Raw genomic sequence first — 58,537 nt, 5'->3', positions numbered from 1 at the left:
TCCAAGTCTTGAAAACTTTCCAACCAATTAGGTCACCAACACAACGGAAACCAAGAGGAAAACTATTCACTGATATCAAAGGCAGAAGGATTTGGCTGATTTATTTTTAACCTGCTTAAAATATGAAGTCCTCCAAGACTATGTGTGAGGGCACTGTAATGTAATTGAATCCATTTTGGGGAAAAGATATTGGTAACAAAAGTGCTGGGAAAAGATTTTCATATTTAAAAAAGACTAATTTTTAAGTGGTATTAGACCTTCCAGTGAAGAATACTTGTATACTCTGGCTAAATATACTGTAGCAATTGTAGCAGATCTGGATGTAATTGTGTAAACTGAATACCAAAAGTAGCCTATGGTCATGCTTTAAACAGACTATCAAGATTGCTACTTTATTTAGGCTCTGTTAGAGCCTTTTATGTCTGTCAGACATAACAACTGAAATAAAATGCAAATGCATATTTTCGACTGAGTAAACCTTTAAAACTTTAAATGTCTCAAAGATTCTCCATTATTGTTAAAGTTCCATTAACATAATAAAAAATCTTGTACATATCATTATAGATTATAAGCCCTGTTCTGTTTGTTAACTTAAAATGTAATGATGAATTTTTACATAAACATCTCTTACAGCACAGAAGCATTACAAGATTAAGTGGAAAAATACCCTTTAAGAGAGTGAAACGCTCATATTTATGAATATATTCTGTTTGTAGATGTTGTGGTTTGACCCTGGCCCAACCCCAGGCACCCACCAAAGCTGCTTGCTCACCCTTCCCTGCCACAGCTGGGCAGAGGAGAGGAAAAAAGTTACCAAAATGTTCATGAGTTGAGAAAAGGACCGAGACAAACACCTCAAGGGCAAAAGAGGCCCAGCTTAGAAGAGCAAACTGAATTTATCACTGAGAGAGGTCCTTAAATTTTAACAAGGGAAGAAAGCTGATATTATTCCCTGCTTATTGAAATCTCCTCCATATTATCTTCATAATGTAAGTTTTCATTGAGAAGATAAAAAATAACATCATGAACTAGCCTGACAATCCATACTAGTTTTGTCTTGACACACAAAACACTGGTATTCACTGTTAATACTCTCATGTTGTATGTGGATAGTCTTTTTCCTTGAACTTAGGAGAAATAGAGCAGTCACATGAAAAAATATGGCAAAAAAAAAAAAAAAGTTTGGCTGGTATAAATATGTGATTATGCAAAGGAAAGAAACAGAAACAAAGTTTCACATTTTCCATCAGTTCCTGTGCTTTGTTCTGCCTGCTGACTTTATTGACTGGACATGAATGTCAGCAGGTGTCCTAGTACTGATAGGAAGAATAAAAAGAAGAGATTCTTTTATTTTTTTTTTCTTGCTTTAAAAAGAATGAATGTAGACTACAAAGAATTTGTTTTATACACTCATGTATTTCCTTTTTGATTTATTATATTAGGTGTTTGGTCAAAAGTTGCATTTGTAAAGTGTAAATGCAGAATAATAATTTTGCTTGGAAAAGTAAGGATTAACTTAATGCTGGACCTTTTGTTGTTTAAAATTTAGGATATTTTGAGTACATGTGTTTTCTTGATAGTCTTACCAAAAAAAAAAAAACCAAAAAAAAAAAAACCAAAAAAAAAAAACCACACCAAACCTGCAAAGCTGCTCCTAAAAGACACACACACTTTCCTGGGAAGGTTAGTTATCTGTCTGCTCATGCCTGGTGCTAATCTTCTGAAGAGTTTTGAAAGGGGCTTTGAAGTGGCAGCAAGACAAGTGCCAATATCCCCAGCAAGTCAATATATTAATTCCTCTGAATACCAACTCAAGGCTTTGGAAGTGCACATAAAAGGCCGAGGCAGGAATGACACTTATAACTGCATTCATTAAGAGCAAGTTCATACCCATTTTCTGCCTAATGAGCATCCAAGATAAATCAAACTTACTGAGCTCCCCAAGCTTTGATTTAGAGAGATCCTTAATAACCTAGGGCATAAGATATAAGTGCAACTATAGTTACACCATCAAAACCAGGCCAGGAATAAGGTCTTGATCCTTTGTAATGGCTAAACATCAATTATCATATACTGACACTGAATTTCAGAAACCTTGATTTACTTCCTGATTTGTGAGTAGTTTCTATTCTAAGCAAACAACTGCAAATTCTGAGTTGATGAAAAATGTTACAATATAAATAAATGTTTAGAATATTAAATTGCTTCCATAATTCATCCATGGCATACACTCACTACATCTCTAGCCCTGTATAAGAATTTGACTAAACGTATTAGTAGCTGAAGAATGGTGCTGGGAGATTAAGACTAGGAATTGAGCATATAATGCATGTATTAAAATTACATAATGTTAATGCTCTTTTAAAGAGCAATTTCTGTAGAGGAATTTAACAAACATTCTGGCTTAAAAAAATGATGGATGCAAAGTTCAATACCAGACCCATTAATAGTGCTGCAATATATTTTCAAATACAAATTTGACAGTTTCATAGCTTTGACTTTCAATTCTCCACATTTTGTTACAGCAAGATCCATAAGGTGTTTTCCTGGCTAGATTTATTCTCAGCTTAATTTGGAAGCACATGTGTAATCCCATATTTTCAAGGGAGCAGTAGCTGCATCAGGATTGTGTTTCATTCACATCTTTCTTCTCCTACTGTGGTGCTACATCTCTGCTGATTCTTTTTTATGCAACTTTTGTCTTTATTTTTCTTGCTATGCTTTTTACCACCAAATTTCCTTCACTTTACAAGTTAATGTCTCATAATTGCACACTTGAAACACAGATGTCACTGCATGGACATTCTCAGGTGTCACAGATTGTTTTTGCAATTGTCATGACCAGCTCAGGGGTACAAAGTCCTGCTCCCATGCTGACATACAAATGCTTCTGCACAGGCCATGCTGGAACCAAGGCTGCCCGGTGGTGAGGCAAGAAAAACTAAAATAAAAGTTTCTATCAGTGCTGGTAGGGCATAAACCAGCCCTTTTGAATGGGACTATTCTATACTACAATAGTCTGACAGAATTATCAAGGAGTAGAGAATACATATATTTGAAGGTCAGAGAAAGGATGACAATTCACCCTCAGGATCTTTTAAAGATTATAGTTTTCATTGCTTTGATATTTCTTCCTCCACAGCAGTAAACCTGTGTTAAGACAAGTTGAAGGGAGCTTGCCTGTTGTGCAGTTTTGTGAAGTGCCTGTCCCATCACTTCACTGGAAAAACCCTTATGTGATTAAAATAATAGAAGAATCCAGCATATTTTCCAGCAAATTTAAAGAGCTTCAATATAAATTTTGTTCTGTGGTGGTTTGTTTCCTTTTTTTATCTTGCTAAATTTGAATAGAAATTGAGTAGAATTACCTGAAATGCCTGTTCAGTTCTGAATCCTTGCTATTGCCTTATAGTTTCACTCCTACTGTAAAGCACAGCTTCCAAACTACAGCAGAAAAGAGCCTTCCAAATTATTCCTGCTGTATGAGTGACATAACAGCACCTGATACTGATACTTAATTCTTACCATGATGTCATCATTGCCATTAAACAAGAACACCTTATAGTCAAAAAGTATTTCCTTCTTACTCATTATCAGGACGGCTCTGTCTACATCTTTGCATTTTTACATTGAATTCTTCAAGAGATAATTTTGTGAGGATTGTACATCTCGCAAACATATTTCACATTTCTCTACAGTACCTTCAGACACCTCTCACTTGAATTTCAGCTGCAGTGGTTGCTATATAGGAGGTGAACAGACAATCTGATAAGGATTTCCTTGTTACATTGGCTGACTCTTGCCCTCTGAGAGCTTTAGCTTTCCAATTTCTTCCTCCTGTAAAAAACTAATGAGGTCCCTTCTGTGCTGCTCATAATGTCAGCCATTCTTCATTGCAGTGGTCTTTAAAAAGCTTTTCTGTCAAAGTTGCTCTGAAGGTATTAACTAGGCATACTGAAATAAATGCATCCATTCACCTTAATTATAAAAACTGCCTCTCTTTATAACTCAGTGAAAATCTATTTGGGTAGATAATACTTTAAGTTATAATCAAATTTTAGCTCATATTTTCACAAACAGATTTTTTTTTCCTTTCATTGTTGAAAGCAGTACTGTTCACTATATAACAGCAATTATATTTAGTTTACATACTTTTTCTAAATTTGTATATTTTGAATAAACCAAAACTTAAAGAAATGCAAGAGGTTTAGAGTTGTGAAACCACATAACCTACGTTTCTTCACTAAAGACATCTCAAAACTAGGCTTCTAATCTTGTGGTTTTGGCACTTGCTATTTTACACTGACTTGGTACTAGTAAATATTTTTCTCTAAGTGCACCCAAATACAGTAAATAGCCTAAAAGATACAGTTAAAGAAATTTTATACATAAAATCCCTCCTGCCATATTACACATGGAAATGCCTACTTGAGCTTTGTGTCAATTCAAGACTGTTCTTCACTAAATGTTTGCTTTGATTAGGTTTCAAATGTATGATAAGGAGTTGGTGAGGCATCCCCTGTTTGCAGCATTGTTCTATTAAATCTTGTGGAGGTCAAGAAACATTTCAATGAAATATTCTAACAAACAATGTCACTAGCAGAGTTTTTTGAGAATATGTCCTATACTGACAGTACTTTGTACATCAATTTGCTGAGGAGTAAACTATCTTGTACTTTTTCTCAGTTTCAATTGTTTACTTAAGCTCAGTCACAGAGTATTGAAAAGGCTAGTCCTTTCTTTATAAACACTAAAATAGAAATTCATGGTTTTCATTTTTTTTTTTCTTGCAGTAGTCGACATTTTAGTGATTGCACAGGCAGTAAGAGAAACCATCTCATTATTGATATAAAGTTCTGTCAATGGATTGGAGGGGAGATGGCTTTCAAAGCAAAATCTGAACATCTGAGAAACCTTTTTAAAATGCTGAACTTCTATTTTAAAAGGCACAGGAATATGCAGTAGGCAGTCTTGGTGAATTCAGTGTCACTGCTAACAGGCTTAAGAATGGATACTTGCATAGCATTTGTTGACCAATTCTAAAGAGATATTTATTTTCAGGTGCTGAAGCTGTTGGGAGGGGATTGTTTAAAAAAACAAAAGTATTTTCTTTATATTTCTAATAAGATCAATGAAAGATAAGGAAATCCAAACTTCTCCACCCTCACTAGAACATGGTGGAACAGCTCACAGGAGAATGGCATTCTAAATCACACAAATCATTTTTAATTAGGTGCAGAAATATTGATAGAGAAAAAGCTAGTTAATTCCTTGGCTTTCAAAGATTGCTTTGCATCTTGTTCCTGATAATACTGTTGATGCTGTATTTAAAGTTCTTTATTCTGCTGTTGCATATCTACCCAGATCCTCGTTACCTACTGACACAATGATAATGACTGCAGATATGGATCCTGTCTCCTTCCAGTCACTCCAAACCAGGCTCCACAATCCTGCTGGGACAGAGGGAACTGCCAGCTCTCTCTCAAGGGAAATGGGGGGAAGGTGCAGGATGGGCTACATGACTGTAAATTCCTTGACTTGCTGGAAAGGATGAGCCTAGCATTCTGAGTATTTCACTTTGCTGGTTTAAATAATTTTCCAGGCAGTCTGAGTTTGTAAAAGGTACTTTTTGATATTTTTAAAAAATCAAAACCAAGAATTAAAGGAGTCTTGCCCAAAGTGCTCATCTGTACTTACTCAATTATTCTGCATGATTGACCTCATTTCTCCTAATAATACATATAAAAATGCCAGCATACAGCAGGGAAGAAAAAATGGGACTGGTACTAGGACACCACTGAAAATCCTTTACAGGACAATAAGCAAATCTGATGGTGCAGGAAACACTGGCTATTCTACACAGCCAAGGCCTATTGCAGAGATGAGAAGGGAAAAAAACCCATCAAAACAGTAAAAGATAAAGGCAGAACTCCATAGGATGTTGAAATCAAGGAGGGAACATTATAAATCAGAAAAACTCATGGCTGCCATAACCATAAGCAGATACATGCGGATCTGCCCCCTGAAATAATCCTGAGGGTTGGGGACATGGATATTGGCATGTCTAAGATTTATAACATCAGCCTCAAACACGTGGCAAAAGGTAAAATTAATTAATGTAAGATAAAATTTATTATGAATAACTAAATATCATAGGCTGACTTTGCATTAATGTGTACCATAGATCAGTAAATAGAAATATCCAAAGAAAACAGCTGATGCTGTGCATCATCACCCAACCTTTATGAATTTTGAGAGGGTTATTTCTAGTCTGGCCCTGTATGCTGACATGCATTACTACTGAACCATATCAGATACACACCTGGAGACCATCATCTGATTATGTTCAATTTGCAATGATTTGAATTTTCATGTTCCAAGACTCCTCCCTAATGTGAGCCAAACTGCAGAGAACAGGAACAGCCACATTTGCTTTAACATACCACAAGATGCAAACAAAACACTAACATGAAACCTCATTTACATACGGGATTGATAAAAAAGGCTATCTTTGAAGAATATTCAGATCTTAATTATTTTCCATCATTTAGATTGTGAGAGCTTCTAAAAATGTGTATTCTTGCTCTGCTACCTAGAAAATAAAAACCTTTGAGCTCTAATGGAAAAATGTGACTTACAATCTGTTACCTGCTCCCTGTATATTTCTACAGCAATATATTAATGGAAAAAGAGTTTTAACTTTAGACAGTAGAAATAATTATGCTTGATGAGCACATGTTTCAAAACTAGGGGAAAATCCCTAAATTGCTTGGGCAACTGATACTTTTTTTCTATGTTACTTAATTTCAACGTCAATGAAAAGGTGAAACAACTAAAAGTTCACAGAAAAACCATGGGGGTAAAAGTGTGAAGAGTAAATGTTCTCTTCTTTGAAGAAAAAAATGGTAGAAAAATATAAATTATAGGAAGAAATATTTCCTTAAGCACCTTTTGGCTGATTCTCCTAAATTACAACAAAATTTGCCACTTTGATAGAACTTATATTTTACAGCAGATATTTTGCGATAGTGAAGTTTTTGCCTTCAGGAGGCTTCCTTAGCTTCTCTGTTCTGTTTTGTTTCTTTCTGGGGAGAGGAGGAGTCCAAGGCTGAGCCCTTTCTGGTTGCCAAGGATCAAGATTAGGAGATTGGAGTAACTCCATTTCTGTTCACTGGTCACTTTTATTTACAGGCACATGCTGCTTTGCTGTCCCATTTGTTAAGTTTGTATCACTGTCTCCAGAAAATGACCTCTAATCTCTTCCTTCAGCATCCAAGGCAAAGCACACCTTGGTATATTTTAGTTACTAAAGCAAACCACTCTGCATACTAAAGGAAGTTCCAGCAGCTTTGCAGTCACAGGGCCATTGGCATCCCCAGCTGATCAGAGAAATTCATGACACCACCACAGAATTGCTGAAGGTTTTGTCACAGAATTTTGGTAAGGCAAGTGTCACATGCAAACTGTTGTATGATTCAGTCTTAAGTAATTTCAACACTCAGGTGTCTCAAATTACTGTTTGAATTATATATGTTAGTGAATGACACTGCTTCTAGTTTGCAAGGAGGAATGTATTTCCACTCTTAACAAGAGATCACATACCAAAATATGGTTTGGTTCCCATACCAAACCAATATGGTTTGGAGTTTTTTCCTGAAAAAACAGAGGGTATTGTCATGGCATCACACATTGCTCAGTATCAAAATATTGTTAAATTGCATATTTGTCTTCAAATGCTCAATTTATGAGATACAAATTTAAAAAGTGTGAAAAGCACAACCCACCAAAGCTGTTACAAAACAGAAGCAATATTTTATAGGTCTGACTTTACAGACTTTCATTACATTTATGCAACTATGTTTTAGCTAAATGTTTATTGGTATTGTGAGAGTACATCTCATTTTTTGTCGATTACAAATGGTGTCTACATGAGGCTTTTAGGGATATAATTAGTCAAAGCTGAAGATGGGCGTGATGAACCCTGCCTTTAATGACCTGCAAAAGAGGTTTACTTTGACAAAAAAATTATCATGACTTCCTCATTTTGTGGAAAGGTAGCCCCTGATTTAAATTTAAATTTAATTTTCAGTCTCTGAAGTATTGCTAATAGCAACATTGTTTTGTCCAAAGCCTGTGCAGTCTCATTCTCTTTGCTCAGAGCAGACCATGGCAATCAAGAGGATGGCTCCATAGCCATGCCAGCAAGTTACTCTCAAAAATACAGACCTCTTTTCCCCACAGCAGAACTCGAGTGAAAAAGTGGCTTCCCTCCCAGTAACTGTTCACCCGAGTATTCTTCAAATTTCAATTGCTTTGCTCTTGTTTGACAGCAGTAAAAACCACAAAAGGCTCAATAGTACTTTTTAGGGATTCAATACTGACCTAGGAGGCTCAATTTCTATGCAGACACATTTCCTAATTTTTCAAAAGTTTAAGTTCTAAAACCAAAACCAAATTAATACTGCGACATGGAATCACAAAGGAGGTAAAAATGCACGCCAATACCTCTGCAGCAAAGACTTGGTAAATATTAAGAGTTTTTATGAAAGCAGCAAGTAAAGACTATGGATGCTGAATATGGCTTCATATGAACCTGGTTCATTTCCCATATTACCTGAGCAGCCCTGCCTGCTTACATCAGTTCCCAGTTTGTTTGAGTAGGGTGATGGGCAGGGACCAGACCAAGCTGTAATAACCCAGCTGAACTCAGCTGGTTACAGCTAATCCTTACCCCTACAACACTCTTAATACTATTCAACAGTAAAAAACTATTTGGTTGCATTCAAAAATATCACTTGGATTATCAGAGACCTTCAGAAATTGTATTGGTAGAGCTCTCCCTTAGAATAAAGGGCAGAATTAGATTATAAAACAGTATCAATTCCAACTAATATTTACATTCATTAATACTGTCCAAAAAATATTGATTTTCAATTGTTTGTAGGTTTGATTCTATAGCCCAGTGATTATTTTGTCTCTTTCAGGATGAAAACAATCATTTCCTAGTATAATATAAGCATCCATGCAAACTATTGCAAATGCAGATTTGATGTTGGAAAACTTGCCATATAAATATAACAATTGTGATGTATTTTTCTATTAGTTAAAGTGAGGGAATAGAAATTGTAGTTCAATCAGCATGGTTCAATGAACAAGAAAAAAAATTAGAAGTTCATCAAGCAGCTCTCTACCTAACATCAAAATTTCAGTTCTGCCTAACACCAGGGGCTCTGCAAGGAAATTAAAAACATATAAATCATGATTTAATCTGTAACAGCAAAAAAAAAAAAAAAAAAAAAAAAAAAAAAAAAAAAAAAAGCAACACAAACCAGAAAATAAATCAGGACAAACCTATCTCAGAAGGCAAATGAGAAGAGACAAGGCGCTCTGGGCAGAAAAAAGGCTTCCATCTCCCATACTCTGTTCTATTGCCTGTAAATGCCTGCCACTAACACCTGGAGCTTCAATTTCCCAGCACAGCTGTTCTGGGAAAATTACACAGGTTTTGCCCATGTAATTTCAGTAGATATAAAGATAAACATAAATAATTTTAAAATAGGAGGAAAATTAAGAAGATTTGTCTTTTGGACAAGGACTATAAAAGAGATGAATGCAAAAGCTAAACTAAAAATCATATAATTACACCCCTTTTTTAATGATTGCCCCAGTGTACTCCCCATCTCCATTTGCTATTGCTCACTACACTTGGATTTTTAGCACTAAGGAGGTCATGCAAAAATTAAATTTGAAGATGTGAATATCACTGCAATATTCATGTGGCTGTTTCTACAGCAGCCTTGGACCTCTAGAGCAGCACGGTGCATGCAGGGGAGCTCTGACAGGGCACTGCAGTTGTGCAGGAGTTGCACAGCTCCATGCAGTGACACCAGCAGTCAGGAAGCATATGGTGCTCCCAACTGGAAGGCAAATGCACCTTAGGAGTGTCCTTGTCACCATCTCTAGGAAGTGAGGAAGGTGCAGGAGCAGGGGAATGGGCGACTTGAACACTGTGCCCCTAACTGGGGAAGGATCCAGTGCCTGACAAGGAAATGTGTGCCTGTCTTGCTTTGAAAAGCAAAACTAGTGAGAGGCTCTAAGTAAGAAATGCAATTATTAGGAAAAGGGAAAAAAGACTTAAATACATACTATAGTACAAAAGAAGAACCACTGACAGAGTTAGAGATACAACCTGACACTTGCTGGCTGGGGCGGTGGTAGCAGATGTGGTTCTGTCCCAGCAGTGCTCCTGTGGACTGATGGAGTTTCCCTCTGGAGGTCCAGTGTAGAGAAGGTCTCAGCTGTTCCTCTTGGAAGAGGGGATTTATTTGCTGTCTGCACAACCCTGCTTATATTCTTGATGGCATTGTTTGGCCCCGCCCTCTGGGCGGAGCATCTCACAATAGAATGCTGTGATCCTATCAGCCATGTGGCTAAAAGAACAGGTCCTCCTGGAGAGACTTATTTCTGAGTCATGAATAAGAAATAAAAAAAAAAAAGGAATTGCAGCTCAAGGTGGTAATGGAATACACCCCAATATTATGGAATATTGGTGGTAATGGAATACACCCCAATATTGTAACCTAGGACAGTGCCTTACCTCAGTTTCACAAACTTTGTGACTTCACATGTGCAGGAAAGTTCCAGCTTAGCACTGCTCCCACTGAAATCCACAGGCATTTGGGCAAACTGAACTTCACAGGCCACACTCTTCTCAGTCCAGATAAGGCACAGAGACAGGGAGAGAACGCAAATGTGTCTAAGGTCACCTGAGAAGTCTGTGGGGTATTTGCTTGCAAAGCAGCAAAATTCACCTTAAACATGTTTAAGTTTAAGAATATTTTTGACCCATGGCCTTAAGAGGATTCTGAAATGTTTGGCTGAAAAGAGATGGATTTAAATATGTTTTAAGCATCAATCTGAATATAGATTGAGATATTCTGACTCTACATCTCTTAGTTCAATACAAGGCAAGGACAGGTGAACTGAAGTTTTAATGAATTCTTAATGAATTTTTGTTAATTTTTAAATATATATATTATTGTTTTTTATTTCTGTAAATATTTATTTCAGTTTATTTCCATTCCTTACATAGTCATTAATTTTCCTTATCCTCAAATAATCAGTATCAAGGGCTTAATGCACTAAACATTGTATGGTTTGATAATTTTTTTCAAGAAAAGAAGTATAGGCATTCAAGAATTTTAAGTAATCTAAAACTTCTCCTTTCATAGATTTTTGTCATATCCAACTTTAGGAAAAAAATCATCACGATTGTTACTTAAGAAACTATGAAAACACAGGTGAATTCATTGGTCCACAGGAACATGAACTGTCATTAGGTATATCAAACTGCAAAGTCATCATTCTGAGTCCTAAAGAAATCTTTTCTTCCATCTGCAGAGCATGAAGGACAGTAAGCCACTAAATTATTTACTTATTTTTGAAGTGTAAATGATTGACACACCACGATGCCAGGAGTCCACCCCTTGCTTTCTGTGGGGGGGCTGCCCTGCTGCTTGAGGACAGGCGACCTTGTGCTATGGAAGCTCCAGGGCACTGCAGATCCCTTGTCCAGACTTCACCTCAGCAGCAGCAGAGAAGGGTAGGAGATAACCCCACATGGTGCTGGTGTTCCACTGCAGACAAATCCACTCTTGGAGGAAAAGCCTCCTGACAAAGTTCTCATCCATGATCACCACTGGATTTACAAGTCTCCTGGTAATCCCCAAAAGTTGTGACCTTTGTTCTTTTTCATGTTTTTTTGTAAATTTCACAATGGGTTTTTTAGAAAATAGATTAATTTTCTGTTCTTCCTTACTGACATCAAACAAGAAATCCTATTATTATTTAGGAAAGAATCCTCCACTTTTGGCTTTACCGACTAAACCTTTTGGTGATGTTTGGCAACAGCATGGCAAGGCATAATTAATTGTTGCCTCTGAGGATTAGAAAATCTGAGAAACTTGTCAGTAAATGGGTTTTGTGTTTGAAATACTGTACTCAAAGACTTTAAGACTCAAGAGACAATCATCTCTAAGTTTCTGGCCATCAGCTATTTTATCTCTTTATTCAATTTTTAATAAATAATGCGTTCAAAGAAGTGCTACTTCCAATTTTCAACACAGTTCTATAAAGAACAGTCATATGTCTTTAACAGACATTGTAACAGTTGCAAAGAGTGCAACTTGTTTTCATAAAATTCTCAGTTGCATTGTCCTGAAAGTTTCTACTCTTTTTCTCTCTATCTACTAATTTTTGAAGAGGAAAGAGATGAAGAATAAAACCTTATTTTAAAATGAAAGAGGCATAAAAAGAGTGAACTTTTTTATATATCATCACTTGCCTTTTACAAAAACAAAAACCAAAAATCCACCACTAAGTGACAAGTATATGTCCTATTTTCTTTACTGCAGTTATAAATTGAAGGGGAAAAAAAGGTTAAACCACTGAATTTTGTAATGTCTACTAAATGGGTTAAAAACTGTTCTTTTGATATATTACTGAAACACATTAAAATAGAAATAAAATTGGAGTAATATATTTTACAAAATATTTCCATTTAATCACACGATCAGGACTTGTAAATAACAGAGCTCAAAGCTTTGGAGCAGATGGTCTTTCTGTTTTAATTCTTCATTTGATCTGCTGTTTGCCAGTAAATCTCTGAGTTTCATTTGCTTTATTCAAATCCCTTGGCTATTCAGGACACATTGTGTCAAAGCATTCTGCTGTGGAATTTAAGTTGTTTTATGTATTCCTAAACTAAAATAAAACATATGTATATTTTGCCTACACAAAGAAAATATAAAAACCACAAGACTGAGAAAATATACTCTTTCCAGGTGACCTATTTAAATATCATATATATGTATATGAATATATACCAAAGGAATAGGCCAGACTTCAAAAAGTGCTTACTAGAAATTTAAAAGCAAAAAATAGTTCAAACTATGCTGAAAAGCTTTCTCTATGTCAATTTTAATCCATCATTTAATAAATATATTTTACCAAATTAGGATTCAATTGTTTTAACTTCACTGCTACTAATGACTTGCAGTAACATCAGGGTTCAAAGCATTGCACAGAGCTGTGCCTGGCTCACTTTGGCTGACTGTTTATATTTAATAATATTGTTTATAGAGGATATAGTTCTACATTCCCATGTAACATGAAAGGCATAAACTCTTTTTGAAAACTTTATGGAGTTACAAAGCTGGCTTGAAAAGAACACATCTGCCTGACATCTTCCTTTTCCAAATGTGACTGCAACACTGCAGAGATGCATATCACCTAATACTGAGTTACCTGGAGATGTGTGTTCAAAGGCATCTTTCCTTTCTCATTTGAACAATTTGTTCAAGAATGAAATCATATGACCCTAAGACTCACTGGTACTGTGCACATTCCTATATATAGCTTGAGATTTTCAGAGATATTCTCTTAAGATAGGTGCCTGAAATCCACAGATGGACTTGTTTAATAAATGCATTACCCCTAGTTGTGTTTGGATTACATCAGTGGAATTCAGATGAGAAAGGGAAAAAGAATTGCAAAGCATTTAGCTTTTTTTCTTCAAAACAGAACTTTTGCTGGTAAAAACAGTTTGTATTTTCTTTTTTTTTTTTTTTTTTTGAGCAGTTGTTTTGATAACACAACTCATAAAACAGCCTATTTGTTTGATTACATCCAAATATTTTTAGTGTTTACTATGAAATGACATGATAACTAACAGCTTTTGAAAGGAAAAGATAAAATCTGGGTTACATGTGAGCACTGATGGACAGGAATCTCAGCCATGGAGGAAAAATAGTTTTGTCCTACTTTCTGAGCAGATGCGAATTAGAGAGAGAATGAGCAACTTCCAATTTTAGGTCAATATTTTCACTCAGGAAAACATATAATCATTTGGCACACAGCAATTGTATCCATGGAGGCAAAAAGGCAAAGAACATCATGTGTAACCCTTGACACTTTAGTAAACTAAAACCAGTTGACATTGTTTAGATACTAATTAAAAAAAGTCAAGAAAACTATAGGATGCAAGGCTATGTCTCATGGGCTCTGAAACTGCTTCAGCTGTCCAGTTGCTCAGAGTTTAGTGCACAGAGGTACATGAATCTCTGTCCATTCAGTCACCCACATTTCATCCCATCTTTCTGTCCAGCTACCTATGACAAACAAAGAGAAAATATACTAACAACCTCTTTGTTCATGAGTAATGAAGGACAAAAGGAAATTATCAAAGTTATGTTAAAAATTTAATTATTTTTGTAAATATATATTATTCATCTAGAAAAAATAGTATAAAGTCATTCTAAGAATGTGATTAATGCCTTATTGACAGGGGAAGGAATCTCAGTGGTTTTACAGCCACAAAATGTCCACATACTTCAATAAAAATCTCTTCTGTTGTTTATGTAAACTCAGCTGAGTTTACCTCAGTTTACTTGTTGCTTAAGCAAAACTCTCTCCTGCTTCAGTGGAAGAACAAAAGCAGTAAATTGTGTTAGCTAAGAGCAAATGGAGGTGAAAACGTTGCATATCTGAAAAAAAATCCCTCTAGCCAATAAGACTATGTCTATGTAATAGTGATTTGAAAAGTTGCTACTTATAATTTCCTTGGGAAGTGGGTAGGTTTTTCTGTTCCCTACTTTTCTGTGCATTGCTAAGAGCCTTGAATCAAAATGAGATGAACTACATTGGAAATGCCAAGAAACTAAGCACAAAGTCCATTGCAAGCTTTTAAAATAACCTGTGGCTATTCAGTGCTGATCATAATGACTGAGTAACTTGGTGCACCAGAGGACTTTGATAAACAAAATTTCAGTTTTCCTTGTGCTTAGGGAAATCATTGCAGTGTTTGGACTGTTCTATCAGGCAGTTATTAAAAATGACTGCCACCTTGGAGGTTATTGCCAGCCTTAGCTATGAATGTCATTGGTTTCTTGGGTCAAATCACAACCTTCTTGTGCTGTTACAAACAGATCATGCATTTCATGAGGATGTACACAATGTGCAATACTTCATTTAAAAATCTGGATAAAGCTTGCAACAGATAGCTTAAGTGCAATATAAGATATCAGTTCATGTTACTCTGACAAGATATATGGATTTTGATCTTCCTTGGAGCAGCACCATAGGAAAGGAAACTGATTCAGTGATGGCGTTGAGAGAAGAGGGAAAGCAGATGGTATTTCAAATCCACTAGGTGCATATGATCTTAGGAAAATTTCTTCACCCCACAGATGCTGGTAGTGCTTCATAAGGAAGAGCTAGTGTTGACGAAGGACTTCATTTTATCCTTAGATTAACCAGAGCAAGGACAGCTGACCACGCTGTGCCCGTGGCAGCAGTGCCCGATACCCCTGCAGAAGGCTTGGAGCTGTGAAAGGCGCCTCGAGCTGAAGGCTCCATAACCTGTGCTGGGCAGGTGAGCGCTGCCTGCGCTCCCGCACCCGACACCGACCCGGACCTGATGCATCCAACTTTCTCCTTGTTTCTCCGCACAAGTGCCGGCGCTCGCCGGGCTCGCCCGGCTCGCTCGCATCTGGGGGGAGGAGGTCTGGGTAGGGGCTCGAGTGACGCTAATGTGGGGCAGGACTGGCAGGGCAGGCAGGGCAGGGCAGGGCAGGGCAGGGCAGGGCAGGGCAGGGCAGGCAGGGCAGGGCAGGGCAGGCAGGGCAGGCAGGGCAGGGCACCGCGCGTTCCGCGGGACCGAGCCGGGCGCTCCGCGGGCTCTCGGCGCCGGGAATGTCCCGGCTCCGGTGCCCGGCGGGGCCCCGAGGGACAGCGGGACAGCGGGACAGCGGGCAGGGGCTGGCAGCCCCCGAGCACAGCCCTCGGCCGAGCCCCGGGACCGCGCCGGGCAGACGTGGCACCTGCCGGCTAAAGGCGTGTGGAAGTGGAGGAGAGGAGCCTGCTCCTGCAGCTGATCTACGGGGCTCGCCCAAAATGCGCGTTACCTGTGTTTAATTAGTATTGCACAGCATCTCTGTCCCCGTCTGCTTACAGCCGTACTCTGCCGCCCGGTCCCTATAGGTACATACAGTCTATAGGCACACGCGCGTAGTGCTGCATCCTCTACACCTCTGGGCAGCTTTCATTCATATATATGCCGCGACTAAATATTCGATCAAAGGTTGAACGCTAACGCAGATCGGTTATATTTTTAATGTGCGACCCTTAAAATAGACTGTTTTGTAAACTGCGAGTGTCTAAAGATGCTCAGCGCAGCCTCCCCCGGCCGCGCAGCCTCCCCCCCAGTAATAATAATGCTGCAGATTGTAGAAGGATTTGAGTCTGCAGCCAGAGAGAAAGGGATTAGGGCGAGAGCACTGGAAGTTAAATTGTGCTGCATATAAAAAATGGGCGGATTGGTCTCTAGATGAGAGCTTGGTACCACCTTCCTTTCTAAAATAAAATCTCTCTGGCATGAAGTCACAGCCTATTTCACATCCGGTTTACCCTGGGACGTATTACTACTGTCTTGGTAAAGAGAAAGCTTTTGTTGTATAGCGGCGGTCGGAATATTGGGAAGAGAAATTTGGGTGCTGAGCCCAGGAGGAGCGGAGCAGCGGCGGCGATGGCCGAGGCGGAGTGAGCGGCGGAGCCGGAGCCGCGCATCCTCCGCGCCGGCGGGCGGGCACCCGGCAGGGCAGCGCCGGGCAGCGGCGCCGCGGACCCGCGCCCGAGGCTCCGGTAAGGGCGGCTGTGGCTCGCACCCCGGCCGCGCACGGGGGCACACGCGGACACACGGACACACACAGACACACGGACACACGGACACACGCGGACACACGGACACACACGGACACACACGGACACACGCCCGCACCCCTCCGGGCGCTCCCGGCTGCGGGCACCGCGTCCAGGAGCGCGGGCGGCTCCTCTCCTCTCTGTCCGCAGGTACCGCCGGATCGGGGGGATTTTTTTTTTTTCCCCCTCTATCCCTCCAGCTTGAAAATCCGCAGCGATCGATGGGCATTGTCAATTATCTTATTTATTTATTTTTTAGCGCGGACTGATTTCCGCCGGTCCCTCGCAGAAGGGGTTTTGGGTTTGGGTTTTTCCCTCCCGCGGGCGCGGTGGGGAGGGGTGGATGCTCCGGGCCGGGGGATGCAAAGTTGAAATGCCGGGAGGAAAACAAGTCTGGATTTCAGCCTCCGAGAGGAGCAAATCTCTCACAGTGAGTCAAAATGCATCAAAATGCCCCCCTTTTACCCTCAATTTTGTTTTCCGTGGTCCCCCCCCCACCTTTTTTTTTTTTTTTTTTTTTTTTTCAGTGGGCGCTGCTGAAGCGCTCCCAGAAGCGTGGCTCTTGCTCCCATTTTGAATGGGAGAACCGGCGCTGGTTTCTCAGGCGGTGCGGGTAGGGGAGGCCGGGGGCTGCTGGGCTTGAACGCTCATTCAAAGCCTTAATTAACATTTGCTGTTTCCAGCTGCAAGAAACTTTCCTTCTTCGGGATTTATTGTGCCTGGATGGGTTTATTGAAGCAGGGGATGGTGTTGGGAGAAGGGGAGCGAGCGTGGAGCTCAACAGATCAAAATAGTTCAGAATAATTCACTTTCCGTTCTTCATCTCGAGGAGCCTTTTGCAAAGGCAGAAGTTGGCAGGACCGGGAGAAGGTGATTTTTGAAGCCACAGATGTTCTCTTTCCCTTTGTAAAGGGGCTGATTGCAGGGCAAATTAGGATGCAGTGTCGTCCCTGAAGATCTTTATCCACACTTTCCTGCCACAGCCAGCTCCTTCCTATCCAGTTAGATTAGCTCAGCCCCATTCAATGCATATCTGCCGATCATTTGGCTATAAACGCATTAATTATATCTCATTGCTCACATACCGCTTTGTAACAGTATTTTATTGATTTAAATTGTCCCTGAGAGTGTGCAGTGAATTGGGGAAGCTTTATTTAAAGCTACTACAACATTTCTATGTACAGTGTTTCATTTTCTCAGGCATGTAAAAACCCATCCTATTCACTGCTGGGGAAAAACACAGGCTTCGTATTTGTTAACCTTATTTATGTAATGAATCCTGAAAATCGACTGTATTCCAGCACACTTTGAATTGTGTAAAGGGACCTGCAACCTCTCCTGGGCAATTAGCTGAATCTGCAGCACTGATGCCACAAATATCAGCTAACTTTTTTTTTTTTTTTAAATAGTTTATTCGAAAGCAGAATAAACTTTCTGAGTTGTGTTACTTTTTACTCAAAGATAAACTGAGAGTAACTCAGTGAGGTCTGGAGAGAGTACAGGAGATGTCTGGAGAGGAGGAAAAGGATGCTAATGCAAAAACATTTCCTAGCAGCATTCATAGACTGGTAGAGATTTAGGAGATAGTGTGTAGGTTGTCAGCACATGGTTTCATAATGAATTGTGCCCTTTAGCCCTAAAATGTGCCTATGTAGCAGCAGAATTCTATGTAGTTAGAATCTGCTCATTTTAGTCCTTTTCTGAAGCGGTATTTCAGGGAAAAGGAGGATTGTATCTCTAGAAGAAAGTTGCTTCCATCACATCAAAGCAGAGCAGTGGCTGTGAGGAAAGCACCACTCTCCTCAGTCACACCAGCACACACTGATACTGACACCTTCCCAGGGGTTTGGAAGGGCTCAGGCTGGTTCAAGTCAAAAAGAAAAAGGCAATCACACTTGGTTATCTGGAAATGCACTGGAGGTGCCTTGACACATTTTCAACCCAGGGGGAAACTGAGTAAGAATTGCACTGCCACAGAGTTTGGGGACAGCAGCTTTTACTTGTAATTGTTTTTGCTAAAGTTCAAGAGTAATGCATAAAGAATACACCCTTACCACAAAATAAACCCCATCCTTGGCCTGTGGGTCTAAAAGTAAAAGGTAACCAGGAGAACAGCCAAGGCCATGCACCCTAATTCAGAATGGCATCAGCTCTGTTGTTGTGAGGTCATTGCCTGACATCAAATTATTCTGCAGAAGTTTCCAGTGTCAGACTTTTTCCCCTATGAACTGTTTTAGTGTGGGGAGTGTTAATGGTTATTTTCCTCCTAGTTCCAGAGTCCACCATGAAGAGATTCCTGGTGCTTTGTGACTGCCTCTGGGCCTGGAGCCTCCTCCTCAATGCACTGACTGAAAGAAGGTGGGGAGATATTTTTTATTTTAGGAACCTTTATTTTAATGTAGCAGCATAAGACAAATACTGCATGGGCTGCACTACTACTAAGTGTATTGGGGGAAGTTAATCCCTGTTCAAGTCCCACCTAAATCTAAGTGAAGTTTAGAAGAGGACTACAATTTGTTTGCATAAAAGTTTTTTGTTCAATATGGTGAAGAGAATAAGCAAAAGCTTTCTCAGAAAAATTCCTCTTAAACACCTGTGCAATTTTTTCTATTCTTATATAATGACTACTTGGAAATACAAGTTTCTTCAGAGGGGAAAAAATGTATAATAAAGGGCTATTTTTAATCTAAGTGCTTTTAGTAACTTTATTGTGCCTGCAAGCAGAAGCATAATTTAACTTCTTTGTCGGTCAGGACTGTGTGCTAACTCAGTAGTTGTATTGAAAATCTGAAGTAGACCTTCCTGCTGAAGGAGACTGCTTGCATGAAGAAGCATTTGTAAGCTCAAAGCCCATGACAGCTATGTCTGAAAGACCATTCTGCACTGAGTATTTGTGGAATATTTGTTGAAATCATAACCTAAAAATAATGTTAGTATTAATAAAAATTTGTAATCATACAACACCTCATCAAACAACTAGTAGCTTAACTAAAGACTATAAAGCAGTTTGGAGTATGCTTGAAGTGCTGCTTGCAATTCAAAAATCAGTGAAGACATTTAAGAAGACTCTCAGATGTATTTGTGTATTATAAAAAACATGAATGTGCTTGTCAATGATGTTACCTAATGACCAGAAAGCAGTAAAATATTTTTATTGTCAAAAGTGATCTCTAAAGGATCTATTTGTGCCTTCATCTTCACAATGTCTTCTTATGCATTCATAGTTCTAGAGGAACTTATTTTCTGACTGCCTTGAAGATTTAAAATTTGTGTGGAGTGGTAATGGGAAAGGTTCATCTGCACAAGCATTTCCTTAAAAAAATAAATAAAATAAGAGTGTGTGATTCATATAACAGCTACTTTATAAAAAAAATATTTTAGGAAAAAAACCTTTTATTTTTATATTATATTAAGATTTGAAGTATTCCTGAAGTGCTTCATCTGACCTAGCTAGAAAGTTTTGTGAAAACATATTTTTTCTATAGATATTTGCACAAAGATCTATGAATATATATTTATTGCAGCTGTAATGGGTGCATGTGCGTTCTTAATGTGAGAATTAAAACACATTGGACCAGAGTTTAAAAATCCAATGGTGTGTCAGGAATATAATGACCTGTAGATGGAGTCCGTGCACAGTTTTTTATGAGACTGGGATTTAATGTGAAAACACAATTGCATGCAGTAATTTTTTCTTCAAACTGTACACACCTTAGATGAAGTAGATCTGGGTTTAAAGCCATTTTGTCATTGTCAGTTGCCTTGCTTTCCCTCTGGAGTGCTCTTAGTGCTTTATGATAAAAAGCCAACTGATAAATTAGATAAAATGTCTGTGGTACAGACAGTCTTCCCATGTCACTCTTGTTATCATAAGAAGGCCAGCAATAGGACTATTTTAATATGTGTGTTTTGAAAGAGAATTCACAATCCCTCTGGAGTTAGTCTACTCCATATGTGCACAAATGCTCAGAATCTTCCTGTTGTGCCCATCTGCCAGTGAAACCTCACGGTGCTTTCTCCTTTGCTAAGATGGTGGAAGAGCAGGTGAGGGCACTGACAAATGGGAATTCCACATGGGAGCAGGGCACAGCTCCCCTGCCTCCAGCCCATCTTCCTGATGCCTCCTCACAAACATGCTCATTTATGTACCATAAACAAGTCTGAAGTGGTTTTCTATCCTTTTCCCACCTTAATACTGATGACCTTCTGCTATCCTTGAGATATTTATGAAGAGCAGCTTTTTCTTTCTGACAATGAGTGTTAATATAAAATTTAATCCACTAAAGGTCCTGTGTTGAAATTCTGGGGAAGGTGTATGAGGAAAGATCCTTTAAATGATAAAATGCTTGCTAGAGACAGCAGGAGAACTTGTTATTTGGTAACATAGAGGAAGCATAAAAAATATTGTCTGTGACTTAAAATTCAATTGTAGGCATGATCAGTAAATACAAATCAACCTATTTTTTATTAAATGAGGTTGCATAATATGGTTAGAAGAAATTAATACTATGTTTAAAAAAACTGTTAGGCATTTTGCCTTTTCATTAGAAATTATGATTTTTATGCATTAAAACCTCCCACCCTATGGAAATAAACCAATAATTATTGAAACTTCTATGGATGTCAGTCCTGAAACTGATTTAAATTTGTAGTGTTAAATACTCAAACCTGTGCTGCAAAATAAACTGGGAAGGATTTCCAGGGTACCTATGTACAGGGTATCCTTCCTCCTTCTGTCTGTATTTGATCCAAGTGGAATGCAAGCCTGGGATACGCAAAGGACTGATGCAGCTCACAGAAAAAAAAACCATTTTATAGGTATTTTAACAGAACCTGATCATTTTGTGTATCATATTCCTCCTGAGAGGGTCTTTAGTGGTTAGAGCAGGAAGGGCTGGCAGGGCACCTAGAGCCACGTACCCCAAGCAGAAAACAGGCTGGCCAGTGGAAGAATCACTACACCTGATCCTAAGGAAAGTTTTTGGTGCTGCACTGTTTCTCCAGTTCAGTAGTAATGTGTGCAACAAAATGATGTTTTGAAAAGCAGCACTTTTGCTTTTATCACTGATGACTCCACGTGTTTATAATGGAAGTCTTCCCAGCAATGAATGAAAAAGCACTGCTGGGTTAGGATTTAAGACAAGTGTAATCTATGATTAAGGGAATCATCTGTGACAGGGTATTAGGTAAAGGTCTCAGATTTAAGAAAAAGGTTGATTCTGGTGTCATCTACAGCAGACAGAAACCATTAAGCCTAAGGATTTCATTCTGATTTGTACTGATGGAAGTAAGATTTTGGTAGCTGAGTTCAAATAGCTTTAATTTTATCCTTCTTCAAGTAAAATTTCAGGACCTTTGACTGAGTTAGAGATATACATAGGGATCTATAAGGGAATCTTCACAGACACAAGAGATTTTCATACCAACAGATGGTTTTGTTATGTATTTGAAAGGCAAAGACGGAGATATTCCTCCAAATCTAACTGCTACAGGAAAATGAGAAATAAAAGCAAAATTACATTTCCATCTACAAAAATGTACACTCAGTCATCTACTTCTGTACTTAAAAAGAAGATATCTCTATTTTTGTCTACTTTTCAGTGTTCTAAATTACTTTGTAATTTGTATCTTTCTTTGCAAACCGTTTATAGCTATTATGAATTAAACACATTACTCTTTGCTGACAAATGAGTGTTTTCCTGGGGAAAACACATATTAGCACATTATAAATATTAAGGAGTAATGAGAGAAACATTAAGGAACTGGCATTCTATTTGCTCACCATTTGTAGAGGGGCACTGATTTTTTATGATTTTAAAATCTTAGAATTGAAGGAGAAAATATAAACTTACAATAACTGTGCAAAGATCTACAACTTGTTATACGGAGGAGGTTATGTGACCACAAACCAGTATGAACGAGATTAAATGGATTTTGGAATTACTGTTTTCTAAGGTTATTGGTGGATTACTGTTTTTCAGTGTTAACTGTTGTGTATTTCAGCTATGGACAAACATCATCACAAGATGAACTCAAAGACAACACCACAGTGTTCACCAGAATATTGGATCGTCTCCTGGATGGCTATGACAACCGCTTGAGACCAGGACTGGGAGGTCTGTTGTATTATGATTTTCAGTGTTACATAGATAAAAAGTCAGATAAAAAGCTAGATAAGCTAGATAAAAAGTCAGTTAAAACATTATATATTTTCCACAATATACTTGTTTTAATTCTGTTCATATAGACAAAAAGTTATGCTGATATATAGCTTTTTTTTTCCAAAAGCCATGCCTTTCCTGTCTTTTGCATACTTGGTTTTCTCAACTAACACCCAAAAGAAGAAGAAAATGGTTGACAATTCAAGAAGACCTCTGAATGAGTAATAAAACTTTGAATGTATAAAGAATAGAAGATAAAAAATACAACCTGTGACCTGACGAATGACAAGTTGATGAATGAGGCCTAAATAGGCCTCATATATCTATGACTATTTTCATGAGGATTTGTGTTTTTAAAAGTGAAAGCATCAATCTATCCTAGTAGACTGTCTCAGAGAAGTTTTTAAGATTTTTTTTCCTAGTTAGATATGTAAGGATTTGTTTCTTTAACATTTTTTCTTCACAGTTTGAGCAAAATGTCTTTATTCTTCTGCTCTTGGTGCTGAATCCAGAGAAAGGCATAAAACCACATCACAATTATGTCTTTACAAAAACATTGTTACAAAACCTGGTCTTCATCAACATCTTTGTGTTCACTCTTTGATTTGTTCTACTGTGACATGCTCCCAAAATTGAGTCTTAAAAGCTTACTGTTCACAACCATGGAAATTCTAAATGGACAAGCAGAAATCTATTCTTTTCAGTGCATGGAAAGCTTGGCTTTACTTCTTTCAGACATCATTTTTCTTTTTTCCTTTTGGACTCTTCGGATGAAACAGAGCAACTCACCCCACAAAATATAATTCTGACTGTTTTCCTAAACTCTTTCTCAGAGGAACTGCAATATAAGGGGGTATTACATTAAGAATTCTTGTATCATCTCCTGTGGATTAAATGGAAGGTAATTATGCATAAGGTTATTCTGTGGTTTGAGGCTACCATCCTGCAACTGTTTTTGAATTGTGAGCCAGGCTCTTCAATAAATTGACTTCACTGATTTTGAGGAATGGCTAAAGATAAAATTCTGATTAAAATGTATTAATTGACACATTTAAAAGTGTCTTTGTCTATAAATCTGTCTGCAATTTCAAGTAATAGACACAAAATAAGAGTAATTGTTTACTTTTATCTACCAGTATTTTTGCCTGCTTTCTTGTGAACCCTTGACCTAGGGTAGAGAAATGTGCCTTTATTCTTTGTTTAATGGAACTGTAAAGTTCAGTCAGCTACTCCATCACAGTAAATAAAGCACAGAAGGCAATAAATAAATGAGACTCTGCAAACTGAGTCTGGTACATGTCTACAAGACATATCTGAGCATATGATGATTTCTTAAATTAGTTTTATAGCTATTATGTTGTTTTTTTTTTTAAACAGATGCTAGAAGGGAAAACAAAGGGAGATGCAGAAAAGATTTTTCTCTCACTCTCTGGATTGCAGTTTAGGGAACTAAAGCATATAATTATCAACTCTTATGTCTGTGTCTTTACATATGTGTTCCTGAATGCAGTCTTCAAAGGTGTACTCATGAAAGAATCATCTGGTCCAGTTAAAACTTACTGCTGACAGAAAGGAAATTAACCTCTTCACAAAGTTAAATGGCAATGTATATGGCTTTGGAAGCAACAATGAGTGATGGGGAGTATGGGGTGGAGGGAAGGAAGGACTGGAGTAGTTTCTCTAACTAAGGGTTGGAGAAATTTAAATACTCTCTGCATCCTTTTTTTTTTAAATTGTGTTACCTGTTCCTGCCTGTAACCAAGAACCCTGAATTAACAATTTTCTTTCTGCACAGTATACTGTATTTTCATGGTGTCAGTTCAGCAAATTTGTCTCTTATGTTTGTCAGCTTTGAACACTAGAAATAAGAGTATTATGGCTTTAAAAAAAAATTCCACATCTGATTAAATTGTGAGCAGTAAATTAATGTTTGAAATCAACTATAGTAAGAAGGAGATATAGTCTTTTGACCATTGAAAAAGGCATTATTGAAAATATATAAATTATAGATTTCAAAAACTAGGGACAAATACCTAGTTTGATGTTTTCAGTCCTGGTAGCAACTTATAATAAAGGGTGTGCTCACGAATTTGGAAATTCACATCTTCAAAACCTTCTTCCTAAGGTATCTAAATCTGAGTGAAGAACCTCAGGATGACTCAATTTTGACAGCTAAGTTAGATTCTCAGTATAATGGGGAAATGTATTCTGAAATGTTCCATGCATAAAAATATCCAGTGAGAAATCTAAATCAATATATAAAATATAGCATGAGTTTTGGAGTTGGAAGTTCAGTAGCCTTCCATCATAGCATGACTTGATACTGCAAATTTTAAAGTGTATGGAAAAGCAGTGGTTTCATTTTTCTTCCCAACATCAGTGATGGCTTCTTGTTAAATATTTTGATCAGAGCACAATTTTTATCCACTCTGAAGCAAAAGTTAAGAAATCTACCAATATAACAATATTTTTAGATATATAGACTTGTCTCTAAAACTCCTTCCATTTCGCTGTGATGTAGCTATTGGAAAAATTAAGAGGCCAGAGACCCTCCTTATATGTTATGTTGATAAATTTCATGGTGTCAGGGATAGTGTACATTTGTGCATCACTGAGTGCACTGTAGCACTCTTCCAATCATCCAGAACTGTGTATTCTCTTTCTGTGCCTTCTGAGAAGCAGCAGCTGAGGTAAAACAATGCCTGGTGCAGTTTGTCCTACAGGAAAGGGCACATTGCAGAAAACTCTGGTTATCCCAGTACAACCTCTCCTCCTGTAGTGCAGGTTTTCAAATCTGTACACCCACAGAAACAGAGGTGTGTGCATGAACAGAAGCAGAAAAAAGACCAATTTCTCTCTTTCTCACCTATGGAATAAAAGGTAGATGATAGTTTCTTCAGTAGGGTTATTTGTTTTACCTTCCTCGCCATTATGTGTATGAATGAAGAATTCAGTGATGAAAAGCCATCTTTAGTTACTAAAAAATTGATCTTGGCTCTACTTATTTAGAGAAGTAAATTCAACCTTTTTGAAATAAACACCATGATATTTTTCAATCCCAAGTTTGCCAACACCCTGTTAGTGAGGTGAACAGTTTTACTGTTTGGTAGAAGTGTCCTGGTGCAGCCAATGAGGCACCATGAGGACAAGAACAACCTTCTGGAGAAATCTCATTACAAAGATTCATTGTAGCAGCTATTCTATGTATTAATGGGAAAGACAGGGTAAAGGGTGAAGCATTAAGATAATGAAAAATGTAGAGGTGTTGAATTTTGAATCACCCTTTGAGCATGCATAGAATAAATACTAGATTACAATTAACTCTGCCCTTGCCTTTTTTTGCATCTTCTTTTGAGGTATTCCTTCAAAAGGAAATCTAAAAGTCATATATGCTCCATAAAGAGTATAGGAATGGAAATTATCATCAGATAACCCAAGAAGGCCATATCTGAAGTTAAATGAGAACCCCTGAGCAGTTTGCCATTAAACAAGGGGGAAAGAAATAATCATTTCTTATTAACCAGAATATTATAAAGTAGAACTGGTGACCCACAGGGAAAAATTATAGTGATTGAATGTGCTTCTTATTAAAAAAGAAATATAATTGATAAAATTAATCTGATTATATATTGAGCATGCCACACCATGTTATGCATTAGCACATTTGCACTTCTTATCAATAATTATTGATATAAATTATGTGATTTACTTGTTTTGCCTCCTTCATATGTGGGCTGAGTCACTTAGGCAGACACTGCTAGGAAATAGCATCTGTTGTACCCATCCATAAACATGAACAAATAGTTACATTTAGTAATTTATGCATGGAAAATAGAACTTCCAAAATGAATGTAAAAATGTTGTGAATGATACTAGAGGACACCTATTGACTCTGTGAGAGCATAATCATTTACAAAAAGCAAGGAGGAGGATTTGCAGAGAGTAACATACTGAAGCTGAAAAGGGGAAATCATGTCAGACATTAGGGAAAAAACCCAAGGGAAGTCATTGAGGTAATGGCATAATTTTCTGTGAAAACTACCTGGACTGTAGAACTAGAGGTGATCAAAAATGGCCTAAATAATAAAGATGCTGATCTCTATTCAACTACACAGTTCTGAAAAAAATCAAAGGATCAAACAGAAATATGAAGCAAAATTCACTTCAGTGTCTCTCCTAGTAATGCACTGTGTTTAGAGTGTGATTTAATAAAAATTAAAAGCAATGAAAAAGGGTGGAAAAAATAAGTTCCTCAGGTAAATGGATATGCCATTCCCTTTTGTCTTTGCGTGGGGCATAGAGATGATCCCTGGGTTGCCACCACAGCAGGTTTGAAGTGCCACAGTGGAGACAGGGAAGAGAAGATTTGCTTAGGCCAGGTTGTATTTGGTGATGAGATTCATTTACATGAAATCAGGGGCAGCCACAGATTTTCTAAGACTTTCACCATTTTCATCTCATCTCCCTAAAACTAAAGGAAACCACATGCTCTGAGACCTTTCAAATCAGAATAAAGGTAAAAGTGGCTTATCCCCTTAAGAGGGATTTTGTAATAGAAAGCTTAATACAGAACAAACAATGCGTTTGATTTGACAGACCAGAATCTTCCTGAATTAAATTTGGTTTTACTGTTGGGTTGAGTGCCCAGTAGATCACCCCAAGTAGATTATCAACTTGAGTATTGAACAGAATTATACTTATTTTATGCTGTCAGTAAAAGATATTTGTTGATGTCTCCTGTGTGATGTTTATCAAAATTGAGTGAGATGGTCCTTAAGTGGAACATCAGTCAATCTCAGGCAATTCATTACTTCCACGGAGTGGAAGGGATGGGGAAATGAACCTCACAATATTATGTGAATTAGATTTCAAGTTTCAGTTGTATGAGAACATTTAAATATGTTTTTATATAAACATATAATATAATGTTTACATATAAACATATAAATTTCCTCTTGGTTATTGAGGTCCCAATGGAAATTGTTGGATTTTAACAATGAGTTAATATAAAGTTTAGGGAAAATAAGGGTTTTGTTTGTAAGCATAATAAAAAGTTAAACTTAAATGATTCTACTCTAAATGAAAAGACCTCACTCCTACACATTATTCTGTAAGTAAAGGACCAGATTTTGCACTTAAATTTGTAAAACTGAAGGGGCTGATTTTGGTCTTTTTTTTCCACTCTGTAGGCACCAGATTAATGTAATGACAATTGTAAAAAGCCTTAGAAAATCCCAGGAAAATAGATTGAATACAAGAGTAGGGAGGCAGGTAGGATGTGAGCAGCTTTGAGCAGTTCATTGCATGTGCAGGTCCCAGTAACCTCAGCACAGACTGCAGTGGCTGATCACTCTTCTCCCTTTTGGTCTCTACTCTTACTAATAATGCAGCAGCACAAAATTCCTATGAGTGCATTTGTTGTGGTTCTTCAATCAAAATACCTCACAGGACACACAGGGCTGATAAGTCTGACTGCACACAGTACAGGTATCACAATTCCTTTCATTCAAAGCTAGAGGAAATATCTGCTCCATATTAATAATTACAGCACAGACAGACATGAGACATACAGGAAGAACAAGTGCATTATCAAAAAACAGAATTAACTCAAACCACCAAAATGGGCAATTCAAAAAAACCTTGTGCTCAAATACTGGCAGATCATAACGGGAAATATTTTTGTGTATAGTCTCTCCTGGTAAATAGGCTTACTTCCTGCTGTTAAAATAAATCTGTATTTCTTATTTTGTTCTCAATTTATAATACAGTCACAATTCTAGCAATAATTAGATCCCTGGGAGTTTATATCAAAATATTTATTGTTACTAATTTTGAGTTTACCCTAGTCTAGCATCATTAGCAAAACACAGTATTTGTAAACAGTAAAATTACAGTAGCTGAGGTTGACTTATGCTTTCATAGCTGTACCTGGATCAGTTCCCAAACCTGTGTTCCACAGTGTCTGGGTGTGGTGCTCAGCTGCTTTTTTGCTGCTCAGTAATTGCTTGGAACTTGTGGTTGCCTTATAGTCAAGTCATTATTAATTTCCTTAGGGTTTTTTACTGAAATTGTCACATTTTCTACAGCTATCCCTACATTACTTACTCCTGGTTCATGAGATAGATGTCATAGTCAAGAGACACAGTTCTGCATCTTTAGAGCTGCTGGATTTCTCTTCAGCAATCCAATTAGCTCCTGACCTGAGCCTGTTTTGGTCAATGACTAAGACTTTTCTCCAATTCTCTGGGATATTGTGAAGGTTTTGAATACAGCTCAGGATTTGTGGTTCCTGAAAAAAGCATTCTGAGCACTTGAAGCACAATTTAAGCCTTCCCATGGTAATCAAGATGCAAATTGAACATGGTAACCTTGATTCTAAATATATATAGCTCAGCTGTATTAGTAAACACATGTACTGTGCAGGAGTGACTCAGAACTTCTGAAGCACTTAACTAAGCACAGCTGAATCATCTAATTAGTGAAACAGTAAACAAAAAATTCAAAACTTCCATATGGCTTTGGAGTAAGTAATCTTTCTGTTTTGATACACCCTTTTTCAATGGTCTTGAAAGTGCTGTACACACCAAAGAAAAAAAATTGTTGGTCTGTACATTGGTTTATCTGCATGTGAGGGGATTAAGTGCACTGAAGAAGTGTAATCAGTGTGAAGATAACATAATCTCTTCTGAGTTCACAATCTGAATTTTCTAGTTTTCATGTGATTTAGGTGCCACTTAAATTATTTTCAATATTATGCAGAAATAAAAAACATTGCTTATTTTTTCAGTCCCTTGGAAATCTTTCTTCTTATAGAAAAAGACTTAAATTTCCATTTTGTGTCCTCAAGTGGTTTCCTTAAGCCTCAGCCTCTCTTCCATGACTACATGCCTCCCAAAGCCAGAACTGAGGATAGCACATGATATTCTGCTGATTCAAAGAGCACATTCTGTGTTTGTGCAGGCAAGCCAGCTGAATTATACTAAATAGAACCTTGCTCAGAGCTGGGACTCTTAAGGCACTCACCATCCTTTTGTGTTTGAAGGACTTCTAGAATCTTCTCTCTCCCAAAGTGCCTCAGAGGAAAGAGGACAAGAGGGGTGAGGAACAAGGATGAAAGATCTTTAAAAGCCATTTGAGATTCACTTTTCAGGATGTAAAAGGCTAACAGATTTTGGGACGGTATCAGTTTCTCAGCCTTAAGGAAAGGTGATTGGGTAGCTGGACTCCATTCTGCAATGTTTTACTGTCCTTTTTCTGCCCACTGTTCCCTACGTGACCCCAGCCTCTTGAACTTTTGTGACAGAGATGGGCTGAAGGACAGAATCCTTTCCTCCCAAGCCAAGTAATTTTTGAACAATAATATGCCTCTTTAAGTTCCAACAAGTCAAATTGTCACCATGAGCTTCTTTAAGTCCAGAGATTATTAGATGTCAAGAAAATACTGAATTTCCTTTAAGTCAATTGAAAAATTTGTAAATAATTATGAGGTCACATATTAATTCAACTGGACATCTAAGGAAAAAAATTCACCTATCCAGTGCTTTTCTCAATAATCACTGTATTTTGTACATCTCTCAGTTACAGATATAAAGAATAACAATAATATTAAGCAGTTCAGCCACAACACAATATTTTACTTTCCTTGATTTTGAAGAATACATTGGAAATGTCATAATTTTAAAGAGTTCTGAACTCTAGGTGGTACTGAACTCTAGGGAATACCACCTAATTTTTTCATTAATTTATTAACAGAATATAGTTCATCAACTGTGTTCCTAGACCAACAGTAGAATCAAGTCTAATGCAATGTTTTGATTCTTGCTGTCTGACAAAAGGACATGTTTTATCATACCTATACTAAATATTTATAGGGAACTGTTTCCATTTTTATATATTTAGAACTTGCACTCTTTTTTTGAATCAAAGTGAAAGACCTATATGAGCATTGTGGAACACAGATTCTCATTACAACTTTTGCACAGATACAGAAATGTATATTGTAACTGGCTGCTTAATCCTGAGTCCTTTTTTTACTTCCCTTCAGTCTGGATTTTCTTGCCAGATGGAACAAATTGTATATAAACAGACCAAAGTCTTTTGAAGTCAGATGGTTGTATTAAATTAGAGGGGGGGGGTTCATTATATTTTGCAATATTTAAAAACAATAAAATACATATACATTTCTTAGTGTTAGGAAAATTTTTGTCCGCTACATGTCTGCTTACTATACATATACTATAGTGTTTTCTTTATCATTACTTTTAATATTCCAGATTGCCTAATTTATTTATTTTTGGAAGTTATTTCAGAAATGTTATCAATTGTTCCATGTTTGAAACTTCTACAAAACCCCTGTGCTGGCTTGTGGAGCACAGCAGTAAATGTGTTCAGACTTACATCACCTTAGCTTTGGGAAGCTGATGGGCTTAGCTGCACTCAGCACTGCCTGGATTCCTGCCTCCAGGTGCTGTTACTCCCTGCAGCTATATTTAATTCAACTGGGTGATTGTGATATATGGCATCCTGGGTGAATATTTGGCTATGTGTGCTCTAGCAAATACCAGTATGCTCAGAAGTTGTGGGATCCCTGTGTGCCTCTGCAGAGGGAGAGGAGAGGAAGGGAGTTTCTCCAAATTTCTTCTGCCAGTCCATCTAGAGAAGTCAGATATTTGACCTCTTTCTTAAGATCAACACCAGTTAAGGCATCTCAGCATTTGTGACCACTAATATCACTAGTTTCTTCTGAAATACCCAATGTCACTGTGCCATAGAGCAAATGGACATCCTGGAAATCACGGAGGGGTCCAGCTTTATCATGCAGCATGTGCATATAATTAGTGTTATGTACATGTTACAGATTTCAGAAGTATTATTTGTACTGATCTATCATTTAGGCTTATAGGACTGAAGAGCTCACTTTCTGAAAACATTTACACAGATGATTCTGGAAGGGAAGCTTAGCTGATGTTTATTTGGAAATGTTTTAACTCCTTTTTGTTTATTGAAGTAAAGGGTAATACAGCCATTTCTAACTCCTACCATTATATTCATGTTTGTATACACCATAATATATTCTCTTTCTTGTTTCTGTGTTCTTGGTCTCAATACAAAATACATAACTTGCAAGCCCAGGGTTAATTATTAGAGACCTTATTTTAGCTTGCCCAGAAACTGAGTATCCAATGAAATATTAGAGTACTGTGTACAATATTCAGCACTGGTTACAGTGTCAGACAAGATTTATCAGTCAAAGAATGAAAAGATTTCCACAACAGCAGAACTGCAGATTTCACAGATTTCCACTGCAGCACCTCAAAAAGTTCTGTGGAAAAACTTTTTTAAAAATCCCCATTGCTGACAATATTGACTGTGAAATTACTTCTACAGTAAATTCTCAGGATTGTATTGCAGACCCATTTCAGAATGGCTAATCAAAGCCAATAATTTCTCTATTTATTGTGAGAATTGGTAGTGGTTAGATCTAATGAAGGCTGTTTATAGACACTCACTGTCCTAATTTCCTGCTTCATCAGAGCGTGTAACTGAAGTGAAGACTGACATCTTCGTCACCAGTTTTGGGCCTGTTTCAGACCATGATATGGTAAGTGATGGCCTGTATTTCTACAGCACTCATTTTCTCTTGTCTTTTTAATTTTGAGGATGAAACATCTATGCAATAACTTATTTACCCCTTTTAGGGCTGGGCTTTCTTTAAGCCCTCGATTTGAAAATGCCATCAGCTTTTATGTGCTCCCGTTCCTGCTCTGTGGCTGCGTTTAAGTGCCCGGAAATGAGAAGCCTCGGTGACTTTAATAACATGTTTGAACAGACTTTATATTTGCTACATAATATATTATGAAATTCATTAGGTTTTGGATCCATATTCTTCTGAGAGTGATTGCTTAGGTCCTTGCTGGCACATCACTGATCCAATTTGCCAAGAAAGATCATCATCTTAAAATGCAATTAACACTTATGCCTATGGTGTGACATCTGTACAGTCTAACCTGTATTTTTATATTAAAAGCTACTGATCAATGGAAAGTGACTTTCCTAGATCTTGGCTGCTAAAAGGAGAAGATTAATGAGAGAATTACTGTCACTGCTTTATGGAATGAATATTAAAATCAAATTTCCAGATAACTGCAGGGAATGGAGATGTTCAGAAAACTGAATGAAGATGTTGTGAGCCCTGGCCTTAAGAGATACCAAGAGTTGTGTAGAAATTTGGATAAGGTACTTAAAATTTTCCATATAAATGAGTTTTGCACAAGTAGGTGGCTATTGAGAAGGGTAAAACCTGGTCTGCAGCCACCAGTATCTGCTGGATGCTGTATTAGGATGAATGCTAGAAACATCCTTGTTGATCTAAATGAAGAAATGAAAGCAGTTCAAACTTGTAGCTGGCTATGTTTAGCTAAATACACTTAGCAAAAGAAAGATTCAAGAAAAAAAAAAGAAAAAAATAAATAGAGGAAAGGGAACAAGTTCCACTTCTGATTACAAAATTGTCAGCTGCATAATTTGAACTTTTCATGTAGTTAAGCCTTAAACACCAGGTTATTACAAGTTTCTGACTAATCAAAACAATGTTAAGGAATGGAAAGCCAGAAAAAAGTAACTTTTACAAGAAAGTTTATTTTTCTAAGTGAAGTTTATGAAAAGACACGATTTTTTGATTGCTTGGAAAACAGTACTTACAAAAGTAGAGTTAAATTTATAAATGCTAGGATATCCATACCATGTTGACTCCTGTTTTTCAGTCAGTTAAACGGGATAAAGAATTCATCATCCTCTTAATAAAATGTGTGACCAAGAAACACAGAGGCAGGTGTTCATATATTTTGAAAACTAAAGAATTCACAGAAAAGTATTTAGTGTAAAACTCCTACTCACCTCCCATAAAAAGTAATGTGTGTGCAACCCACTCATGCTAAACCTTTGCTTGAGGAACTAGGTGTGAAACCAGAGACAGAAAGAAAAATTGAAGAGTTTGCCAGAACGCAGTGTTTATATGAATTTCTCTGCACACTCAGTGCAGTGTGCTCTGTGCATGTTTACCAGAACAGAGTTTATATGGATTTCTCTGCACACTCAGTGCAGTATGCTCTGTACACAGACAGGTTTGCAGCAGCCACCCTCAGCTGGGGCTCCCCTGATCCCCACGTGCAGCCTGGGCTGGGGCTGTGGGAGGTATTGTAAATGCAGGCGAGCCCAATGGGAAGAAATGGTGATGTCTGACTCAATTCAGAAGGCTGAATTATTTCTTTATTATAACTATGCTAAAATACATCAATATACTATATAAAAGGAGGATACTAAAACTACATACTACTTTGTCTGACTCTAACTCAACTCATGACCGTCTCTCCAGAGTCCAGCCCCACGTGGGTTGGATTGGCCATCAGGCTCAAACAATCCTCACCAGAATCCAATCAAGCAATTGCCCCAGGTAAACAATTCTCCAAACATATTCCACATAGGAAAAACAAGGAGCAGAAATAGAAATTGTTTTCCCTTTCATTTCTGTCTGTGCACCTCTATGAAAATCCTGAGAGGGAGAGAAATGTGCTTGCCACAGGGAGGCTTTTGGCAGGCAGGCAAGGGGAGAATGAGCTGTGTCTGTGCCTGGGCTGGCCAGGGGCTCCTCCAGCTCCCACTGGGTGTTAGGAAAACACAGCCACCCTGAGCTGCCAGCACACCTCAGCATCTGTGAGCAGGATCCAGGGAGGCTCTGCCATGGATAAGTCAGGGTGCTCTCCTACCACTCTCTTCTAAGAGCAGCATAGACACAACATGTTATTCTGTAAAGGGATTATCTTGCCTTGTTCTTATGCTTGTAAATAAAGTTAAAAGGGAGAAAATAATTTTTTAAAATAAAATCATCTTTTTTTGGAAGAACTTTGCAGGCTTTTAGGCATGCTTACATAGTGGATGGAACTGAACAAGAGATATTTGGCTATTCTCATATAAACAGTCATTTTTGTGAAAAATTTTGATGCATATTATTTGGAAAAAGAAGCAATTAAAAATTAACTTTTTCATAAAGACAGATTTTTTTTTTTTTCTAGCAAACCTTCATTCCTAGTTTTTCAGTACAGCAAGCTTTTCTGGAATGATCTTTTCTGTCTTACTATCTTCCTGTACAGAACCTTATGTAGACCACAGAGTGGTCTACCCTGTGAATAAACAATCTCCAGGGAGAAGAGTAAATTAGAGAACATTTAAGTCAAAGTGCTATAAATATTCAATACTATATAATTTATTCAAAGTGTAGATAGGAATCTTCTTTTTTTAACCTACACACTGTGGAATGAAGAGTCTCTGCTGTGGAGAATTTATTCCAAATTCCACCTCACTCATATATCTGCACATGGGCCACTGCTAATGTACAGAGGCTAGAGAAAATCCTTCTGCTCCCTGGTTCTGTATGCCCCTCTGCTGTAGAAAAAAGCCCTAATCAGAATATCTGATGGCTCAGCCCTAAAGATCAGCTGTCTGTCAGGATTCATTTGAGGAGAATTAATGTACATGCTTAAGTGGGTAGTGAAAGCTGAAGAGCTGAGATATCTCAGCCAAAATTAATTCACTCTATATGGTGCGATGACCTGGGATAGGGAAAGATTCAGCCTGTGCCAGGCGTGACCTGACAGCTACTTTTTAATTGAATTTTATCTTATGCTGTCAGAACTCTTATCAAATCTTTCCGAGTCCTTGTCCTTTTCCAACAAATGAACCTTGTGTTTGTATGAAGTGAAAAACCAGACTCTCTTTTCTCAACCTGCACCACCTCCCACTCACCCCCTTTGAAGCTGAAAGAGAAAAAGGGAATGGCTTACATGCACACTGAAAGGATGTCACCTTCTGGGCATGTCTTTTACCATTCCCATGGGTGTAGGAGGAAATTTTCCTCGGTCCTAATAAAACATGGAGAAAATCCAAAATTTTAATGATGGACACTGTCTCCTACACCTCCTTCTCATCTACTCTGCTGCACAGCTGGGACAGGATTTGGTCACAATTCAACCTAAGGCCATGACCGATCAAAATTCTGAAGCAAATAATTGGTTATAAGTCTTCAGCAGTTCACTGAGCAAGTGATTAAAAAAATGGAAATACAACCAAGTATGCACCCAAATGATTCACAGGTCTGGGATATAGATAAAATAAAATTAGATTTACAAATCCACAAAAAAACACCCCAAATTAGAACAACCCATGGAACTACATTTCTATGTCAAAATTTTTTTCAGGCATTTCATACCCTAAAAGCAGGAAAAACACACATCAGTAAGAATCACCATTCTTTCCTGCTAACAGTTGCACAAAGAATAAACAGCTCAGAAGTGCTTATGTTGTATGGAGTGTTGCTGGTTGTTAAAATGAAAAAACACAAATCTAAAGGAATTTGCTGTGGAGGCATTTTGCATGCTCCTTCCAGAATGTTTCTCTTTACTATCAAGTTGGTCAGGACAACTCTATTCCTTATAGCTCTGTGTGCCTTCACACACAGGACTCTCTCTGCTCCAGGATTTGGTATCTCCATTTGCAGGAGATCTCAGCAAAAGTTCAATTTCTCAGCCAAAGGAGTCTCATTCAGAGTAACGCAGAACCACATTTGGATAACTGCTTTGGATAGTTATCAAAATACCAAAGATGGAAGGGGCAGGATAATCCCATACTGAACTTCCAGGTGAAGATGGAATTTTTCCCTGGGAAAACACTGTACTATGCTGAATTCACAGTTTTTCACATTTTCACCCCATCTATATTTTATGTATGATATTCCAACATTCTTACTTTCACCCTCTCCCCTCTTGCTTCCTGTTGCTTTATCACAAATATTGCTTTCATTTTATAGTGAGTGTTGGTTATTTTGGTTGTCCCCATGCCCACTGAATCAGGCACTGGTTCTCTCCGCCCTGGCCCAAAATCAGATTGTCACTCCTGGCCCAAAGGTGCCTCATCTCATGCTCTTTGTAGCCCAACCATTTCACCCAATGAACCATTCCACAAATCACCAGACCACAGAATTGTAGTGGACTGTGAACTTTCTGCAGGTTGATCACAAGTTTATGCTAACGAGACATTTAGAACAGAAGGATGTGGTAAGACCCTGCCTCGCAAGGTATAATTTACCCTGACACACATTTCCTGTGCCACACATACTGGCCACCTATCTGCAGCTTTAAATTACAGTTCAAGTAGGAAAAAGGTGAATTATTTTGTTTCCATTGTATTATATCTTTACTTATGGGCAACTTATTATTTTAAATACCTCCTGATGTTTATTGTGCTGAACACAGTAATGATATTGTAGCTGTTTACTAAGCAGCTTCAGGTACATTGTAAGTAATACAGAAAATAAACATTCTGATAATGACTAATTTCATTAATAGTCATCTTGCTTCTGGGGAATGGTAAGAACATACTTTTCAAGTTCTCATATTGCAACATATGACATCATAAGTGTTTCCCTTTTTTTCTGAATTGATGTAGGAATACACTATAGATGTATTTTTCCGCCAAAGCTGGAAAGATGAGAGATTAAAATTCAAAGGACCTATGACTGTTCTCCGGTTAAATAATTTAATGGCCAGCAAAATTTGGACACCTGATACCTTTTTCCACAATGGAAAGAAGTCAGTGGCTCATAACATGACAATGCCAAATAAATTATTACGAATCACAGAGGATGGGACATTGCTATACACAATGAGGTAAGCCCTAAAATATTACATCCTTCATTTAGTTTTACAATTTAACTTGTGAAAGCATATTTTCCAGATAGGAAACTGGTTCTTTTTTGAGCACAATTGGATTCCTGCTTAATTATTATTTTCACAATGGGCCGTGGGATGATGGGCAAACAAAATTGTTTGCAGTGCTTATTTCCCCTCTCCTGCTGTGCTACCTCTACAGTCCCTGGATGCGTCTTGATGCTTGATATTAAAAAGGTTCTTACAGTCTTATTAATCCATCAGTTTGCAGAGAATCTTAATTTGGCATTGCTTTCAAGGATTCCATCAGCAAGTATAATAAAGCCTGAAAGTTTGGTATAATCTGTACTCCTGAATTGTGTGCAAGGGTCTTTATTCTTTGGATCATACAGAAAGCAGATTCTAAGAACAAATAGATGCACACAGAATTCATTGACCATTCTTAATATTTCTTGTGCTTGGGATTATAAAGCATGACAGCATAAAAATAGACATTTCTTTTTCCATTGATTAAAGTTATGAGAAAAAATTATTTTTGTGCTGACAGCATTCATTGGAAATACATTATTCTCTTCACGGATAACTGAACTTTAGCTGTCCAGTTGTTAGAGGAGTTAAATAAATAAATCCTTTTGAAATGATGATAAAGAGTCATGCAAACATTCTGGATTAAAAACCTACAAAATAAAAAAATGAAAAAAAAAGGTATGTTGCTTCTATAGAGCTGTACATCCCCCTTTATGTCTCCCATGGAATCAAGACAAGGTATAAAGGGACTCTGTCAACTTCAAGCCAAGATGGATAACTTAGTACATAGGTGAACACTGAGTTTTCTTTAAAAAAAATTGAAGATATTCTTTAAATTGGTACAAGCATTTGGAGAAAACAAATTCTCCAGGCATTTGGAATGTTCAATTTATTGTGCAACATCTTTCAAGACTGGCTAGACTGAAGTAGAATCCTCTTGGCTGGTAGCTATACAAGTCCAGGTCGATTTTTCTTGTCTGTCTAAATGCTCAGCTGTTAGGGATTTCATCCACAGGAACACTATCTTGGCAGCACATTGTTCACATGTGTCTTCTCTTGATCATAACAATTCCTATTTCCTCACCTTTGCAAGTGCCTTAATGCAATTTTTAGCCTACTTTTCGAGTATTACTGTTCATTGTCTGCAGATGTGTGGTATGTGACTGTTTCTAGCTCGTTTAGGCTCCTCTATTGAGAAACATGTTTGCACTCAAGCTGATAGCAATGAAATGATTTCAGCAAATGTCTGAGCATCCAGAGTGAGCCAGTTTAATGATGGAAGCAATTGCAGTTGTTAATAGATTTTAATCCTCACACCAAATGGGAAGCCTTAGACTCTGATGGACTGTGAGGAAGAGCAGAGGGGCAGAGCAGTTGCACCCTCAGCCAGACAATTCAGGTCCCATTTTAACCACTAATTAATCATATAACAGAAACTGTGCTGTACTTATGCTATTTGTCTTAACAGAACTCTATTTGCTATTTCTATGAAACTAGAATAAATGTGTCCTTTTGCTCATTAATCCATTATAGATTGACTGTGAGAGCAGAATGTCCAATGCATTTAGAAGACTTTCCTATGGATGCACATGCTTGCCCCTTGAAATTTGGAAGCTGTAAGTTTATTTTAAATGGAGGTTTTTCCCATTTTTAGGCCACTTTAAAAGAATATTTTGCAACTGAGAAAACCTCAAGGTTTTAATCTTCTGTATTTTTCACATTTTTGTCAAAGTTGTATCTTTATTCTTTGTATATATATATAAAATATAATGGACCTCACTTATGTCTCATAAATATCTTAAAATGTGATGTCTGGACATTCATCGAAGATGAAAATGACAGTGCTCTAAATATCTAGAAAAGTACTTTGTCACATAGAAATTGTTGTTAATTGTATAATTGTTTTGTTAAAACCCGAAATTAGTCTTAAAGAAAAGCAATACACGCTATGGATAACTGAATTGGTTTAGGTGAAAACAGTTTTGCTACTGTAGTCTTGGTATGTTTACATCAACATTTTTCCTAGGATTAGAAGATACTCATATACACTTATGGAACATTTTTGGAAGTGAAAAATCTCGGAAATCTCCAAATAGAGTCCTACACTTGCAGCATCCCTAGATGAGAGAACATACAGAACAAAGTCATTGAAATATAATTGAAATCAGTATAATTGAAATTAGTGCAATCACTGAGAAAGCTTTTGATAAATTGAGAATTTTCCCCAGAACTTCCATGTGAATGGCAACCGTCCTGACACTTAACTAAACTTAGTATTTTTGCAAATAAAAGAGAGGGGGGAAAAAAAGTGACACTCTAATTTACTCTAGTTTGTTTAACACAAACAAGAAAGTTAAAATATATGGAAGATGTAATAGTGTACAAATTGTTTTCTCAATGGCTACTTTTTTCCTAACAGAAATGGGTCGTTTCACTGATAATGTTTACTTAGTGGCTTGATCAATTTTTGAAGTCAACAAACAGAAAACCCAATTCATTCTTCACAGGGTACCCGACAGGGTGATAATTTACTTTGGGCTAAATAGTTTTATGTTTGCCATGAGGCAGAGCTGCTGTTTTGTCTTTAAAGAGCTGCTAATCTCCTAGATAAGGCTTAGAGAACAAAAAGCTCATGCAACCTTGGAGTATAACTGACAAGAATAGTTTGCTCCTTGAATGTTCAGTTTTCTTAGAGAGCACTTACAATAAATCTTTCCCAATATCTCGTGAAAGACAGTGAAGTGGGGGGAAGATTTACTCCAGTTTATAACAGGACAGATACTGCAGTGGGCTCTTGATTAATAGGAGATCTGTGCACCCAAGAGCTCAGCGAGATCAGGAGTGGCTGCAGGATGGAATTTCTTTTGATGTTCTCACTAGAGTGTCCCTGCAGCCATGGTGCGAGGCAGGGAAATGGCTAATCCTGCAAAAAAACTGCTAATGACAATTTAAACCAGGAACAGTTTCCCAACAAATTTGATTTACTATACTGAATTTTATAGACACGACAAGAAACCCATCAGAACATCTGTGCACCACTGAACCATAGCCCAGACACAGATCTTCCCTAGTATGAACAATATTTCCCATTCTTTTCCTACACTGAGTTCTTTCTGGCTCACCGTGTCCCAGATTAATGTATTTGTTCACACAGTGCACGGTTTTGCAGATTACTGAGAACTTTGCCTCAGTTAAATGACTAAGATTTGCAGAAATTATTAAATGAAAGGGATAGATAATGTGGATTTGCATAAAAGTCCAGAACCAGAAGACAGCAACAAGACAGCAGAAGAACATGCAAGTGTATCTGCATCTTTTGTATCAAAATTGATCTTTCTATTTTCTATCCTTAAAAAAATATTTTCATAGTAGACTTAATTTTCTTAATTGAACCAAAAATCGCTGATATTTCTGATAGGCCATTTCTTACACCACTCAAAGACAATAACTGACATTCTAAGCTCAGAGTAAAGCTGTGAACTGTCATGTTTTACGAGTTTTTTTGGTTTGGTTTTTTTGTTGTTTTGTTTTTTTGGTTTTTTTTTTGTTTGAACACTAATGTTCTATGAAAGCTGTCCCCAAAAACAAGTAACTAAGCAACTATAAATGCTTGGAAAGATCATTAGACAAAAATCAAGGAGTTTTCAAGGGAATTTTTCATTCTCTCACTAAATTAAATCAAGCTCCTAATCTGGGATCCTCATGAGGAGTTCCTTCTGTAGCATGGTTCTGCTGCAAACACTGCATGAAGAATTCACTGTTGAAAACAGCCCTTAAAGCTGGATCTCTCCCTTCCTTCTCATCAGATCATATGCCATAATTATCAAGTTATAGAATATTTCTCTCAATATTTTATTTTTGATATAAATAGAAATATATCCAACAGGACAAATGGCTGGACCCAAGCAAGTTAGGAAAATGAGCCTCACTGTTACACATGAAAAAGAACAGATCTTATAATTAATTTCCACTTTTTAAGTGAGAATCATATTTAAATACATTTGGGACATTTTTGTCAAACTAAAGCAATTAATTATAATCATCTTAACAGACTGGAAAATTTACTGGAAATGAATTTAATTGTCACAAAATCCATGCTTAAAGTGCAGACTACAATCTAACACCTAGCTCCCCAAGGTAGTGTTTGCCTAGCTCCATTTGTTTTAGATTAAATTGGATAAGAGGTTTTTTATGTCCTCCACTGTTACTCATCATTTCTTGGAGCTGGATTCCTAAAAGCCTCACAATGGAGTTGCACATCTCCTGTGGACTCTGCCCATACTGTAGGGACCAATAAATGTTTGACCCAGCTCCAAGGCTAAAGTGATTTGCCAAAGAGCAGCTTAAGCTAGAGGTTATTCCAGTGTAAATTCAATGTAACAAATGCTAAAGAAATTCTGGAACAACAAAATGCCATATGTTGGCAAAACAAAATCAGAAAGGCAGATGCTCTCCTCAACTCTTACCACAAACATCTGATTGTCAGTTTAAAACTGAGGCCACTCTGGAAAGCAGCAGTGATGGGAGCAGATGGCTGCACTGCTGCTTATGCAACATCAATTGGAAGCTGAGGGGGGCAGCAGAACTGAGACCAAATCTGGCAGCTCAATTCTAGCACTGCCCAGTGCACCCCCTTCCCTCTAAACCAATCCAGTCATTCTCAGTAGCTCAGAAAAGCACTCCTCTCTCTTCCAAGATCTTCTCATACTCCAGAACAAATGCTTGAAAATTAATTTTATTACTGTCTTTATGTGACTAGATTAGCAAATCAATTTCTGCATTTACTCTGGCCATTATTTTTAAAGTCAGAATTATTAAGATGTAGATTGGCTTTTGCCATTGACTCCAAAAACATTCCAAGCTGTGTTGATATGTTACAATGCTTAGGGATTATGAAGCCCAAAGATAAAAGCACCCTTTAGTTTCAATAATGCAGAATCAAATGCCATGCAATTAATTTACCAGCACGTTCTACCCAACCAACTCTTCAATTACAGAGCTGTTATCTCTTACACTGATAAGGTAGAATTGCTAACTCACAAACGAGGTTAAGTGAATCAGATTCCTCCCTTTCCCTTCCTTCTTGTCAGTCTGAAAAAAAGGGAAATTCTCATCTTGTAGGTAGAATCCTTCTGTCATTTTGAATGCCCTAATATTTCACATCCAGCTGTAGCTGCCTTTGGTGGGTGCAAGCTTGATGCAGATTCTGGCCACACGTTCATGCCCATTCATGCCTTTGGGTACTTTTTAGGTGTAAAGAATTACATGAGCTGCCTCTGTGTAGTCAATTAACTCCCACCCAACTGCTCCAAGTGAGAGCTGCCAGATTCCAAACAGCACAAAATGACAGCAGTATTTTACTACGGAATTAGGATTAAAAATATTCTGGAAAGAACATAAATAACAGCACAAAGCCCCTCAATGGCATGTGTAGATGCCACTGAATTCTCTGTGTAACATATCAGACTGTTGGGCTTGGAGAGCCCACAGTATTTTTCTTTTGCCTTGTTCCAAACTCAAGTCTTGCGTGTGAGGATTATTCAGAAATAACCAAGGCAAAAACCAAGAAATAGACTAATTGTGACTTAAACTCACTTTCTCCTAGGCAGCCTCAGAAATGTCTGCTAGACCCATTTTACAGCATGACAATGTGATGGGGCATGACCAAATGGCAGCTGTAGCCAGGCTGAGAGGGACTTACAGAGGCCCAGGCAACATCACACTATGAACATTGAAAAATCTGGGGCTCATCTTTCTTTACAATACCTGGGAGTCAGAAAAAGCATTGGAGTTCTTGCATGTTTATGAAATTCCACTCTCACTTCTTTATAAAGGAAGGAAATATATGAGAGAAATATATTCATGCCATAGAGGACCAACCTTAATCCAGCCCTACAGCAGATATTTAGCTATTTTGTAAAAATCAATTGTACTTCCTATAGATAAATTCCAGTAATATAGTTGTGGGTTTCCACAGATAATTAAAGAGAATTAAATATTCAAAATACTGCTCAAAATATTGTTCTGACAAAGCCATAAGGCAACAAAGTGCAAAGCTTAAATGCAATGTATTTCTTTTAAATTAGATGCTTATACCAGAGCAGAGGTTGTGTATGAGTGGACACGGGAACCAGCAAGGTCAGTGGTTGTGGCTGAAGATGGCTCTCGACTGAACCAGTATGATCTGCTTGGACAAACTGTGGACTCTGGAATTGTGCAGTCCAGTACAGGTCTGTGACAAATATTTTGGAAGGGTGATATTTAACTGTCAAGACGTAATTCAGAGTAGGATTAAAAAATACAAAGACATAAGAGTGAGGGGAAAATTATAATATATGTACTTCAGATTAGGAAAACATGATTCTGAAAAGATAATACATTCTAGGATTATTTTCCTACTTCAACTGGTGGTAAAGATATGTGAACAATTAAAAAGCTTGCTACAGTGTCAAATCTACCCAGAAAAAACAGTAATTTATGTAATAAAGAAGCATTCCTCATGTTCTTCTCATATTATTTGCTTACTATATAGGCTGATAAAAATAGCATAACAATATGAATCCTCAAAGATCATATTTCTGGAGGCAGTGAAGTTGCTAAAAGCAAGTGCATAGTTTCTCAAGGAAGTATTTGGAGAATGAAAAATACTGTCAGCAAATTCAAAACCATCTGAAACATCCAAGCATGACTTCCTTTAATGGTGGTACCAGCTTTAACTCCAAAACTTTCATGAGATACAGAGATACAGCTGACATTTATAGTATGACATACCTGTAACCTTGAAGCTGGCTACAGCCCCTTGCTTTTTCACCTTTGCAGTGCTTGTTTCAAGATGTAAATTTTCCAAAGTTTATTTTCTAATAATTTGGATGATCTAAATGCAGGAAGAGACTAAACACTGGGCACAAACAAGACCTCTACTGACCAGACTGATTGGTCAAAGGACCAAAGCAGCACTTAGGGGAAGGGGTTGTATTGCTCTGGGTACAGCCAGCATTGTGACTTAGAGAGAAGTACACTCCCAACTTCATAAACCAAATTTCCTAATGTATTGCTGTTAAAGTCAATGAACATTTAAAGGAAATTGAGTCACTTTAAGGTGAACCAGAATTTGTGTCTGAATTTTTTATTTAGCTTGTTAAAATGTATTCATATGCTCTATTAAGCCAAGAAAAGCTCTCACAGACAAGTTTCTAGGTTACTGCTTGGAAGCTTCTGTTCAGTTGATATAAAAGTAAGTGGGATGGCAATAACAGGAACTTTGCATGAGAACAGCATCAACACAGTTGCTCCCACTGCTGAGCACAGAGGTGTGCAGCAAGCAGGTACAAAGGGGAGAACTCTTGACCTTCCACAGATTGAAACGTTGCCACTGGCTTTTCTGCAGCCAATAATTCACCCCGGCTGCCTTTTGCTGGAAAGTCAATAGGATTTGAGGGGAGCTGCAGGGATCTCATGGTGCTCTCAGGGACACCTTGCCAGCCTGTGGGGCTGCCTTGGCTCCCTGCTTGCTGCTCTAAGGGCAGCAGGAGAATCAGGAAAGACTCATGAGGGAGCACAACTAAACCAAACAGAAATGCCAAACATGGTTTAGGGTAATTAGATAGCAATGTGAGGAGCATGCTATAAACTCTTAAGGAGGGCAGACAAGAAATTTTCAAACAGAACTGAAACATAAGTTTAAGATTTCTTCATGCATTTTCACGAATAAGCAGTTTGTTTTGCCCTTGCTATTTTAAAGATATGAATTCTGCCTCCTTTTTCTACCTGAGGAAAACTCTTTACCATTGCTATCTATAAAGTTAAATACAGTATGGTTAATACCTAAAATATGCTGAGATGAAGATATTGTTGTCTAGATGCTGAAAAACATTACAAAGAACTAAATGGAATAGTTACCAAAACTAAAAACAATTACATTTCAGAATCTTTTTTGTGTTTGCAGATTTATAATCCTCTTTAATTACTACCTGATAAGCGTTGCAGCAATTCAGGCTGAAATAGATAAGAATACAGAGTTGAGAAAGAAAAATATTTATTGCTTGCAATTTCAATGTCTCAAAAGAAAATTCTTCATTATTTGCTTTGGAAAGAAAAATGCTTTGCTTTTTCCATACTAAAGGTGAGGATCATTAGTGGTTAATAATACCTTTTCTCCAGCTACTGATTCATATTGACTCAGAAAGATTTTTAAATTATCCTTTTTGTAAGCACCTTAAAAAATGCTTAAAGGGCTTGTGGAGGTTTCTATTTATATAGCATTACTTTGCCACCTTGGAAACATTGTTTTACACTGAGAATCATCAGGATTTATATTCAAAACACATTTTTTTCCTTATCTCTGTAAATATGCAGAGATGATGTTGTTCTTAAGAGGATTTTTGATTGAGTTACATGGCATAAATAGTAAATGATAAATACTTTGTTTTAAATTAATGGCAAGGAAAGCCTTACTTCTTTACCTACAGTACTAGAAGAAGAAATGAAGAAGAAATTCAGTCCCCATTTCAAACTTTATGTCTGATGTGATGCACATTTACTTCAGGTGTTTTTAAATCTGGTTTTTTACAAATCATTTACAGAACCCTGAGACACAGCTTTAATGTAACTTTACTGAATTATCAACTACTTGTTTTCTATGGGCACAGGTTAGTTTATACCACCTGCTCATTTGACTCATTTATTGCAAAATATTGTAGAATTAAGGGCTTATTAAAAACTCCACCTACAGAAGCACTGAACACAAGTACAAACTCTTCCAGACCTCTGGAAATATTCCAGAATGGACAGTTATTAAAAAATTAAATTAATATATATGCAGATTTTTTTAAAGACTTTTAAATGCTTCATATTGTCTATTATATATAAACTAATTTAAACACTCGAATGAATGAATAAAATGGAAACCAGATTTACCTGCACAACGCAGTTATTTGTAGAAGAGTTTGGGAATTACAATTTATCCTTGGATAAGAAAAGATAAGAGATAAGAGAATATAAGATGTATAGGCAACAACTTGTGAAAGCCTAGCAATCTGACACTGAATATAGGCAATATTTTACTCAAGAGCTATTTGAAATTTTAGATTGTAGGGAATTTTATGACTGTATTGCAATGCTTCCAAAACAGAATCACAGAGGAACTGGAAAGTTATGAGTGATCAGCAGCTGTCACAAATGTGGTGACGCTATTCAATTAAAGAAATGCAGAAAATGTGGAAAACTGAAGATGCAGTGAATAACTGGAGTGCTTTCATGTCCTGCAGCCAGTTCAATCAACCTTATCAAACATCTACTATCTTTTAATAAGTGACTGCCCAAGAAGTGCAGTCCATTGGTACTGTGGGAACTTCAGAACTTGGCTGTGCCTTATAACTGAAGTGCAGATCAGTATTGCAGGTGTGCCTTGCCCAATTCACTCCTCCCAGTGCTCTTTATCTGGCTCCCAGCTCAGACCTGCTGCAGTGCTTAACAGACCAGAGTAATCCCTGTCTTTTTAATTGCCTTTATGCTTTGGATCTTGTTCTCATTTTCCAGAGGTTAAAAATACTTTGATAATTTAGGCAGCTAAATAAAGCTTCAGAGTACAGTGGTGTGTTCACTCTGTATTCTTAGCTTGCCATCCACAATCAGTGAATTAATTCTGACATACCGTTGTGCGCATTCTATATCTGATTGCATTAAAATAGGTTCCCACGTCATATTTTAAGTAGATAAAATTAAATTATTGGCTCTCCTAGCCAAGACTGGCAACTTTTGTAAGATCATAATCTCTGGTACAGAGGAGGAGGAGTTTCAGTGAAAGTTAAAGAAAGGTGAGCAAAATTCAAGTAATAATTCCCACTATACTACAGCCATTCTTATTTTGGAAAAAAAAAACAAACCAAACTTGTATATCCTTTACCATTAAATTTAAAATTTATTCTCTTTTCCCCCTTTGCTGCTGTCTTTTATATAGAAAGAATATTGTCATATCTTATAAATAAGCTTTTCTTGGGGTTAGAAATTGAGCAAGATTGCTCAAATGAATGTTCTTCTGGACTCTGCATTACAGCAATGGGCATTTGACATGCTCTATGCATAAGCATTCAACGTCTAGACACAGTTTTTCAATCAAGTTTAAGCTTTTCCTATACGAGAGCAGTTTTTTCCTTCCATCTGCCTACATTTTAAAATAGAACTACAGTAATTTCACATGTCATCTCTGATCTAGACAGAAGTTTCCACTCAGTTATGTGTCTACTTGTTTCATTCCTAAGATGTTCATTGCATAATTAGAAGAATAAGTCTACTAAAAAATATATAAAAATTAAAAACAATAGGTTTTTCAATCTTTGAAGAATATACTGTTTGCCAAAATCCACTTTAAATTATAGAAATGATCTGAAAATGAGCAATATTTGCTCTGCTGGCAAGAAAGGTTTATGGAATGAAGTAAATATATTAGAATATTATATATATTTATATTTATTATTGAAAGTATAAATAAAATGCATTTATATATAAAAACCAATTAATTTTCATTGCATTTGGAGTACCCAGCTCATACAACTTTGTTGCTCCAAAATCTCCAAAAGCTAATGAAAATCCTGTGTGCTATTCTTGTAGTAATCATTTATTTCAGGAGAGAATAATGATTTACTAAGGTCCTAAATTAGCAGAAGAGGGACACTTCAGAGTACGTAAAGCACCAACAGAGGTAATACAAACACTGTCACCTCAGCAATTACATCTTAAGCTTGACCCAACAGAAACATTTTTGGGAGGCTGTGTTGATTCAGTCTTTAGATGATGTTTACATGGTGATGCTGTGGTGGCTTAGCATTTTCTAGTGGAATAAGATCTTCTACAAGAGTTTTAAACAGCCACCAGTTAATACAGACTTTCATTCACTACTCATCAGAGAAAATATGTAAATTTAATTAACATTTCCCAGAAATGTCTAGTTTTGTATTATTAAGGAAAAATTAGAAAAACCCACCAGGTTTATTAAGTGTTTTCTTCAGACCTGACCCATTTTGATTTGAGGACTTCTATTTTATAATAGGAGTGGATGTAATGACAAATACTTCCTACAAAGACCTCTGATGTGTATATTTATAAAAGCTTTAATGTTTTTTTTTTCTTGGTTTTAGGAGAATATGTTGTTATGACTACCCATTTTCATTTGAAAAGGAAGATTGGTTACTTTGTCATCCAGACTTATCTGCCATGCATCATGACAGTGATACTGTCACAGGTGTCCTTCTGGCTGAACAGAGAATCTGTTCCAGCAAGAACTGTATTTGGTGAGCAACACCTATAAACCTCCTGGCAACCATGAGGCAATTGGGTTTCAGAAATGTTATGGTAAATGTATTTATTGTAACATGGTATTGGAGAGCAGTGTGAGCCTGGACATGCTGCAGCACACAAGAGCTAACAAATTTCATTGTGAAAATCTAGGTCCAAAGCTTTTAAACTGATTTTGGAACTGACCTGCAAATACCTCAAGCCATCCATTACCAATTGAATATTCCAAAACAATCAGATTATGAATGTAACATCTATGACAATGGCAATAATGTTAATCATGGGATTATCAAAAAAGGCTTTAATCAGAGGGTATCTATCATCTGACATCTTTAGGCCTGTAGAAAATTCTTATTTTAATATTTTTTCCTTAATCCCTTTTACAGGCTACTGTTAGCTCAGCAACAATTTATTGTGCTTACAGCAGTGAATACATGCACTCAAGGAATGCAGTGAGAAGGCAATCTAAAAGACCCTCCAGTTTATACATATATATATATATGTGTGTATAAACAGTTTATACATATCCAGCTGGTCCCTAGAGTTTAACCTGTGCTTGCAAATGCTTATCTTAAAACTCTTATATTCTTTCATATTCTTTGGAAATACTAACCCAAGTCAAGTACATATTTGAAAAAAAAAAAAATCAAAAAATGACTTTTCATTTAGGAAAGGTAGAACCTGAGATTTTGCTATGTGACCTAGTCTTTGGTGATATCCAGATGGGACTGCTGAACACCTTTGGCAGGAGGTGGAAGCATCCCCAGCCAAGCTGGCTCTGACACTCCTTTTGCTGCCTCAGGGCACTGCAAGGACAGGATGCTTTGGGCCCTTTGGCTTTGCCAAAGAGAATTAACTCATTTGTTCTGAATGTGGCAAAGACAGAGTCACTGTTGAGAAATGCAGACTCTGAAGCTCGTGTTGAACAAGAGCTATTTTTATGGATCTTTTCTTGCACCATTCACAGCTGTGCTTTAGTTCCTCAATTTCTCTGGAAATCAATCACAACTTGCATAGCCTTAGACCTCATGAACCAAGCAGTGGCTTTCTGTTGATATACAGATGTGCATTTACAGAACAGTGGTTTAGACTACAGTATAATTTGTTAAATTTGATTTACATAATGTTGTTTAGATTAGCAACTAGAATTAATTCTGAATTTTTAACATCAGCTTTGCTGAGAACTACTTTACTAGGGGTTTTTATAGTCAAATCCATTGAAATTGTAATAATTTTACCTCTTTTTGCACATACCATTTAAAAAGAAATGTCTTATCATCAGTTTGAAATGTTGTACTTCACTGTCATTAGATGGAGAGAAGAATTTCCTAGTCTCAATGGACAATATATAATCCTGCACAATTTTTAAATGCTGTCTTCACAGGCTCAAGAACCCACAGATTTCTCAGTTTTCCTTTTAGAATACAGTTATTTAGTAAATACTCTTGGGTTTACTCCACATTATGTATCAAGATTTTCATTTCAAAATGGCTATGAAACAAAGTTTCAGAACACCTTGCATGAATGCATATACACACAGAAACACAACACTGATCTTTTAGCCCACTTAGTACCACAGAAAATAAAATTTCTTAAATCTTTCTTCTACTACTGTGTAAGAGAAACATAAGGTCACTAGCAATAAGTCAAAGAACACATTTTGTTGCATCTCAAGAAAGCAAAATTTCTTCCTCATTAGGCACTAATAATTCAAGCTCTTCACACTACCACGTAAATATGTTGTTCATTAATTGACCTATCTTAGAGCACTGTTCATTTCCACTAACACTCAGTGCAGTGAAGATGAACTCGCCAGACACATTCAAGACATGACAGTGCAGTTGTCAAGGTAACTTGTGGACGTGTGATTTGATGTCAGTGCCTTGTGTGCACTCAGAGATTCGTTTCTCCAAGCAGCTGCAAGTAGAGTGAATTCAGCACAGCCCTGCTTGCTCTCTGGGGCCAGGTGAGAGGAAAGGTTCAGCAGTGAGAAGCTCTGATGTCAGAAATGCAAATTACACTGTCATTCTTATATAAAATCTTTGCTATGTTCAGGGTGTCAGTGAATAAAGGACAGAAATCTGTAAAACCACTGATTAAAAAAAAGAAGAAATAATACATAAAGCTTGGTGCCTTTGAAAGTAGCTTTGAAGTATAATATCCCAAATAAGCTGAAACAAGATTTTTAGTTTTCTAAGTATCTCAACTGCTACAAGAAAGAACTAAAGATGATAAATCATTACATCTCTAGTACAATTTGCAGGGCAGTACAGAACAGCAACAAAATCCTTCAAATACCAGGAAGAATAAAGTAGTTCACAAATAATATGTCCATTCCAACTTTTAAAATAATATTTTAACTACAGCAAAGAATGAAAGCATAAAAAAATGTTTTGAAAATCCTGCAACTTCCACAGAAGTGGAAACATACCATCCTCATTTAGCAACCAAACTCAGGTGGGAAAGTTTGTAAGAACCAGGGGTGTAGAAAACGCTGTACCACCTACAGCAGCTGGGACATGAGGCACAGAAAAGAGCCTGAAGACACAAACTCTGCTTTGCAGGGGTGACGACGGTGCTGACCATGACCACCCTGAGCATCAGCGCGAGGAACTCGCTGCCCAAGGTGGCCTACGCCACGGCCATGGACTGGTTCATCGCCGTGTGCTACGCCTTCGTCTTCTCGGCGCTCATCGAGTTCGCCACCGTCAACTACTTCACCAAGAGAGGCTACGCGTGGGACGGCAAGAGCGTCGTCCCAGAAAAGGTAACACCACCCCACGGCCACCCCGAAAGATCACGCTCTGCCACGCCTGCTCACTCGATGGGATGAGGTTTAGCATATTGAAAATTCTTATTATGTACAAACGTCACTCCAGTGACGTTTCTCCCCTCTCAGCCCCTAAATTATCAGGCTAGCCCAGAGATCCGAGACCTCGAGAAGAGGAACATCAGGAGATGGGCAAAGATTTCCAAAAGAGGCTCTCACCCCGATGTGCTTTTCCAGCTCTTTATTCTGTGATGTCCAGGGGAAAGAGCGGGGCACAGAGTGCAAACAGGAAGGGATACCACCTTATCTGGGCTCTGGACAGAGAGGGCCCTTTTGGTTCTCCACCAACCCTGTTGGGGGAGGAAGGAGGAGACCAGGCTGATCTTGATCAGAGTCACAAGGGTCCCAAGGAAAGGGGGGAAAATATGGCCTGAGCAGAATGTAACACTCCAGAAGAGTTTACTCCTGTTCCACATGCAACATTTCTATGCCATGATTACTTAGGCATTTAATACCTAAATACTAATTCTGACATACTGGGTGGTACTTTAGGCTATTAATAATGAGATATTCTACTGAGATTTTGACTTTGGGAATTGAGCAGAAACAAAGATGAATGTGTATTATTATAAGGGAAGGCATTTAGTTTTTTCTGTTTGAACAAGAGAAAGTGTGGATGCCTCAGTGTAAATGTAGGAAAAAAATTTTGTGGCTGCAGTATTTGACAGTTCCCAAGGTATAGTGCTCCCCAGCACGAAACTCCAAAGGGCTGTTCTATCATCATGACCAAATAAATCACCACAGGAGTTCTTTTCTTCTTTTCTTAGCTATAGGAAAAATGTGTTTGTTTAGAAGGAAGAACTGAGAGCTGTGCTGGGAGTGTGCAATCCTGATCTGTACCACCATGAATGAACTAGAGAAAACTCACCGATTCCTTTCGGTTTGGGATCAGACCTGGTCCATAAACCACAGGTGCATCAAGAAATTGCTGAGCATATTTAGGGGCTGAAAGAGAAGTTTCCTGTTTCCTATGAGTTGCCATGTCAGCTGCTCCTGTGAGCAAGCTCATTCAGTTGGGTTAATTTCCCCAGCTGGTAATCCTGAACATTCACAGACTAGAGATCCAGTAGAACAGGTATTGGAAGAGCAGATGTAATCACTGGTATGCAAAGATATGTTTTTAATTCAGGATTATATGCATATATATTATTATGTATATTAATTGTGTAAGTCAGTGAAAAAACCTACAAATTTAATTAGGGCTTTTATACAATGGCAACTACTACAAAAGTATTGTAGAACAAATGAGTGAAGTATCAAAAGAAATTTACAGTAATGAGCTACACAACTGCTGCTGAATGTTGAGTTTTCAGTTATTGATGATACATTCACTGAAAATAATTTTTTTTATTCCTTTGGTGTTTTCATGACATTTGTTATAAAAATGAACTGCATTGATAGAACTGTATCCTTAAATATTAAATATTGCCTTGCTAATTTATCCTCCCTTGTAATGTAGATACTGTAATGAGCTGTTTTCATTTGTTACCAAGAAAATTACATTCTAAAAAAAAAAAAAATTGCTACACAATACCCACCACAGTAAACATTGCTTAAAACATTGGAAGATTTATGGCTTTGTGCTCATTAGCAGGTAAGGGGCTTTATGTGTCATTTGCTGGTACCTGTGAGTTTTCTGCAGTGAGGAAAAGCAAGCAAGGCAAGCTCACAATGATCAGAGCATCACAGCTTAATCAAATTTAGAGCTCTAATTAGCTGTCATATTGCTTGTCCATGAAGCTGAATTTGACATGAAATATTAAGACCCAGGCTGGTGTCAGGTTTTTCTGTGGATCAGATTTCTAGTGACATTTAAATCTATTGAAAGGGTTTCCCCTGAGACTTCAGTGAAGCTGCTCTTTGTCTGCTGGATTTATTGCTGCTCACCAGAATATCTGAATGAGCAGCAAAGAGCCTTTACACTCAGCAACCATGTTAGCAGCCTCACTACCTGACAGGGGAACAATGGACAGCCAAAACAAACAAAAAAAAAACCACAACCCAAACAAAAACCAAAACAACAAAAAAGAACAAAACAAACAACAAAACAAAACCTGACATGGCTTATTTTGTTGGAATATTTTTTTTAACCTGTTTGTTCTGAAGATTTGAAATTTTTTCTTGGCCTGAAGCTAAGAACTTTATTGCCATGAATTAAAGAACATCTACATCAGAGTCATTAGGTGAATCCCTTTCCTTACTAAGTAGCATAATTTTAACATTTGAGCCTACATTTCCTTCCAGCATGGGGCTCCAAAGCTGTTCCTCCACAAGCCTGTCCCCACTCACCCTCAGGCTTTTGCAGCTTCATTTCCTGTTCCCATGTGTCCAGCAGGAGTCTGTCCACTCCCTGAAATGTTCACCTTTTGAACAAGAATTTTTTAATCAAAACTCCATTATTAGGGGGTCAAAGTAGCCATTAACCTATAGCTGATTTGTCATTAGAAGCACTGTAACCACATAAAAAGTATTGCCTCCCTGGGCCAGCTGCTTCTTGAAAGCAGAGAATTGTATTTGGTGTCTTGAGAAATGACATAAGAGATCAAATTCCACTGATATTTTCTCTTCAACCATATCTTCCCCTCCCATCCCAGGAGGATAAAATGGACAACATTTGCCTTTTCTATTTGTGGCAAATACTGCCTGAAGATTTTCCTAAGCTGTTGGAATTGGTTTTTTCTATATGTTTTGCTGTCAAGGTTTTTTTTTTCTCATTAGTGGAAGAATCCTTACACCTTCTTAATGACCCACTGCATCTCCCTTCTGTCTTTATCCTTGGGCAGTGCCTGAAGAACAGGTTTGGTCTGCCAGAAACTGGACAGTTGAATTCTAACTGGTATGCCCAGACATCAAAATTTAATTTTTGTCCTACAGCTAGATACCAGAAATAGAATACTAGAAAACATAAGGACCTAGGGATAAAATAAGTTTAAATAAGCTCAAATCCTCCTCCCCTAAAAAGATATTCAGTATATTCTTGCTTTAGCAATATAGGTAGGTGGATGAAAAAGTCATACAGACATTAGTCTTTGCATATAGAATGGCATTTCAGCCATTATGATCCAATTTTAAGATTCAAAGAAGAACATTAAGTTTCTAATCCATAATTCATGTGACTCTGGTGTAAACCATTAGTGAGCAGAATACTGACAGCTTTGCATCTTATTGAGCAAACCACTCCTTTAGTGCATGGTTACATGATAATTTAGTGTGTAATTTTGCGTATAAATTATGTAAAAACTCTTCATATCACAATATTTGTCCTGATGTTAGAAAGGCTACATTTAGAATTTGACATCTTGTAAGTTTTTATCCCGATGAAGGGAAACAGTTGTTCGTGGGAATAATGAACTATGAGTGGTTTGTCACTGCTGATTATCATTAAAGGTGATTTAGCCAGTGAGTCTGGCTATCAGGTCTCATTTTTATCTATCAATCACCTACTTTGGTTTATCTAATACAAGTAATACAAATGGATGATTTTGTCTTTATTGTCACCTAAATATTTTGCATGAGTTCTGGGTATACCCAGAACTAACTTCTCTCTTACAGCTTATTACACTTTCTGCTATGAATTTGATTAATTGCAAAATGTTACAGTGCTTTTTCATAATTTCATCTGTTGAGAAGGTATTGAGAATATTTTCTTTTTTTCTTCAGCCAAAGAAAGTGAAGGATCCTCTCATCAAGAAAAACAACACATACACAGCTGCAGCTACAAGCTACACCCCTAATATTGCAAGGGACCCTGGGCTGGCAACCATTGCTAAAAGTGCAACAATTGAGCCCAAAGAAGTGAAGCCAGAAACAAAACCTGCAGAGCCCAAGAAAACTTTTAACAGCGTCAGTAAAATTGATCGGCTATCGAGAATAGCCTTCCCCCTGCTTTTTGGAATCTTTAATTTAGTCTACTGGGCTACCTACTTAAACAGGGAGCCCCAGCTGAAGGTTCAAACTCCACATCAATAACCTCATTTATTCACATAGTTTTGTTTTGTCTTTTGCTCTGGGAATTGCTTCCCTTTTTCACATACAGTAATTCCCATTTGCTTCATTGCCTCTGTCTTAAAGAAAAGAAAGGTTTCTTTAGTTAGGAAAAGGTAAAATATATCTGTATATTAAAAAAAAACTGTGTGAGCAAGAGAACATTATAAACTATATACTTTGGAAAAGTGATTTTGGAAATGGAAAAGAGTTGTAGAGTAATGGGAGGGTGGGGGAAAAAAAAAGGAACCATTTGTAGCAAGCTTAGTACTGAACATCCCCAAAAGATAGTGTATATGTACATGAAAAAGATATTTTTATTCAGAAGATAGTAGGGATGGGGGAAATATTCTTTATGACATTCCTGATGCACATCCTAGACTGTATCATTTTTTCAGCCACTGTTTATAATCTTTTCAAGGATGTAAATCTTTCCATTTGCTGAATCCCATATGATATGTTATTTTCCTAATCCCTTTTCTCTTCTATGTTCCAAACTACCTGACTTATAATATTAAATAGTCTTTAATGAGAAAGGAAATCTACTCACTCTAGGTACAGTTTGTCACTGTATAGCACATAAGATCTTACAGCAACAAATGCTTTAATCTGCTCTCTTACTGCAAGCTTGTTCCAAGCATTGTCACTAGACTAGATTTAAAACCAGTTGCACAACCAAGTGCAGATCCCAAATTTCTACTATCACCTGTGTAATCCAAACAATTCCCGGATGCTTTAACAATAGCTTTTACTCATCACTATGTTTTAGAGAGTTAAAACAAAAAAAAAAACAAAACAAAATTTTTGCAAGCTCTAGATAAGTTGAATGTACTCTTTTATAAAATGATATATTAAAAGAAGCTTTAGACCGAGATTTATGAATAGCAGAAAGATAAAATATAGTATTTAAATAATATCTGTAAATATGCAGCATGAGATTGTACATTTTTTTACTTTTTTAAAGTTGTGTTCTTAAAACATTGTGTAGGATTCACCTCTTAGCTCTTAATATGTTATTAAATGCTCAACAAAACATATTTAGAGCCTGACTTAAAGGAAAAAATAAATCAGCAGAAAAGGTGGAAAAAAAAATCAGTGGAAAGCTTACAAAAATAAATAAGCAGAAAGTGCTTGGAATTTATTCCATTTGTAAAGTGGTTAAGTGTACAGCAGCTTGCAATTTGACAATGTCATCCAATGTATACTATTAGATTAATGACTGGTCTGCTCAGGTCATGCATAAACACTAAAGAACGGGATTATATTTGGTAGGTAAAAATGGTGAAATATTTGTTAAGACAGAAGTTCATCTGTATATTATTGCTATATTTGCTGAAACATAACTGTTACAATAAGCGATGTAATATATGTAGCATTAAATACAAAGAAGTCATACATAAAAGAATGTACAGAAAAATAGATTTTATTGAGTAAAATTACTACATTTCATTTTTACTGTAGCAATATATTTGTAGGAACAATATGTAAGGGCTTTAAATACAAGATGTCCATTTTGCAGGTATTGTGCTCCCTTTAAAAAACTTCTAGTCAGTATCATTACTGCTAACTCTTAGAAATAAACTTTCAGATAAAGTTTTTTCAAAGAGACTGGAAGAATGGTGGATATTTGCAAGAATCAATTAAAAATGTAATTTATGCTATGAATGGATTTTGAAACAGTGCTACATGAGTCTCTAGAGAAACAGCTACTGAGAGTCAAGTTTAATAGGCAGTAATTTCTAAACTCTTAATAAATCAAAAAGTTGACATTCTCTATCTACAAAAGGAAATATTTAATGTTTTATTTTTTTTTTTTTAATAATTCTTCATTGTCTAACATTTAGTCCTGTCTGAACTTGATAAGTTACTGATTGGATCTTATTTAAAAGGGGATGTTTCATCTCTGGTATCATGTGTAGATATATGTATAGAAAAAAATAAACTATGGCTCTTTAACTTCTGTGTACTTGTTTATCTTGTTATTTTTGGCGTTAAACTAGTGTGTTCATTTAGGGCATTTTATCTTTCTAGCAATTCATAGCTACCTTTTGGTCTGCATTTTGCACATTAGATGTGAATATTACTTACCTAGTCTGCTTTTTGCTATGCAATGATTGCATTATATCACCTCTTAGTTAGTCTATGCCAATAGTATTAAACTGTATAAACTTGACTGCACAGTTTATCAAAGACAAGGTATTCTCTATGTAGCTTTTTTACAATGCTTTGCTAAACCATGTAATAATAGTAAGTCTTCCTTGAAAATAATGATACACTCTTATAGAGGACAGTTTCTGTTTACTCCTGAGATAATTTTAAAAAGATGACATTGAATGTTTATTGCACCTCAGTGCAGTGATGTGGCAATAAAACCTAAATCTAATAGAGGTTGTTTATGGCAGAAGCATGTATTGCTTTACAGAGTTTAGCAAAAGCTCTTTATTTTATGTCAGACTGTAATTCTATTATAATAATAAAGCTAAAAATGTTCAATAATGCAAGTGAATGTTTTACTTTGGTTTTCTTTAGTTACTGCTTTTTATGACACATTGCTTGATTAGCTGCTATTCATTCAAAACCTTCATTTCCTTGGATTTGGTAATGAATGCAGTTTTAATAGATGTGATTTTCTGTCCAGTGTTTTCCAGGGACAAATATAACAGGAATGTTTCACAAATCTGATTTGACATTCAGAAAAGATAGTTCACTCTGTCCCACGTATATCCAGTAAAGCAATTAACTGCATCAGATGAACAATTGTTAAGGGT

General features: G+C 37.1%; 1 protein-coding gene across 4 annotated transcripts; it reads left to right on the top strand.

Moving 5' to 3' along the window:
- The first annotated feature begins 16,275 nt into the window (after positions 1–16,275).
- GABRA1 (gamma-aminobutyric acid type A receptor subunit alpha1) lies at positions 16,276–58,270 on the top strand. 4 transcript variants are annotated; one of them, XM_085591201.1, is made up of 10 exons: positions 16,276–16,489; positions 19,026–19,113; positions 22,759–22,871; positions 32,450–32,517; positions 37,416–37,636; positions 39,197–39,279; positions 43,750–43,893; positions 48,799–48,951; positions 51,520–51,722; positions 55,446–58,270. In XM_085591201.1, exons 1-10 carry the CDS (start codon positions 16,432–16,434, stop codon positions 55,752–55,754), a joined length of 1,440 nt encoding a protein of 479 aa, XP_085447327.1. In that variant the 5' UTR covers positions 16,276–16,431; the 3' UTR covers positions 55,755–58,270. The 4 variants fall into 4 exon arrangements, with proteins under 4 accessions (XP_085447327.1, XP_021405180.1, XP_021405182.1 ...); XM_021549505.4 differs by having other exon boundaries at positions 16,282–16,698; XM_021549507.3 differs by lacking the exon at positions 16,276–16,489 and adding an exon at positions 16,760–16,905.
- The last annotated feature ends 267 nt before the right edge of the window (positions 58,271–58,537 follow it).

The sequence above is a fragment of the Lonchura striata genome, chromosome 13 (assembly GCF_050655825.1).
Source record: "Lonchura striata isolate lonStrDom1 chromosome 13, ASM5065582v1, whole genome shotgun sequence".
NCBI classification, from domain to species: Eukaryota; Metazoa; Chordata; class Aves; order Passeriformes; family Estrildidae; genus Lonchura; species Lonchura striata.
The sequence above is the reverse complement of the archived record's forward strand: the minus strand, read 5'-3'. Positions and strand labels throughout refer to the sequence as shown.

Excerpts from the sequence above, each read along its gene's own strand:
- GABRA1 (XM_085591201.1), top strand. The coding sequence starts at position 16,432 with ATGAAGTCACAGCCTATTTCACATCCGGTTTACCCTGGGACGTATTAC. Across the intron at positions 48,952-51,519 it reads TCCAGCAAGAACTGTATTTG|GGGTGACGACGGTGCTGACC; the intron begins GTGAGCAACACC and ends TCTGCTTTGCAG. Across the intron at positions 51,723-55,445 it reads AGAGCGTCGTCCCAGAAAAG|CCAAAGAAAGTGAAGGATCC; the intron begins GTAACACCACCC and ends TTTTTTCTTCAG.